General features: G+C 35.3%; 4 protein-coding genes across 6 annotated transcripts; 2 read left to right on the plus strand and 2 right to left on the minus strand.

Annotated features, from left to right (window-relative positions):
- Positions 1–4,793: 4,793 nt before the first annotated feature.
- Positions 4,794–6,204, minus strand: LOC136781528 (THAP domain-containing protein 1-like). The gene is made up of 6 exons (XM_066740416.1): positions 6,061–6,204; positions 5,794–5,962; positions 5,725–5,749; positions 5,270–5,556; positions 4,959–5,192; positions 4,794–4,899 (listed from the first exon to the last, which is right to left on the minus strand). Exons 1-6 carry the CDS (start codon positions 6,202–6,204, stop codon positions 4,895–4,897), a joined length of 864 nt encoding a protein of 287 aa, XP_066596513.1. The 3' UTR covers positions 4,794–4,894.
- A 151-nt stretch (positions 6,205–6,355) lies between these two features.
- LOC136781529 (uncharacterized) lies at positions 6,356–15,013 on the plus strand. Its single transcript, XM_066740417.1, has 6 exons — positions 6,356–6,436; positions 11,939–12,179; positions 12,259–12,460; positions 12,822–14,070; positions 14,143–14,369; positions 14,455–15,013. The coding sequence occupies exons 1-6, from the start codon at positions 6,356–6,358 to the stop codon at positions 15,011–15,013; spliced, it is 2,559 nt and encodes an 852-aa protein (XP_066596514.1).
- A 42,793-nt stretch (positions 15,014–57,806) lies between these two features.
- GatA (glutamyl-tRNA(Gln) amidotransferase subunit A, mitochondrial) lies at positions 57,807–60,082 on the minus strand. Of its 3 annotated transcripts, XM_066740434.1 has the most exons (4): positions 60,031–60,082; positions 59,132–59,968; positions 58,443–59,072; positions 57,807–58,334 (listed from the first exon to the last, which is right to left on the minus strand). In XM_066740434.1, exons 2-4 carry the CDS (start codon positions 59,655–59,657, stop codon positions 58,033–58,035), a joined length of 1,458 nt encoding a protein of 485 aa, XP_066596531.1. In that variant the 5' UTR covers positions 59,658–59,968; positions 60,031–60,082; the 3' UTR covers positions 57,807–58,032. The 3 variants fall into 3 exon arrangements, with proteins under 3 accessions (XP_066596531.1, XP_066596532.1, XP_066596530.1); XM_066740435.1 differs by having other exon boundaries at positions 57,809–59,072; positions 59,264–59,968; XM_066740433.1 differs by having other exon boundaries at positions 57,810–59,072.
- A 6,122-nt stretch (positions 60,083–66,204) lies between these two features.
- Positions 66,205–67,647, plus strand: LOC136781530 (putative nuclease HARBI1). Its single transcript, XM_066740418.1, has 3 exons — positions 66,205–66,491; positions 66,564–66,710; positions 66,855–67,647. The coding sequence occupies exons 1-3, from the start codon at positions 66,205–66,207 to the stop codon at positions 67,645–67,647; spliced, it is 1,227 nt and encodes a 408-aa protein (XP_066596515.1).
- Positions 67,648–72,089: the final 4,442 nt, after the last annotated feature.

A 72,089-nucleotide genomic window follows, 5' to 3' on the forward strand; every position in this document is an offset into this window, starting at 1 on the left:
TATTTTTTTTAAAGCGGTAAATCGTAAGGAGTGAAAATTTACAAAATTCGAACTCATAAGGAGTGTGCTTACAGCGGGGGGGGGGGGGGGTGAAAAAGGGGTAACCAAAAATATTTCGACTCCCATACGTCGTAGAATAAAATTTTTTTTTTATTTTACTCAGAAAAATATTCTCTACAACTATTATCCAACAATATTTTTTGTAGCGGAATCGGTTAAAAAGTTATTCAGCAGAGAAGGATACAAATGTTGTAATTTTAACTTATTTAATTTAATATTTTGAATCCCGCTATTTTAACCGAAAATAAGTTCAATTATTTTATATAGGGCATTTAATTAGCTATAATTCTAGCTAGTTAAAATGTGATTTTCGTCAAATAGAACCATAGATAGAGGGCATCAAAGTTTATTATTTTAACTATTTGTTTTGCTCAATGAATGAAATACACATCTTCACTATGTTTTATGTTGGAACCTTAAGCTCCTGATGTTTTCAATGTATTTGTGAAAAGTGCTTTAAAGAATAAACTCTTTTCCACACCACCATGGAAGTAGAGTTGTGGAGGCATATTTTTTTTAACGTGGTATCTCTAGAAGGTATATTGCATAGGATTGCTTACTGAGCTAGTTTCGAGACAATTGCAATGAGCTTGGCCATAGGGAATCTCTCATTAAAGATATTTAATTTTTCAGGTTATTAATAAATGAATAAATTAAATGTCAATCGTAAATAATATAAGTTGATGAAAATGACATAGAAATGTTCACAACAAAATTATATGATTCCCTCAAATTTCTCGTTTTAATTTAATTCATAATTATTCACTTCAAGTAATTATATATCTTAAACAAGACATCTTTCACTGTTTCAAGAACATATTCTTAAATTCCATAGTTGTTAGGCAAAGGTATATTTACCTTTGGTTTAAATAAGTAAAATAAATTTATTGAAATATTCATATATTTTACTATAAAAACGTAAATTCTAATAAATGAAAACATCTAAATATAGCATAAAATATTTTTATTTTAAAACCTTTTCCTTTACATTTATCAAATTAATTACTGTAATAAATATATCTTACTATAGATACATACTTTTTATTTTTAAAGGCTAAGGTTATTAAAAACAAATATATTGTATTTACTTCCATATTCATTTTCTTTCATTATAGTTAATTTTTATTAAAATAGATATAGGGGAAAGTAATGGAATATCGATCAAGCGGCTAATATTGATCACTTAATTTTACAAAATAGAATTGCGCTATACGATAATCCTGATAGACTGTGAATTAATACGGCAGAATCTTTATAGTAATAAAGGTTTTGGATGACTTTGTCGAAAAGTCGGGCGTTCCTAACGAAAACATATTTATGTGCGATTTTCTTATAAGAGTTATATTATACTTCATTATTGAGGTGTGCACTTGTGTGTGTGGCAAATGAGTCTATTATAAAATAATTGCCATAGATTAAGCTACGTCGTGATTTAAGGTATGTTTTACATTTTTCATTAAAATAGACAATTTTTATATTGGTGACTATAAATGAGCTTGATCATTTTCGCGCATACGCGGGTAATTTCGATCACGTTGATCTATATTAACCGCCTTTGATCAATGTTAGTCATTAGATTTACTACTTTCTTTATACTTTCAACAAAGCCGTCAGCAATAAAACAATAAATAATAAAAGAAGCTTATTTAAGAAGACAGAAAATGACATTTGCCTAAAATGTAAAAAAAATAGGTAGGGATGATCTATGGTAGCGTTTAGGTCATGTGGATCATTGGTCCATCCTATCAGGGGTGCCAGATTGCAGCTATTCGAAACCAAAATGAAGTTAGCCGTTAGTCAGTCGCACTATCGAGAATTTGAGAGAAAGGGATACACACACAGCGGTGCCTTGTCAGCATAGGTGTGATTTGGACTTCCGAAGACTTCGGCTTTAGAGGAAGAGCGACCACCGCTAAGTAAGACATTTTCACGTGTCATCCGTGTGAAGTGATGCTGCGTTTACCCAAAAACTCGGTGGAAATCAAAATCCTTTTCCTAAATTAGGTTTTAATTTTTATAAAATGCTTATATGTAGCCATTAATTAATTAGATTTGGTAATAAATACAAAAAATGCGTTCTTATTATAACAAATAATGTGAGTTGAGATATAATAAACTCAATGTTTTTATATTAACATGCAACAAATGCATTTTTTATTTATTATTGAGTCCAATAAGTTAATGACTATTAAATAAAAATCTCTTATAATGAAAAAAAAAATTTTAACTCCGTCAAGACTCGAACCTGAGCCGGTCGCGTGACAAAACGGCAACCTTACCGTTTGCGCTACAGCGCTCAATTGGTGTATCACAAGCAAAACAGCCTTTAAAAGACCGACTACAATTCTTTCATTAACTCGTCATCAAGGTCCGTGGATGAACGGAACGGACCAAGGGAGGTCTTCGCATCACATCATGTGTTTGGCCCCAAAATGGCGGCTCTCGCGGATATTCGAATATTTTTAAAAATGGTTAAGAAGCACCAACATATTCAAGAACTATAATGGCGAAATTTATATTGAAAAATACTTTTCAAATGATTTAATTAAAACTATTAAATATGAATTGAAGAAAATAAATATATTTTTAAAATATTAAGAAAAAGTATTTTTATTAAAACAAATTTTTAATGCGAAACAATATACATATTAACACAACGATTGTCTATATGAACTTTTCGAACCATGTGATTTATGTTTCAAAAGTTTAATATTTTGCTTATGGTTATTAACATGAATAATTTGTCGAATGTAGATATAACGATGAACAATATTTTTAAATGCGTTACAACACTTACAAAACTTTATAGTACAACTAACCCATTTATCAATCATAAATACTAAATGTTTAAATAATTGAGGATGTAATAAACAACGATTAAAATGCTCCTGAAGATGTGCTTCTACAGCAGTTATATACTTAAAGAGTGAGCTGGATGGATTTTCTAAGAATCCAAAAGATAAAGTTTTGGTATAAATCGAAAATCGGTTGCAATCATTAGTTGTTAGTATCATTGCACATGATTGACAAACATAATATTTTCGAAGAACATATGATATAGCACTTCCAATTATATTATTGATTGCAATGCACTGAATTATATTATCCACAGGCTGTACGTTACTATAGTCTTCTTCATTTTCATATATTGGAGAATACATGCATTTTTCAATTGGAATGCTCGTATTTTCTTTTTTAGCTTTAACATTTTTTTTTATTGCACTAAAAAAATCGATATAATGTTCATCATTATCCGAATCATAATTAGATTTAGTTTTATGTGTATCTACAAATTGACAAATGGTGATGAGGCGAAGGCATCTTTTAGCTTGTAATGCTGTTGGGTTAACATTTCCGTGTCTTCGTAAAGTGGAAAATAAGTTTTCTAATGCATCTTGATTTAAACGAGACGTAAAGAAAAATTTATACCCGTCTTTAAAAAGAATGTCCATAAGATGCATTGTGTTTATTGATGATATTTTTATACCAGTTTGAACTGGCTTCCATGCTCCACCTATTACAATATGTTCTATCAGAAATAAGAAATTATCAATATCTGCTATTTTTTTTTGCTTATTTCCTAGTGTGATTGCACTATTTTGGTGTCTGCCATTCATAATATCAAACCATGATCTGACCTTCCTTAAAAACCAAGCTGTAGTTAATGCCTCTTGCCCCATAAAGTTTAATTTGACCAAAGCCTCTAAAGCAGCTGCAGTTCTTATACTAAATATATGAGCGGCTGCTGCAACATTCATTTTGTTAAAACTTGAAGGTTGTAAGATATCTTTAGTGATATTTGGCGCAAGTTTTAATTCATGGCGTTCTTGAACATCATGTAATTGCTGTAGATATTTAAACCGTATTTCATCACAAGGTAAACCTTCAGACTTTACGATAGTCAGAGCTATTTTTATAACATGATTATTCATTAAACTTGTTCTTAAGTTTTTTAATAAATGTGGGACATCTGGGTAAATAAATAAAGATTCTTCTGGTCGTACCGGGTGAGCAATAAAGGGTACATTGTTATCTTTGCCTACTTTGATGCCTAATACTCGCCAAATTGCTTGGTTTTTTGGTCCCATATCTGAGACAAGTCCATGTACTTTGTAGCCTATTTCTTCAACATCGTTCAAAATTTCTAGAATCAAAGTACACATCTCGTTTTCATCTGACGTTTTCATGGTAAGGTGCCATGCAATTACTTGCTTCCAATTCTCATTTAACCCTCTTAACATGAAAACCACAATATTGGAACTTAAATTGGAATTATGGGAACCTAATGCTTTTCTTTTAAGTGTTGTATGACCGATGAAGGACCCTATATATCACAGTATAAGTAAAAATAAAAAGTAAGTATCTTTCATATTATATCTATTTTTATTCATGCAAGAAAATACTGAAATTGGTGATGAGATTGGGAAGAAGGAAAATCAGAAAATGGATAAAAGATAAATGATAATTAGAAAACAGAAATTTGCAATCAATATAATTTCAATAAATATTTATTTACTGCATTAATAGGAATATATTTTACTAATGTCGTGAAATTATTTTATTTTCTATAATATTGTTAGATTCTTTAATAATAAAAAAAACCATTATAGAAACATGATCAAAATTCATTTACATCAATTTCAGTTAACTAATATTCGTAAATTCATAAATATATTTTCATTTGAATGAAGATCAGTTTTTTTAAATTGCTCCTTTACCATGTAATACAAAAAAATACTGATTGTAATAATTACTAAAGAATATATTAATTTGACTGTACAATCTTAGTAAAATCAATAATTCAATAATATTATATTACAGTTGATTGGTTGAGCTATACTGTTGAAAAAAAAATTGTTATTATGTATTTTATAATTTCATATTATGTTTTGCAGTACCTGTACTGACATCATACTCCAATGTTTTCTGAATATCCATTTCATCCATTAAAAGCACACAGTCTGATTGATGTGACGAATGATAAGTCTTCCTTTTCTTTTCCATCAATAAAATCACATTTTTTAGAACTCCTGGATTAAAATCTAATCGACTTATATGCCTACATAATGTGGAATAAGATGGCAATGGAAGTTTCAAATCCCTTTTCAGATATAAATATGCTTTCCATCCTACTAAAATAAATAATTCAGTAAAAATTAAAGTGTAATCTTATTAATCATATTTTTCTCTTATTTTATAAATGATTTACCAGCATATCTTATTTGCGTAGCCAATTTTAAGCATTCAGGAGACCATTTTAATCTTGGATTAGTAAGTCCTAATGCTAATTCTTTTATAATTGGCATGTTTCCTAATTTGCTAGTTAAACAATCATATTTTTTTTTGTAAATCTTTAATGCCTTAATTTGTGTTTCTGCTTTTAATCTCAATACTTTTTCTCTTTTTAGTTTGGACGTAAGATTATTATTTTGGTTTCTAGTATGCATTAATCTTTTTTGCAGATATTTAATATCAGTTATTTCACTAATATTATCACTATATGTGCAGATTGAGTAATCGTATTTACTACATTCACTATAGGTAGACTATTTTCCTCTGTCAAAGAAAGTTATGTTTGTTGAATTTAAAGTGATATTCTTTAACTTATTCTACAAGAGATTGATTGGATAGTGATACAATATTTATGTGTAATACATACATTACTTGTCATCAAGATACTTGTAAGTCTCTTGGTTTGTATTTTCGAATTTAAAAATAATATTTCAGGCTTACCTGAAACTGTATTATCTTCAACCAACTGTGAAGTATTATCTAGATCTAATCCAATATGTTCTTCTATCATAATGTCGCGATTATCAAAAAAAGTAGGAATGGCATTTGATTTTAATTTTCGTAATCCGTCTTTTCGTTGACTCTCAAATTGGGTTTTATCAAAATGACACTGTATAACAAAAAATATTTAAATATTGATTAACTATACATTGTTTCATTTTATGAAGTACATTATTAATTATACTATGATTAAACTTTTGTTAATACCTCACATAACCTCGAATTTTCTTTCGGTACTATATTGCATTTTCCTATCCAAATCTCTTTTCGTTTATTATTTGTTGGAAATCTAAATAAGCGATATCCTTGTTCTGTACGATTATAGCAATTATTAGCGCAGCAGGCTGGCATTTTTCTTCAAAGAAACCTTCAAATTTTTAATGATTGGTGATGAATGACAAATGTGACAATATAGTTAAAAATCAACAAACTATACGCACGTATGTTCAGGTCGTACTCACACCAACTCAAACTTCATAGATACAAACTTTTTGGACCCAAAATGGCGTTCGTGCAAAGACCTCCCTTGGTCCGTTCCGTTCATCCACGGACCTTGCTCGTCATAAACGATCATGAATCAGCTGTAATAATAAATACATTTATTTCCACAGCATTATTACACTAATTTTATTATGGTTTTAATATGAAGCACACACATTTTGCATGAAGATACGATACTTTAAGGGTATCCATGCAGTACTCTAGATACAAAACTATATATTCATATGCTCAAGTATCATAAATTATTCGATTACACGAAACATACATTAAAATATTACTTAATAAATCTATGACAATGGAGCATATGAATAGTTTTGTATTTAGAGTACTTACTGCATGGATACCCTTAAGGGGATGCATTGAGCGACTCTAACACTCATTCAAGTTTATCTTCCAAACTATTAGAAATGTGAACTTTTTGGTAGAAATTAAATTTACTCTTTTGACTGTACTGATGCGCGCTACAAGCTCGGTTTCTAAAAATTATAAAAAAAAGTTTTCATAAAAATTATAAATACTTGTAATTTTGTTAGTCATAATAATATTGAAAATTAGGCCTTGTAGCGCGCTAAAGAAAAGTTATATGATTAATTTGAGACCAAGAAGAAACAAATATATCTAAAAATGTGGAAGATTTTTTTGAAAAACTAAATTAGTTATTGAAAGACAAGTTTTACATTGTTTTACCGACAGAGAAATTTCAAAGTGCGTTAGACAAGGACAGGCCTATTAGCTCTCTCGCTTTAGAAGGGGTACCCACTCTCTCCCCACCATTCCCCGCTAAACAAACCAACTCTCCTACACAGTACACACAGCAAGACGGCTGGCTAACGCTGCCTGTCGGTGTGATTCCGTAGCGCAATGCAAGAATAAATAATTATTTCAGGGTTTTAGGGTTAGGTTTTCGCAAATCCGACCTTGTACCGCCCTTCCATATCATTTCAGGAGGCTACAGTAAAATTTTCAAAGTATTTTGTCATCTACAAGTCTCAAAAAACTTGAATTAGTTGACGAAAGCGTGACTCGTAGCAGCCGACGCTGATGCGCTTCACAACTTAGCGATCAGCGTTGGCTGCTACGAGTCACGCTTTCGTCAACTAATTCAAGTTTTTTGAGACTTGTAGATGACAAAATACTTTGAAAATTTTACTGTAGCCTCCTGAAATGATATGGAAGGGCGGTACAAGGTCGGATTTGCGAAAACCTAACCCTAAAACCTAGAAATAATTATTTATTCTTGCATTGCGCTACGGAATCACACCGACAGGCAGCGTTAGCCAGCCGTCTTGCTGTGTGTACTGTGTAGGAGAGTTGGTTTGTTTACCGGGGAATGGTGGGGAGAGAGTGGGTACCCCTTCTAAAGCGAGAGAGCTAATAGGCCTGTCCTTGTCTAACGCACTTTGAAATTTCTCTGTCGGTAAAACAATGTAAAACTTGTCTTTCAATAACTAATTTAGTTTTTCAAAAAAATCTTCCACATTTTTAGATATATTTGTTTCTTCTTGGTCTCAAATTAATCATATAACTTTTCTTTAGCGCGCTACAAGGCCTAATTTTCAATATTATTATGACTAACAAAATTACAAGTATTTATAATTTTTATGAAAACTTTTTTTTATAATTTTTAGAAACCGAGCTTGTAGCGCGCATCAGTACAGTCAAAAGAGTAAATTTAATTTCTACCAAAAAGTTCACATTTCTAATAGTTTGGAAGATAAACTTGAATGAGTGTTAGAGTCGCTCAATGCATCCCCTTAATGAAAAATGTAAAATTTACCTTAAATCACGACGTACCTTAATCTATGGCAATAATTTTATAATAGACTCATTTGCCACACTCACAAGTGCACACCTCATACAATGAAGTATAACTCGTATAAGAAAATCGTACATAAATATGTTTTCGTTATGAACGCCCGACTTTTCAAGAGACACGGTAGTGTCTCGACGGCAAGTACATAAAAGTAGGTATAGACGTGTCTATACCGCCGTCCAGGCACTACTGTATCTTATACAGCAAGATTGGCCGTCTCAATTTTTAAATCGATTTTTTCCCGTCAATGAAACACTGTCATGATTTCAGTAAAGCTTTTCTTGAAATGGATTAGAACAAGCTTTTATTTGAGCCCATAAACATCAAAATTGGTTCACGCAATCCAGAGATCTCATAATCTGTTAGCTATATATATAACGAATTTAATTTCTTTCCGTCATCTTCTTCTTCTCCAGCCAGAGTGTATGTCTCGGGCTGAAGTTGGTCGCTAAGAAAAATGACGTCATTTTCACAACGCTTCCAACATAATATACTCAACGATCAAACTATGTATGGTTGTGAACTGTCAATTCGGCGACTATATTGAACTGTGTAAATTGTAATGTGAGGTTATTTTTATTTAATGCAGTGAGGTTATTCATCGTGTTGCGATATTGCATCTGTTAATCTCTACAATCACAAATAATTCAATTAACAGTGACTGAAGGATTCGCGAATTAGATAAGTATAATATTATATTTTACAATACAGGATGTAGTATATACTTTGTGGTACTTTGTGGTATTTCTTTTTGCAGATAAATTAAGACAGAATATTTTCATATTCATTGATGAGGATAGAGCTGACTGGATTAAATAAAATTAATATTTACAAATCTGTGCCAATGAGAAATATACTTTCAACAGTAATGTGCATCGGTCATTATCAGCAGGATATTAATTGAAAGAAATTGTTAAGGTACTTAATAATCATATGCTAAACTTTCAGGTATTGAAATCATTAATCAAATGCATGTTTTGCTTTTTGTTTTCTTTAAACTGATATTGATTGTAATTATCCGATAGGTTATATCATATATATATAAACAAATATTTCAGATTAAATTATGGCAATGCTAATTTGAAAGATATGAAACATTCCAAAAAATCTTTATTTACGTAAAATACAAGTTGACCAGTATTTGGATTTGAACAAATTATACGATAGTAGATGTTTACAAAAGATGCGAAGACAACCAAATATTACAGAAGTTAGGTCAACAAGCAATAAAGAAAATAGAGATGGGGCAAAATCAAATACTGGTAAGTATAACTGAGATGTTTCATGTTCCTTCAAATATTTATTTTCTTTAAAGATTAAGATTGTTAAATGATGAATTTGATTTCAGGCTTACGCATAGTGTTATCATTTAGTATTTTACAGTCACTGTGCAAGTTTATTATAGCAAATAGTAATACTTGTGCTTTGACTTAAATACATTTGGTACAATTGAATTAGAAAACCAAGGAAGAAGATTCGCTCACATACTGAATATTGGAGTTGAATCAATCATTGGGCTTTTCATTCCTGCATTCTGGTATTTGAAACAGGCAAGGATGAAAGCATTGAAAGATTGGCAAAGTAAGAATAAGCCAATATTCCGATAATCGTCATCCATTGCTCAGCCATAATTTAAGGATGAGATTCATTGGATGAAATTCTGTAAAATTGAGTTAATAACTGTTGATTGTTTTCCTCTGTTACCTATGCTAGTATTCTAGGCCAAAGGCAGTATACTAGTCATTGGTATGGATGAAAAAATGCACGTTTATTCTCAATTGAAACTCAGTCCAAAAATTAATGGTTTCCACTCCATTTTGCAGCACCAGAAATCCGACCAGTTTCAACAGTGTATAGAAATTAGCGAAACGAACATTTGAAGACTCTGGCACAGGAAATGTTATAAGGACGACTCGCTAATATATCTCCTATATCACCTTTGTCAAGAATTAGCAGCATAAATGTGATAGTAACTGGTGCTAAAAAGAAACGTAGTATGCAAAACGACATAGTCAGCTTTGAATATATGCTTGATTGTAGCTTATTTAAAACTTTGCGAATTGCTTGTCTAGTCTTGCCCCAGTATCAACTCAAGTAGTTGATGAAACTAGTGAAGTCTAGCAAGGTCAGATGGTGGTAAAAGTCAAATGTTGATAAACAGAAAATGTAAATTAATTAAAACATACATTTTACTTAATTATTTTTATGTTGAAAGTATGTTTATTGATTATGAAAAATTTAATCAAACTTTTATTATAGTGAAACTGAAAACATTAAACAAGTAGCCGGGGCATTAATTATGAAGTTCATTTATGCAGAATGCATTACAAATATCAATAAATTCAATGCGTTGATTGTGATATTTTTTCAATATTAATATATATTATTTTATTAGTTAAGCTCTGCTGTTTCAAAAAACGAGAAGTGTGGAAATTTTCTTTAAATTCTGTAGAAAAATTAAAAGAATTATTTAATTTTTTAAATATTATACTCTTACAAAACGTTATGAAATCCCACAAAAAACAGACTTCGCCTGTATAAAAAGGCGGCAAGTACATAAACCATTTAGCATAAATAATATAGTAAAATTATCCAATTAAAAAAAGTAGTGAAATCCAAATATTAGGCAAGTGTATTTTTTCACCTTAGCAAAAGTTAAATTTTTGAAAAAAAAGGAACAACAAAATTACTTGCCGGGCCCGTAATGTCCATGCACAGTGGGAAATTGAATCGTGTGTGAGATTCAGCTATAGCGTAGTACAGCAAATTTCATGTTGAAATACAGAGTGAAGTTAGCCGAACCACAGACGATTCTATTTCTCACTGTGCATGGACATTACGGGCCCGGCAATTAACTTTGTTGTTCCTTTTTTTTCAAAAATTTAACTTTTGCTAAGGTGAAAAAATACACTTGCCTAATATTTGGATTTCACTACTTTTTTTAATTGGATAATTTTACTATATTATTTATGCTAAATGGTTTATGTACTTGCCGCCTTTTTATACAGGCGAAGTCTGTTTTTTGTGGGATCGACAAAGTCATCCAAAACCTTTATTACTATAAAGCTTCTGCCTTATTAATTCACAGTCTATCAGGATTATCCTATAGCGCAATTCTATTTTGTAAAATTAAGGTGGGTCATGCGTATTCAATACAACGTTTAAAAAAATATTTTAAAAACGTTAATTCGTAATGAAAGAGACAAAATTAAAATTTTGTTATGAGTTTTCGGAGTTTTTAAAGTATTTACTTAAAAAGAAAAAATTATTTTAGTTATTTTTATACAATTTTAATATCGCATTGGTTTACGTAGTATTCAAGTAGAAGGAAAGTTGGCAACGTCGCATTGCGCAATATGTATGTCGTACTCGTGATTCAAATTCTGATTTCTGATGGCATGTGCGTTTGGGCCGTTGGTGATTTGTTTTTGTTTAAAATAAAGGAGATATTTTTTATATATAAAATGTCGCCAAAATCCAACCATATTACAAGAAGAATACGAGGAAAAAGAAAAGGCCAATACGCAAAGAAAACTGTAATCGCAAAGAGAGAAAAGATTTTGAAGCGTGTAACGGAAAGTAGATAATTAAAGGTAAGTAACCTAACCTGTAATTTGTTTTTGAATATAATAATTATTTCAATTTTACTCATAATCAGTCTACAATACACAATATAATAACATATATGAATAAATTTATGTAAGTTGATGTTAATAATAATCTATTTTTATCCACTGTTTTTTAATTTTTTAGCAACAAACTCCATCATAGAGCAAAGTAGAATCTGCAGAAAAATGTAGGATTGTGGATTTAACAACATTGGCCAAGAAGCTGTGGTGTGAAAAATGTGAATTACCTTTATCTCTGAGGAACATTGTTAACGAGAGGCAACATGGTTTGGCTAGTGTCTTAACAATAAAGTGTATGCAATGTCAAATACTATATAAGATTCCCACTAACAAAGAAGAAAATTCATCTGGAAAATTCGAGATTATTTATAAAGCTGTTCTAGGTATGATGGATATAAATGTTATTCAGTTTGTTTATTATTAATATATAAGTCAATTATACTTAATACTATATGTTTATAGGAATGATTGATGGTGGATTGGGCGAAACACACTTAAATAGTTTATTGTCTGCAATGAATATTCCAGCGGTATCAGATACTACAGTTAAAAAATATAAGCGGTTAGTTGGACCTGCAATTGAGAAAGTGGCTGTCGAATCATGCGTTGAATCTATTAGAATAGAAAAAGCATTGACACTTAATGCATTGAAAGACAAGGATCAGTAAGTTTTATTTCTGACAGTAAAGTTAACATTTATAATATGTACCTTTTGAGTTTTTAGAACTTAGTGAACTTACATTTGTTGAAATTGTATATTTAATTATATCTATAGTTAAACTTTTTTATTTTAATATGAAAAGTATTATTAAAAATCATGTATTTCACACATTTATAAGAAATTTATTTTGATTATCTAATTAATTAATAAGTAATATACATTATTATTATGTACTCCAAAATAGTAATAAAAATAAATCAATAAATTTCACAATTTTCAGTATTCCTAATATTTCTAATAATACTTTCATCACTTTATATTGTGTTTGAATCTAATATGCGTTTATATAAACTTGTATGTTTAGAATGGTAGAAAATGTAATTTTGAGTGGTTCTACACAAGAGAGGAGTGAAGAATCTGATGGAACTTGTAAATTAATAGCATCTTATGATGCTGGTTGGCAGAAAAGAGGAACTGGAAGATCCTACAATAGCTTGTCCGGCCATGGAACATTAATCGGATATTATTCTGGTAAAATAATATCTTATGCAATACGTTGTTCCTCATGTCGTAAATGTAGTCTTGGCTATTCTAAAGATTCGCATGATTGCCGACAGAACTATCAAGGTTCTGCAAAAGGAATGGAGCCTAATATGGCAATAGACCTTATAAATAATAATGTATTATTTAAACAAGAAGGAGTCACTGTAACCACGTTAATAGGCGATGACGATTCAAGCACCATATCAGCTGTTCGAAGATTATCACCGCATTTAATTACTAAATGGTCAGACTATAATCATACGCATAAAGCATTAACAAGTAGTTTATATGCATTAAAACTGCCATTTAAACTTCTACAATATTTCTCACACTGTTTTTCACATGCGGTAAAACAGAACAAAGGCAATGCAAGTAAAATTGAAGCGGCTTTACGAAGTATCGTTCCTCATGCTTACGGAGATCATGTATTATGTTGCGATTGGTGCGAAGGTAAAACTTCACCAAATCAATACGTACATCAAAACTTGCCGAGCGGGAAACCATTACAAGATACCAATTTACAATTTGCTTTGACTAAAATATTTACACGTTATGTTGAGAATGCAGAGAAAATTGCTTATTGTGCTTCAACGCAAGGAAATGAATCCACGAATAGTCTAATTGCCAGCAAAAGTCCTAAAGCAAGGCACTATAGTGGATCAGAGTCACTGAGCTTTCGTATTGCTGCAGCCGTATGTCAAAAGAATCTTGGCTGTCAATATATTTTAAACGTTTTGAAAAAAATGCAATTGCACGAAGGCTACGAAATTAATAAATACAGAAATCAAAAGGACATCAAAAGAAAAAATAAATCGATTTCTAATAGAAGAATTTTAACAAAAAAGCGAAGATTACAGTTAAAAAAATTGAGATTGTCTAAAACTGCTGCTTCTTTTAGAAAAGAGGGAATAACCTACGAAAGCGGCGTTTCTTTCCTAAATGTTTCAGCAGCTATGCCTGTTACGATTTCACAAAACAATAACAGGCCATTTAATGATTTAAATATTTTTAAAACCATAGTGTTTGATTTAGAAACAACAGGATTTAGTAAATCCGATGAAATATGTCAGGTTAGTGATTTATTTATAATTAGCATTAAAATTATTAACATTTTATACATAAAAATGTAAAATTTTTTGCAGATTGATGCATACACTGATGAGACATCATTTGAAATTTACATAATTCCTTCCAGAATTATATCAAAACAAGCATCTCTTGTAACAGGTTTGAAAATGATAAACGGTGATCTATATTACAAAGAAGAAAAAGTAGAAGCATTCCCAGCTAGAGTTGCTGTTATCCAGTTTTTGGATTATTTAAATAGTTTCAAATGTCCCATTATTTTATTAGCACATAATGGTTTTAGGTAGTATAAGAGTATAATTATCATGAGATTTGTATATATCAGCAATTATAATTTGATTTTTAATTATTTAATGATTTTTTAACAGCTTTGATATGCCTAGGATGTTAAACTTAGTTTTTAATTTAGGATTAATGGATAGATTCAAGTTTGTAGTATACGGTTTTACGGATTCATTGATTATATTCAAGAAAATGTTACCAGAGAGACGAAAAATGAAGGAAAAATTTTCCATGGAGGCTCTAATTAAGGAATTTCTTCCAAATGAGAATATTGAAAATTTACATAATGCTGTAATTGACGTTCAACTTCTGCTGAAACTTATACATAAAGTAGGAATTACAGACAATACTGTGAAGATGAATACAAAAACCATCGATCAAATAGTACAAGCAAAGGAAATTGAAAATGCAATATTATTAAACAAAGCTTCTTTGCAACAATATAAGAATAAAATTTCTCAGCCTATTATAAACAAAATGGCTAAGGCTGGAATCAATGATCATATTTTGCAGGAAACGTTCCATAAAAATGGTGAACAAGGAATTAGAATATTGCTTCAAGAAAATTTTAATGGCAAGCCGAGAGTAACCACTAATAACAATATTTTTAAAAAAATTTGTGAATTATTTTCAAACGATAAATAATACTTGTTGCATTATGTGAATTCATGCACTATTTTATTGATTAAAAAAGTTATATATACTATTTTGTGTATCAGTTCTGTTTTCAAATTATAAAATTATATGTTATGCAATAAATTGAATTTATTTATAAATCATACATTTATTATTCTTATTTATTTAATTATGTATTTATGGTTATGATATTTACACATCCACATATAATAAAGTATTGCGGTAAAGATTTAAATTGCGCGCTAAATCGAATATTGGTGCGACGTTGCCATGTTTCCATGAATAATATGGTGCAAATTGGTAACCACATTCACACATTTAACATTAAATATCTTTTTAATTAGTTCGGCTTGCAATAATTTTTTTCCCCTTACTCGAAAGTACTGAATATATGCTGTATTGTCTTTAATTTTTATATTTGTCTAAAGTAATTCTTAAACGTTTATTGATTATTATCGTCTTGGACATAACGCTGACCTGTATAGATCAATGTAAAAAGCTTCGTTTTTAAATAAATATTGCAAACGCATTTATTCGGTAACCTATATAAAAAAAAATATAGCCATATTTACTATATTTTGAAGAATAAGTTGTAATTTTATGAAAATATTCCTAAGTACTTTGAAATTCACAGGAACCACCTTAAGTGATCAATATTAGCAGCTTGATCGATATTCCATTACTTTCCCCTATATCTACTTTAATAAAAATTAGCTATAATGAAAGAAAATGAATATGGAAGTAAATACAATATATTTGTTTTTAATAACCTTGGCCTTTAAAAATAAAAAGTATGTATCTATAGTAAGATATATTTATTACAGTAATTAATTTGATAAATGTAAAGGAAAAGGTTTTAAAATAAAAATATTTTATGCTATATTTAGATGTTTTCATTTATTAGAATTTACGTTTTTATAGTAAAATATATGAATATTTCAATAAATTTATTTTACTTATTTAAACCAAAGGTAAATATACCTTTGCCTAACAACTATGGAATTTAAGAATATGTTCTTGAAACAGTGAAAGATGTCTTGTTTAAGATATATAATTACTTGAAGTGAATAATTATGAATTAAATTAAAACGAGAAATTTGAGGGAATCATATAATTTTGTTGTAAACATTTCTATGTCATTTTCATCAACTTATATTATTTAAGATTGACATTTAATTCATTCATTTATTAATAACCTGAAAAATTAAATATCTTTAATGAGAGATTCCCTATGGCCAAGCTTATTGCAATTGTCTCGAAACTAGCTCAGTAAGCAATCCTATGGAATATACCTTCTAGAGATACCAAGTTAAGGGGATATCCTGCTTTGGAAGGCCTAAAAAACCGTTTTTTAGGGAATTTTTTTAAGATAGAAAAAAATATCCAACTCCAGCGAACTTACAGGAATATTTTAAGGTGAGCTTGAACTTAAGTTCTGTTTATGAATCCCGGCCATAGTGTCGTCTGCTGCTAAGGACGACCGCGCAGGATCTTCGCGCAGGAGCTAGCCAGCTAGCTAGCACGCTAAGCATAGGAGTAATTAGCCGGAACGGCGAGAATTATGGATCGCGGATCCATACCTAATCAGTGATTGGTTCCTGGATCCCGATCATAACTATGCCTAATTGAAACCCCCGGAACGAGGGGAATGACACTACGAACGAAGGAATAAGTGTCAATTTGGGCCAGATCTTGTTCAGCTCCTGGAACAACCGTACGTGTTTTGTAAAGGAGATTGGGTCGTCGCTGCGGTGATCGAAATACGTCGGATTTCGATACGGCAGGCCCCAAGCATCGTTTTTGCAGAGTTTTATGCAGTATTCGTGGCGGACATCGAGGGATCGTCGGACATCATCGGCGGAGACGCGGAGGAAATTCCCTACCCTTTTCCCCCCTTTTTTCCTGCTTTCCCTTCGCCACTTTTCGCCCGTTGCCTGCCCCTCGTCCCCCCCCCCTCTGTTTCCCCGTTTTTCCCTTTTAGTAAATTAGTAAAATTAGTGCGTCGTATAGTAAGTGTGCCCGGATATCGCGGGAGGCCTCTTCCCCTCGGGATAAGTTAGTGTAGTTGATTTTTTAGTACTTTGTTAGAATAAAGAAGTGTCTTGGACTTGTAGTGTTCGTTTTTTAACCCGGAATCCTTTCCGAGCGTTACAAATTGGCGCCCAACGTGGGGCCCCGCCGCGTAGAGTGTCCATAGTGCCCGCGAGTGCTCTGATTTTACTAAAAGAGTGTAGTTTTTTGAGTTTTCCCTGTCTTCCCCTACCTTCCCCTCGACCCCCTCCCCTACCCGTTCGACCGTTGGCTCCGGCGGTGATCTCCCGCGTTTCCGCGCGCCGCGGGTGCGGGTCAAGTACTCGTAACCTTTAGTGTTTGTTTTGGTTTTCAAATTTAGAAAGTTTTCGCGAGTGACTCAAACTGTTAAAATTGAAATTTGCTGCTGCCTACTGTCATGCCGACCGCCGCCACCACCGCCATCTGCCGCCACCGCTGCTGCACCAACCGCCCGCCTGCCATATCGACGCTTTCTCCCCACCGCCGTTAGAGTGCTGGGACTGCTGCTGATCCTGGTCGGCGTAAAAGGTAGGTGATGAGCATTTCTCCTTCCTCCCCCCCCCCCCCCCGGCTTTTCCCTCGATACCTATCGCGACGTTGTTCGTACCCTCCCCCTACAGGTCGTTTTGTTAATTCTGCGTTCCTATGGGCTACAGGTCTCCGGGTCTCCCTCAATTCTTCGCGATCGACTTTTTAGGTTTCGTAGCCGTTGTTTATTCGGAGATATGTCCATTCCGTGGGAAATGGACCTTGACGTTCGGGCCGTCGGGAATCGAACGGAATCTTTTGAGAGTGACAATAGTGGGAATTCCTACTATTGGGACTCCATGCTCGCGCCTGACGTAATGCCTCCCCCACGACCGAATTTGACCTTCCCTTCGGATTGCGAATTACCCCCCCCCCCCCCCCGCCCAGATGATATGCATGCCACTCCTGCGCATAGACCACCCTTAGCTCCCCCTGTGGAACCCCGCAACCCACTTGGATCTCGGGACATCCAACTAATAGATTTATCGTGCGATGAAATCCCTCCCACCCCGCGTCGGGAGGTGACTCAACCCCGTCGCAATGTAGTTAGTTTCTCCTCCCCCGTAGCTACCACAATTGCCGAGGAATCGAATTCGTGTTTACAGGAATCAACTAGGACGGAAGCAACCTACCGGACCAACCGCTTTCACCCTTGCTTATTTTCAGAAAGACCCGAACCCCGTTATGAGAATGTACCCTTAGCTCCCCCCGCCGATCAACCCCCACCCCTACCGCCTAAGCTATCTACATTTCAGGTTTCTTGTGCCCCGGATCGTGTGCCGCTACCCCGAACGCTACCCGTTCCCCCTTTGACGCATCCACCCCTTACCCCGTACCAACCTACCTTCCCCCCTCCGTCCCGAACCACCCCTCTTCTCCGCAACCCTTCCCCCGTTTGGAATTCTGCCTCAATCCTCCATAGTACGTACACTGTGGACCCGTCCCGTCCCAATCCCCTTCCTCCCCCCGCAACCCCTAGATGGCACGGACCGAACCAGTATGAAGCGACGCAGCCTATGGGACGTCAGGCTTCATACCCAGTACGTTCTAACGCTGAATCTAGTGGCCCTTACTTCCCTACTCATACTCCCACCCCTACGCTCCCCCCTACCCCTATACCAGAAAATTCCAAGCAACCCCCCCAGAGCAGCACTCTTCGAGAGTTCGATCCTTACTACCTAAATTCCTCCCACTTGTCCGAGACCCTTACCCTAGAAATGCGTGCGTGGGATAGCCTCACCAAATATATTCCTGTTTTTACCGGATAATTCGACGAGGACCCTCGAGAGTTTCTAACAGGGGCTGGACACTCAAGCCTCGAAGGCTTGAATTATTTGTACCGAAGGCAATTCTTAGCCAACTAAAAAAAGTTAAAATTGAGGATAATACAGTATTTAAGTTGGTAGCAGTGCTTGATGCGTTGGGTGAAAAATGGTCACGTTAGGTTAGTAAGGACGATATCTTGTTACTTGACTATAGCATAATTCACTATAGGAATATTTCCAAATTTCGTTTAATTTAGTTGTATTAAACGTAATGAATAAAATTATTTGAGACAAAATGGTATCTATAATGAACAGTAAAAAATATAATTAAAGTAACAAAATAATTAAAAATCCAATGCTTTTAGTTTGATGCGATAATATGGTGAAAGCAGCCAGCTTTAATGAAAACTGAATACCAAAATATTATAAGAACCGAAAATCGTTTAAATGAATTGCAACTAACTATTCTACATGTCATAAATTTATTTAAATGATTACAATAAAAGAATATATAAAATATTTTAAAGGTTGTCCTTTAATGTTATTACTCCGATTAAACGTTCTAATTGAAACATGGGGCATTCCTCATCAAATCACGGAGCTCAGAAACAAACTACTTTTTATTTTCTTGAAAATTGTTTACTGTGTAGAACTTTTTGATATAAACTTCAGTGTAAATTTGTAGAATTTTTCATTAATTCTAAAAAAACCTGTGAATTGTTGAAAATTCAACGCTTTAACGATTCCGAGGTTTTAAATGTTTATATTTAAAAGAAGAAGTAAGATATTTCAATGTTAGGCATGCCAATTTCCTCATCTTGAATTGAATTTTATTGTAAAAAAATATGAAATAATAATTTCCCTATTATCTATTTATTTTACATCGAATCAAAGTAAAATTTTTAGTTTTTCAAAGTGAACATCATTTTTCATTTTTTTTTAAATTCTCAGATAAAAAACAATTTTTAAGGCCAATATAATCATGGAACAATCTTCGGTTCTTTTGTTTATGTCAAAATAAGAAGAAAATATTTTTTTGTAGGGTGATGATTTGTAATTAAAAGATATATGATACTTTCTTCTTCATTTTAAGCATAACAAAAGAACCGAAAATTGTTCAATAATCGCATTGGCATTAAGAATCGTGTTTTTATCATAGCAATTTTGATTGATATATCTAAGTATGTAAAACAGACATCGCTATGAACACAATATTTTTTTAAACGTTTAATCAAGTACTATTTGGAAAAATATAGAGTTGCGCAGCATAATTGATGCTGGTAACATTGTAGATTAATCAACATACCCAAACACATTTTTTTTACATCTGAAAATTTTAATATCTTGAAAAGTGCAGATGATGTAATAATTTTAGAACCAAATTTGGGTTCAGCAAGAAAATTTATATAAAATTATACTTCGAAGTCTCAAACAACTTTTAAAACCCCTAATTTTGTTTGTCCTGTGTAATTGTATGTATTTTATTACCCATCTATAATTTAAAAAAATAGAGACTGTTCAATAGCAAAGAAGGCTATGCTTGAGGGGCAACTCCGCATGAAGGAACTGCTTAGTTTTTAAATAAAGAAAATGTATACAAATTAAGAAAAAAATTCCGAAAGCACAAAAAACTCTTTTTATTGTTTTATACACCTTTTACACTAATCACGATTACAAATGATATACGATCGTGCAATGAATTAAGCCGTATGCCGGTTACAATGTTTGTTACGCACTTTCGCATTCAATTGGCGAATCATTCCACATTTCGTACATATTATCGTTTAGCACGAGTCACGTCATTTTTCCAAACAGCCGAGCTGTCGAACCATTTGTATTCGTGTACTTTTTTTACGCTTTTTGCGCTTTAAGCGATTATTATACTTGAATAACACGTTTTCTTTTCATAAAATTCAGAATGTTAGCACTAAAATATGCTTTCTACTTTTTTATAGAAAGTATTATAGCTTTTGTCTATCGTATCTATAAATATACATTCATTATTTTAAATTATTCGGCATTGGATCATTTTGCCCCACTCTCACCTACAAGTTAATTTTTGTCTATTTTTCACCCTTCGACGGCGATATTTTCAATAATTTTGCGTTTTGAACGTCAAACATATTAACAAAAATTATATATAGGTGCTAGCTAATAAATGATAAATATAAGAAATAAAATATTTGTTCGAGATTGGGAGGAGCAGAAAATGTTGCGAAGTAGATTCCGCATTTCTCTGTTATATCTCCCATCTCTATTGCGCTCACAATAGACGGCTAGACCGACAGCGTCTAGCCGCTCTATCTGTCCCTCTCTCCGCGGCGCGCTTGCGCGTCTTCTGGCCCTGGCGCGTCGCGGCCGCGAAGCGACACTACTTGCGCGCTTGGCCACTAGGTGGCCAGCGCCTGCAGCAGCTCTCTCGCTGGCAAGATTAGTGTCGCGTAATTATATAGATGGGTCCTTGATAAGGACCCATCGCACCTCAGCCTTGCTCGACCGCTGCCTTAACCGCAGCAACAGCAGCATCTTTTGACGCCTATACGGCAACTTTGACGCCTCCACGGCAGCGCCTCCACGGCCATTCAAGAGCGCCTCCACTGGCGAACTCATTGGGTACCATACTTTGGTAAGTATCACCCACCACCCACCGCCTACCAAGAGGGGACTACCCCTCTGCAGCAATATCCTCTCTCCTAAGGGAGATTTCTCCGGGGACTTCCCGGGAGAAGTTAACCCTCTCCTTCCCCTCCACACTGCCTTCGAGGACTACCTCGGACCCAGTGTTCCGACCCTAAACTCCAGGGCTCTCGACAGAGTCGGGTATTGGGAGGGGTAGAATCACCCTAGGGGTTGGGGTGGCTCGGAGCCACCATAGCTCTTGGAGAAGGAGGCTGAAGGGTAAGGGGACTTCCCCTTCCCTAAAACCACTTCTCCAACTCCTCTCCCTCCCGTGGCTGGGGATTTTACTAGGGAATACCCTAGGGAAAATTGTCCAGTCCGGGAGTTTATAAGTCCGCGCTCCTTTCTGGGGAATTCTAGTCTCTGGGGTTCTTGGGAATATTCGGTTACCGAAATTCCCTAGAATTTGACGACAACAAATTCCCTAGGAAGTCGATCATTTTGGTCTAGCGGTTCTTTTGTAAATATATTGTAAAATTTTTGTACATTTTATTTATTTAAATAAAAACTCCTTTTACCTCTTATCTTTGGCTTTGAATATTTTATTCTAGAATAAGACCTTCCCTTCTGACCACAGGTTCGGAGCCAACTTGGGACATTGTTTCGCACAATATTTTTTCTCATAAATTGTTATAAATTTAAAAAATGTATTCTATTTGATTTTTTTACATTCAATATAATTGTTTAAATTTTCTGTAACATTAATTCTTAATGTATATATATAAATACTTAGAAGACTGGGTCCGATAAGACTGATAGATTATTTTTAAACTTTACCTAAATTGACCGTAATTAATAAGAATTAATCAAATAGCTTAATCAAATTATTGAATGATTTGATACTATAGTAAAAAAATATATCAAAGAATGCCTGAAAAAACAAGAGTAAACAAAAATATTATTCAAATGGGCATCAAATTCTAAAGAAGCGCAATAACGCCATCTACGCAGTGCTGCCAATTTTATTGCTCAGGATTTTAGGTTGGCTAAAGATTGTCTTCGAGCCTAGGGTGACAAATAAGAAAGGGTGGGGGTAGCTGAGTGTCCTACCCCTGGTTTCTAACCTCCTTGCACGAGTTGATCCAGGGTCGAAACCTAACGGCCTCGGCCGTCTTGCGTGCCCTCCCCTCTGCCCTCGCCGGAACCGCGTTAACCTGGTTCCGATTGGAAAGTCCCGCGTGGACAGAATATTATGATTTCGTCAAGGCTTTCTGCAAAACCTTCGCCATCAAGTACCCCGCCCATGTAATCCGTCAAGAAGCCTCTGCCCGGACACAAGGACCATAGGAACGACCTCTAGACTTCGTCATGAAGATTAGGAGAATTTTTAAGCGAATGGACCCACCTATGGAACTGGAGCAGCAACTGGATTTGGCGTACCATAATCTACTTCCCATGTTTAGACAGAAGATAGCCCGAGAAGAGCTGTCCAGTTTCCAGGACCTAATCAACGAGTGCCATCGAGTGGACACCAGAAGGTTGGCTGATCGTTCCAAGCATCCTCCCCCTCCCCTGCCCTCTGCGTCCCTATTCCCTACCGAAGCCTATAACCCCCTTACCAGTCCTCGTAACCCTGCCGCCCCCATCGAAGCCGAATTAACCCTAGTCCAAGGAAAAGAAACCACCCTCACCTTCACTCCCAGCCCCCCGACCCCCAACAAATCCTCCTCACCGACCCCCACCAAGTCCAAACCCTCCAAAGGCCTCCGTAATAAACCCGCTAAAATCCCTACCAACAGTACCCCTTCTTCCCTGCCGAATGCCCCTCTCGACTCCTATCAACCCCTCCCTGGAAGCCCAGCTACTGGAGATCCGGATATGCAGAAGATTAGGCCACCCCCGGACACCTGCTGGAATTGTCATCGCCCAGGACATCATTTCTTAATGTGCTCCTACCTTCGAGGAAAGTTCTGCTACAGCTGTGGACATATGGGCAATATGACCAAGATATGCCCCAACTGCAAGGATAAACCGAGCTCGGGAAACGATCTAACGGGACATCGTTAGGACTCGACGATTCCACTCCCGCCCCCAAGAGTCCCAATACTGCCCTGGATTCCCTCCCCGAACTCTCCCCTGCCTCCCCCATCGAACATGATCCCCGATATTTCTTGAATTTACGCATTGGCCAGCACACTTTCCCAGCGTTGCTGGACAGTGGTGCGGCGCGTTCATATTTCGGGAAAAGAATAGGAGACCTCCTCAAGAACCACCTACGACACATCGTAGCGTATATTCAGGTTGCTAACGGAGCCGTAGAACCCGCCCAAGGAGAAGCCCGAGTCCGATTCCACTTGGACGGACAAGAAGAAGTCTTGGCGATTCGCGTGTGTCAAGCTCTGGGATACGACTGCATCCTGGGAGTGGATTTTTTGGAAGCACTGCAGATCATTCTGGACTTCGCAAACCTGACCTGGCGTACCCCTACCTCTTCCTCTCGACCCTTACGCCCTTCCTCTCCCATTGAAACTCCCGTCGAACTTACCCTTGCTGGTCTGGCCCTAGTTGCCCCCTCTCCCACCGAAAAAGAAACCCTCCAAGCCCTTTGCCGAACCTTGATGCCCACTTCCGACCTAGCTCTCCCCCCTATTTCCCTCACTTCCCATTATATCCATGTCCAAGGTCACCCTCCCATTAAACAACGCCCCCGCCGCCTATCCCCTGCCATGTTGAAGGTTGCGCACGCTGATATTAAGGACATGCTGGCCGCCGGAATTATCGAACCCTCCAGTAGTGCATGGAGTAGCTGTCCAGTAATTGTCAAGAAGAGCACTGGAAAGTTCCGGTTTTGCATCGACTATCGTGATGTCAACCGAGTAACGAAGAAGGATGCCTACCCCCTGCCAAACATCGACGCCATCCTCGACGGGTTACGAACAGTCCGTTACATTACCAGGTTTGACCTGAGTCAAGCGTATTTCCAAGTTCCTGTCGATCCCGATTCCCGCGAAATCACTGCCTTTACCGTCCCTGGAGCCGGCCTTTTCCAGTTCACCCGAATGTCCTTTGGCCTCACCAACGCCCCCGCCACCTTCCAACGCCTGATGGATAGACTTATCAAACCCGAATGGTCTACCCACGTCTTCGCATACCTGGACGACATCATCATCGTCAACGAAACCTTCGAAGATCATGCGAAGTACGTAAAGAGTCCTAAAGGCCCTAAAAACCGCCAACCTAACGGTAAACCCAGAGAAGAGCGAGCTATGCTGTCAGCAGGTCAGCTACTTGGGCTACATCATCGATAAGGAAGGATTAAAGACCGATCCAGAGAAAACCGTCCCCGTCGTGCAATACCCTGTCCCGCGAAACGTCAAGGAGCTACAGCGCTTTCTGGGAATGGTGGGCTGGTATGCCCGTTTTAGAGATAAATTTTCCAGCTACAAGGTTCCATTGACGCAACTCTTGAAGAAAGACGCACCCTGGCAGTGGGGAGAAGCTCAACAAACCGCCTTCGAATCCTTAAAGTCCGCCCTGTCCTCCAACCCTGTCCTCCTCCGCCCTGACTTCTCCCAACCCTTTATCGTACAGACCAGCGTTGCCAAGTCCGCCATGTTGGAAGATACTACGCTGTATAGTTTGTTGGCGAGAATTGAATATACCACGCAAAATGTATAGTAAGTGTGATTCACAGAGAAGAAACGAAGTATAGTGTTTTAGGGCCAAAACTTCCAGTCGGATTATGTTAATTTCGACATTAAGTAAGGGTACCAACTGTATAAATAAATTACTAGGAAGAATAAACTTTTTTATTTGAATGTTTTCATTCTGAATTTGTATTCAAATTTGAAATTAGATTTAAATTCAGATTGCTAAAGGTTAATGGGAGCAATAAATCGTTACAAATTAATTGTCTTTGCATTCCCTTTGTTCCAAACAAAATCGCTCTTTTCTCTCATAAGAAGTAAAAATTAGGGAAAGATAATAAATAATGAATTCACAATTAATACTTAATTGGATAGAGGAAGAAAGTGATAGCGAGGGCGAAGATCTGCAAATTTTCAGAAAAAAAAAGAATTGTAAGACCCCGAATTAATTGGTATAATATATACAATGATTTGGAATTCAAAAGAAGATTTCGTCTTTCTAAGGATAAAGTTTTACTGTTGCTACACAAAATTAGCAGTTCATTGATTTATAAAACTAAATGGTAATTCAAATAAATCATATTAATAAAGATTGTAATTTATTGTTCATGTATTGTCTTCTTTTTAGGAATGATGAAATTTCTCCATTGATCCAAATACTAATAGCACTCAGATTTTATGCCACAGGATCTTTTATAATTACTGTAGCTGAATTTGTAGGAGTATCGAACACTGCTGCAATCAAAATAGTCCATAAAGTCTCATCTGCAATTGCTAGCTTGAGCAGGGAGTATATTCATTTCCCAACAAACAATGATGACATTTTAAAAATGCAAATAGGTAATTTTGCAAAGGCTGGTTTTATAAGGATCTTAGGGGCAATTGATTGTGTTCACATAAGGATACTTTCTTATGGTAAATATTAATAAGTTAGATGTTTTGTTAGTACACATGTTTTTGTGTATATGAGTTCTTCTGAAAATATTCAGTTGGTAAAAGGATGTAGGTTCTGACTCCAATTTTAAGGAAAGTAGTTGAAATATTTTGGAGGTATTATTGCATACTTTTACAGGCTCTACTACATACTATTGCCCTCAATGATTCTATGTGAGTGAATATTTGAAATAGCCTTTTTTAATATAGGTGGAGAAAATGCAGAAGTATTTAGGAATAGAAAGGGCTTTTTTTCATTGAATGTACAAGTCATTGTAAATTCAAAATTACAAATACTAGATATTGTTGCTCGTTGGCCAGGATCATCCCACGATGCAACTATTTTTAATAATTCCTTCATTAAACAACGGTTTGAAGCTGGCGAATTTGGAAATAGTATGCTTTTAGGTGATTCAGGCTATCCAAATTTACCATATTTGATGACTCCGTTACTTAATCCAACAACACCAGCCGAAGTACTCTATAATGAGGCTCAAATCAGAACCAGATCAATGGTTGAAAGATGCTTTGGTATATGGGGAAGAATTTTCCCAGTTTTAACAATAGGCTCTCGGTTCAGAACTCCACAAAAAACCATGAATGTAATTATGGCTTATGCTGTTCTATATAATATTACACGATCTGATGTTGAGGATAATGTGAATTATGAACATTATAATAATGTACTTCACAATTATAATGAAGATTTACACGAAGAGGAGAGACAATATTTAATTGATAACTATTTTCAAGGGTAAGTATTCAGTATGACAATGAGTTTAATATAATGTACTTATAATGATAATATATATGGATTGCAGCTGTCTATAACTATATCACATTGCAAGATTTTTTAAGATGATAAATGACAGAAGATGTAAACATATGTATATTAATATGTAGAAAATATAAAGCACTCACTTCATCTACTTTCATGAATGGACCGTATATTTATTTTTATTTATCACAATCTTACGAACAAAATTAAATACATCTATATAAGAACTAAATATGAATACAGATACCTACATATTACATATACTTCATTCAAGTAATGTACACCTTATTTTATATCACTTAAACTATTTCAATAAGCTTTGTACCACATTTGTAATTGAAAAAAATGATTTAATTATTAAAACCTTGTAAACATAAGATACTCTCATTTTTGCAAACAAAAATGTAAACTTGTAACAAATTATAGTCAAACATAATCTTCAAACAAAAAGATAGTCTTCTATTCTCAATATAATAAGTGGATAAAAATTGTATTTATAAAATTTACAAAACAAGAAAATGGTCTTTCAATCTGATGTGTCAGAAATATCTATGCTGCATGCAATATTTTTTACTTTTTCACTGTATTCTGCTTTCAATAACTTCACTTTTAATTTTTCTTGTAATAATTGTTCTTGTAAAACTTGTCTTTCCAAATCACCCTTTTCTTTTAATTCTTTTATCATCAAATTAGTAAGTTCTATTTTGCTTTTCATTAATATATTTTGCATGGTATTCACATTTTTCATACTAGTAATATTTGAATATTTTGTATTTTTGGAATTTGACGCTTGCTGATTGTTAATTTTATGTGCCAGAGGTTTGCTTAATGAAGTTTTTAGCTTTTTGGAATTCCATTTTTCCCAAATATTTATTTCTGAATTTTTAATTAAATACTAAATATGAAAAAAAATCTGTTATTAGACAAAAAGGATCACTATTAATGCATCCTATTTTATACAAAGCTTATGTAATCGTTACTTCAAAAACAGGATCATTATTTGGATCATCATTTTCTTCTTCTTCTATAATTTCATCAACTAAGCTTAAATTACTTAGATTATTATTATTGTCATTTAGGGGAATAACATTGTCACCATCATTTGAATTATAAAGGCCATCCACAGTTAGTTGAATTAGAGCGTGAGCTTTATCGTACAATATATTTGGTTGTGTATTATTTTTACCACCGCCTAATGAAATATTCCATTTATTAATTAATTAGTAACCTGATTGTTTTTTACATTTTGAGACTATATATAAATACCTGTTTTATATATTTCCTGCTTCAAATTAGAGTAATATTTTGTAGTTTGCTGCTTAATATTACCCCAGGCATTTCTCAACTTTTCTTTATCTATATTTCTTTTTTTAATAAAATTAAATTTAGAAGCAACTTTTTCCCATGCTTCATTTTTTTGTGACCACCCTATTGCATCTGTAATTTTATTTTCTATGATTGCAGCAAATTCCGATATTATATCAACTAGTAATACTTTTTCTTCTTGTGAAAAATTTTCCATCCTCCTTTTATTAGTCATGATGTGAATGTTGTAACATATTAACCCTTAGCAATCTGAAATTTAAAACTAATTTCAAATTTGAATAAAAATTCAGAATGAAAACATTCAAGTACAAAAGTTTATTCTTCCTAGTAATTTATTTATACAGTTGCTACCCTTACTTAATGTCGAAATTAACATAATCCGACTGTGGAAGTTTTGGCCCTTAGGTATAATAAGCTCTCAGTGCTTTTGGACGAGTTTTGGCCAATAATCTTGCGTCGCGGCGTTGTGTAGTTAGAATCAGAGGGGCGAGGGGATTTCTAGGGAGTTTGTACGTAGCTGTTAAATGGCGCGATTAACCCTCACTTTTATATCATCAACAAAATTAATATTTTCGGAAAACGATTGTGGAAAAGAAGGAAGGATTTTAATAAATAACAAAGAAGACAAAATATATCAGATGAGTATAAATTAATAAAAAAAATGAAAATTATTGTGAATTTTTAAGAAAATATACTTTGTGGTTATTTTATTTTTGTTACAGTTGAAATCCGGTTATGATGACTTTCAATTAAGGAAAAAAGTAATTATAGACTAATAAATGAAAAAGTATTAAAACATGAAGCACTTCTCTGTATGGCCCAGTCATTTCAATAATTGTGACTTAATGTTATAATAGTGAATGTGTAAGCGATTAGTGCATATACAACAAACTCTTATTGTAAATTTAATAATCTTGTATGACAATGTTTTAATTGCTATTATTTTAAATTAAAGCTAGTTTAATTAACATATTTTTATTTCATCCCTTTCTCAAAATTCTAAACACATATGGTAATTACCTATTCTTGTGGTAGTCATATATTCGTTAAATTACATACAAAATTACAACTGTTTTATATTTGTAAAGCATAGCTGTTTGTTGCAATGATTTTTATTATTCAATGTGAGACAAATCGCATTTTGTTTAGGTAAATGTCTTATTTATCCGCCACATCCTTCCATATTTTATGTAACATTTATTTGCCTTGTTAGTTCTTTCTTTTAGTTTTCAAAATATACGATTAATTTTTTGCTATTTTTATATACACTCAGATATAGCTATTCTATTGACTAATTAATCTTATAAATGTCAAGATGATTGGTAAACCATTGTTCTATTAAAGTTGAAGAATGGACACTTGAATTATTTTACTTATAATGTTTGGCATCTCTTCCATAGGATATCTTCTCTTTAAATTTGAGAGGATGTTGTTCTCCAATACATTTAAGGATACTGCTGAATTTATCTTGCTTTTAGCTTCAAATAATTCACATTTGGATATCCTTCCTCAATATATAATACATATTTTGTTAGTCCTATTTGTTTGTGAAATTTATCTGTTCTAAAACCTTAATTAATCCAGTTACTAGATATATAATATATCATTTTCAAAGAATTGATATCTTTCTATCAATCTTAACAATATCATAATAGATGTAATGAAATATGTATTCTATATTCAAAATAGATATCCATGCGTGTAGTTGGAAAACTATTTAAAGCTGAAAACAAGATGAACTCAGCAGTATACATATACCTTTTAAAGAACTTTATCTTCACAAATATTATCAGAACATATCTCGCAGAAAAGTTGCCAAATTTTAATAGCATCATTCAAATGTCCATTTTACAAATTAAACAAGATAATGGTTTAACAATCATTTCAACAATTACAAAAATAATTGCAGATCAGCAGTATTATTAGATCTGTGTGTATGTATAAATGATTAGAAAATTAATGTTATATGATATAGACTGGAAGAAAATAGTGCAACGGAGCCAAATAAATGTCGCATAAGATATGGAAGGATATGGCGGATAAATAAGACATTTGCCTAAACAAAATGCGATTTGTCTCACATTGAATAATAAAAATCATTGCAACAAACAGCTATGCTTTACAAATATAAAACAGTTGTAATTTTGTATGTAATTTAACGAATATATGACTACTACAAGAATAGGTAATTATCATGTGCTTAGAATTTTGAGAAAGGGATGAAATAAAAATATGTTAATTAAAGTAGCTTTAATTTAAAATAATAGTAATTAAAACATTGTCATACAAGATTATTAAATTTACAATAAGAGTTTGTTGTATATGCACTAATCGCTTACACATTCACTATTATAACATTAAGTCACAATTATTGAAATGACTGGGCCATACAGAGAAGTGCTTCATGTTTTAATACTTTTTCATTTATTAGTCTATAATTACTTTTTTCCTTAATTGAAAGTCATCATAACCGGATTTCAACTGTAACAAAAATAAAATAACCACAAAGTATATTTTCTTAAAAATTCACAATAATTTTCATTTTTTTTATTAATTTATACTCATCTGATATATTTTGTCTTCTCTGTTATTTATTAAAATCCTTCCTTCTTTTCCACAATCGTTTTCCGAAAATATTATTTTTGTTGATGATATAAAATTGAGGGTTAATCGCGCCATTTGACAGCTACGGACAAACTCCCTAAAAATCCCTTCGCCCCTCTGATTCTAACTTCCCCTCGTCAAGACTCAAGATTAATGGCCAAAACGTAGTATCCCGCAAGGACAGAAACTGTAGCGTAGGATCCCGCAGTGAACAGAAACTATAGCGTAGGATCCCGCAGGGAACAGAAACTGTAGCGTAGTATCCTAAGGATACTACGCTATAGGAATATTATACTACGGTAGTATAATTATACTACACTTGGCAACGCTGGTACAGACCGATGCCAGTAATTCGGCGATCGGTGCTGTCCTTACCCAGTTAAGCCACGGAACCGAGCTTCCGGTGGTGTTCGCGAGCCGCGTGCTAACCCCCGCAGAACGAAACTACTCTACAATCGAGAAGGAATGTTTGGCGATACTGTGGGCCGTGAAGAAGTTCCGCCCTTACATAGAAGGTACGGCATTCCGAGTAATCACCGACCATAGTAGTTTGAGGTGGTTGCAGCGGCTACGCGATCCTACTGGAAGACTCGCCCGTTGGGCGCTGGCCTTACAATCGTTCGATATGACGATCGAACATAGAAAAGGCTCTGCTAATGTTGTACCCGATGACCTTTCCCGCATGTATCCCTCCCTTATCACCGCCCTTGCCACCGTAGGTTCTTCCCAAAATCACTGGTACCTTAACCGCTTGAAGAATGTACAAGAAGCTCCCTGGAAATACCCGGATTGGAAAATTCACGAAGACAAGCTGTACTACCATCGCCCTAATCCACTGATAGAACCTGCCATGGAAGATGTGAATGCCTAGAAATTAGTATTGCCCCCCGAAAGCCGCCCCCGAGCCCTTAGCGACGCACACGATCCTCTCCAGTCCGGCCATTTAGGAATCGAAAAGACGTATGCCTGCCTCGCCCAAGATTTCTATTGGCCAGGAATTTATCACTCCGTAGTTAAGTGTATCCGTACTTGCCGTGCCTGTCAGACCCACAAACAGTCCACCCAAGGCCCCCCAGGACTAATGCGAGAACGAGTCGTCGTGGAACCATGGACCTTAGTAGCTGCCGACATCACGGGACCGCTTCCGCAAAGCAAAAACCAAAACAAATATTTGTTAGTCTTTCAGGACACCTTTACTAAGTACGTCGAGACGAAGGCGTTGCGGAAGGCGGATGGGAAATCGATTGCGGCAGCCCTTTCTTCCTTAATAGTCCATCGATGGGGCTGTCCGACGTTCTTTCTGACCGACAACGGCACGGAGTTCGTCAATAAGGATATCAAAGCCCTGACTGAAGCCTACGGAATTACCCAAATAACCACCCCCCCCCCCCTTCCACGTCCAGGCCAACCCCGTGGAACGCGTTAATCGGACCCTGAAGACAATGCTCGCGATGTACGTGGAGGGAGACCACCGCGAATGGGATAGGAAACTCGAGGCGCTACAATTCGCGTTAAATACGTCCACCCAGAGTTCGACCCAATTTTCCCCAGCGTTTCTCAATTTCGGCCGCCACCCCTTACCGATCCGAACCCTCGTAAAAGAACCCTCCTCTACCGAATACGAACCCCACGATACCGTAACCTGGGCAGACAGAGTTACCAATTTAGGACATTTGCGTGACTTGGTCCGGAAGAAGTTAGGTGAAGCCACCCTCCGCCAAGCAGCCCGGTATAACCAAGGACGAAGGAATGTCGAGTTCAAAGTGGGCGACCAAGTCTTACGCAAATATTATGTACTCTCGTCTGGCACCCAGGGATTTGCATCGAAAATGGCCCCTAAGTTCATAGGCCCCTATCTTGTTAACACCGTCCTATCCCCAGCAGTATTCCGCCTTAAGGCCGAAGGCGGCACTCTAGTGAAACGAGTGCACGTGAAAGACCTGAAACCCTATTTCGCTACCCCTACCGATTACCCTCACCCCACCGTATCTCCACGCAACCACCCCAACCCTCGATCTCAGAAAAAGACCGTTTTGCAGGATCGAAGTTCGAGCGACGCCAAGCCGGAAGGAACACACTCCAGTAGGGAGTCCTCACCGGCACTTCAACAATCCCGGACCCCGGCTCCCGTCCCCAAATCCTCAAATAACGGACGCCCACTCCCTCGCTCCCCGGTTAGACTTCGGCCCCGAACCCAACGTCCACCCCCCCCCCGCTAATCGGTTAAGTTAAGGCCCGAAATGACCCCACTAATAATTTTTTACCCACTTACAGGATGCTGCCACACCAACGGGCCGGACCGAGGAGGATGTTGGGCCGGCAGGGTCGGGTTCCGTCGGGGAGCCCGCCCCGATCACCGACCGAGCCCGGGCCCTCCTCCGGGACCCGCGACCCCTTCTCCCCGGCCCTCGATATTTATTATCCGCCGATCACCTCCGGCGAAGAGGCCGGCGGGATCCAGCCCCTCCCGCCTATGACGGAGGAGCTTCGTAGGAAGCTCCACTTGTCCTGGCGGGAGGCAGCTAAGCCGCGGCCGCTGCAGCTCCCTACAAAAGAGGAGGCTGCTGCAGTACGGGCCGCGGCCCGGGAAATACGGGAGGCGCTGGAGAAGATTAATCCTCCGCGCCAATTCCGCTTTCCGGAATGGGATCCCGTCGACCTCGACGCATATTACTCCCCAATAGCGTCCCTTGAACCCTCCCCCCGACCTGCTTCCCAATCCTCCCCCCCCCCTCCAAGCCCTCCCATCGCCCCAATACCCCTGAACCTCCACGCCCGTCCCGCCACGTCCATTTCTCCCTCCCCCCCGAGTTCCTGGCCCTCCGACCTCTCGCCCGCCTGTTCCCCCCTTCCGCCCCACCTGTCCATCTCCCGTCCCCAGCTCTTCCGGCTCCCTCCTCCGCCCTCCCTCTGCCGTCATGTCCCCCCGTCCCCTATTTTACCCCCTTACTGCCCCGATCCGCCCTTCCATGCCTCCTCGGACCTCCCCCCGCTCCTTCGCCCCTGCCCCATCCGCCATTCCCCCCTAATGTCCCTTAAAATCTCCTCCCCTCGCCGACTATCCCGTCCCAGTCCTCCCCATGGTCCCATGACCACTCTCCTCTCCCTACAAACCCTGCCTCCCTCCCCTTCCACCTCCTATCCTCCTTCCTCCCTCGCCTTCCACTCCCCCCCCCCTTCCCCTCCTCTTTCCTCTTGCCACCCCGCTTTTCGACGTCAGCCGTCCCCGGGTACCGCTTCCGCGGGGGCGAGGGTCACCCCCACCCACCGGCCCAACCCAAAGGGGTGCTGGGCCTGCGGCGGGAGTGGGCATTCCTTCCGGGGATGCCCACAACCCAACCGCCTCTTATTTTTTTTTCGGCTGTGGGTGGGAGAGGGTGTCCAACGCCACCTGCCCCAATTGTCGTCCCGAGTAGGAAGCCCGGCCGACTGACGCCGATCCCTTGTCCGTCCTAACCCCCCCCCCCCCTCTCCTCTTCCCCCTAGTATGTGTTTGTGTTGGTCAGCCCCTATCTGTGTAACTCCCTGCCGCCCTAGCCCGATGCCCCGCCGCCCTTCAAAGTATGCCACGGAGCCCGTTACGCCTAAATAATTAGGAATTCATAGTATTATGCTGTTTTGCTTAAGTTTGCAGTGGATGAGAGTTGTCAGTCGCTATTTCGAAGACCGCCGCCACCTCGAGCGCACGAACTACCTTCCACTATATGAAAAAGTGGATTCGCGTAAACGCTTTATGTTCCCTAATCATTTGTAGTTTCATTTTAGAGTCGCGTACCGAGCTCCCCGCGTTAGCGCTCGCCTCATCCATATAGAATCTCGGTTTGTGATTGCCTAATGCCCCTTCGAACTGTTGCGGCTTTGGGCAAGCCAATTAGTTTCGGGAAGCATACCCTGATGGGGCAAGGCCCCCTGGTCCCAACAAGCCTCCTCTTTCCTCATCCAGGAGCTCATCGCCGACCACGCTGCCCAGGTAAGCTTTTATTTCAATTTTATTTGGCACGTGTGGTGTGTGGTTGTGTGGATCTGCGCACTGGTTGCAGCGGTCACCTCGCGCGTGATTTGCACTCGACCCGTGTCCGCGTCGCGCCGGAATTCCCCCTCGTCCCCTGCCACGACCTGCCCCCGCTCCCGGGGAAAATGGTCAATTGAAAATCGCGAAAGAATGGGCCTTAGAAGCCATAAGGGCCCAACGACCCGCTTTTCTCCCTCTGTTTTCCCATAAAGGGAATTATTAATCAGGTTGTTGGTATGTAAGAACCTCATAAGTCGGTGCAGCGGCACCTGAGCTGATTAGTAGGACAGGCCAGACCTGTCAGACTCCTTAGGTCCTAGTGGGCAGGCGGACCCCGTGCTGTCCGCCTGCTAGTTGATTTGTATATAGAATCAGGAGTGCAGCATGCACCAATTAAGAGATCATGTACAGTTAGTAGTAAGTTGCGTAGTCCTTCCGTATAGGGACCCTTTAGTAGACTAAGAAAACCCCTTTTTATAGAAAACTGGAAAATTTCCGAGGCACTATCTCCCGCGATGGTTTAGGATATAATTTCTTTGTAAATAATAGATTAAGTTAGTATAGCCCCCGTGCCCCATACTCGCCACTGATCCGTAAATTGCCCCCCCGCCCCCCGAGGTTCGAACTAAGTGGGGAGGAGTTGTAACGTGGTTGAAACCCGTTGCAGAAATATGCTTATTTTTAATTCTTCTCTAGCCTCCCCCCTAGTGCCTCCTCTATCCCGGAGTATGCATGTGAGTGTGCGAGTGAGTATGGATGAACCACCCGCGTGATGGTAATGTAGTTGCCCGCTGAAGGGATATTGTAATTGACATCCGCAGGAGGAGAGTAAATCGTTTTAGGAAATGGTATGATTGAGGATCCAGCGAATGTTTTTAGGTTGTAGTTTAATTAGAATTAAATATTATATTTCCCATGATAAATTTTATTAGTAGTTTATAAGACCGATTCCTCTGCTCCAACAAGAGCTTGAAAACTGTTGTCCCTCTATCCTTTTCTAACCCGTGCTAAACCCACATTAGTCTATCTCCCTCGCACCCATTGTACCGTCCGCGTATGTTTATGCGTCGCTCTATCCTTTCCCTTACCGCGCTGACGCCTCACGCGCCTAGCTGCGTTCCCCCTTGCCCGCGCTACCCCCGAACCACGACTCGCCGATCCCGCACCGCATCGCCCCGCCGCCGAGCCAAGAAGTCATAGTGTCGTCTGCTGCTAAGGACGACCGCGCAGGATCTTCGCGCAGGAGCTAGCCAGGTAGCTAGCATGCTAAGCATAGGAGTAATTAGCCGGAACGGCGAGAATTATGGATCGCGGATCCATACCTAATCACTGATTGGTCCCTGGATCCCGATCGTAGCTATGCCGAATTGGAACCCCGGAATGAGGGGAATGACACTACGAACGAAGGAATAAGTGTCAATTTGGGCCAGATCTTGTTCAGCTCCTGGAACAACCGTACGTTTTTTGTAAAGGAGATTGGGTCGTCGCTGCGGTGATCGAAATACGTCGGATTTCGATACGGCAGGCCCCAAGCATCGTTTTTGCAGAGTTTTGTGCAGTATTCGTGGCGGACATCGAGGGATCGTCGGACATCATCGGCGGAGCCACGGAGGAAATTCCCTACCCTTTTCCCCCCTTTTTTCCTGCTTTCCCTTCACCGCTTTTCGCCCGTTGCCTGCCCCTCGTCTCCCCCCCCCTCTGTTTCCCCGTTATTCCCTTTTAGTAAATTAGTAAAATCAGTGCGTCGTATAGTAAGTGTGCCCGGACATCGCGGGAGGCCTCTCCCCCTCGGGATAAGTTAGTGTAGTTAATTTTTTAGTACTTTGTTTGAATAAAGAAGTGTCTTGGACGTGTAGTGTTCGTTTTTTAACCAGGAATCATTTCCGAGCGTTACAATATATATATATATATATATATATACAGGGCGTTTTTCTAACGGCGGCTAGGAGATTCGTGTTAGTAGACTATAGCGCTCAGGATGATGGTATTTGAGAGCGCTGATTGGTCAATATCATGTAGTGCCAACATGAAATGGTCCGTTACCAATAGATGAATCAGATAAATGAGACCCATTCGCCATTTTGGAGTGGAGAAGTGTTTACATGCTAGTTGTAGCAGAAAGAGGTGTGAAATGGAAAAATGTCAAATAGTGAGGTTACTAAAGTAAAAATGGAAAATAATGAATGGAAAGTTCAAATATTCTTACTTTCCATTCATTATTTTCCATTTTTACTTTAGTAACCTGACTATTTTTGACATTTTTCCATTTCACACCTCTTTCTGCTACAACTAGCATGTAAACACTTCTCCACTCCAAAATGGCGGATAGGTCTCATTTTTGTGATTCATCTATTGGTAACGGACCATTTCATGTTGGCACTACATGATATTGACCAATCAGCGCTCTAAGATACCATCATCCTGAGCGCTATAGTGAACTAACACGAATCTCCTATATGCCGCCGTTAGAAAAACGCCCTGTATAGATTTGGTAAGGTTATTCCCGTCAGTGTGAGGGGCCACTCACACTACGGGTTTTCCCACTACCTTCGCCCGTCCTTTTCTATCGGTATCAGGGCGCCAGTTGGTCAGTTGGGTGGCCAACAACCCTACGTTATCAATTGGGTCCTTCGGCCCCATTCCCTATGCATCTTATACAGCCCTGCGGCCATGCACATGGACGGTAGCGGCAGCCATGGTCGCTCAGTATGCTAGGTCGTGGAGACAGGGGAGGGTTCCTTACGGAAGTCCGAGCCTCGCAGACCTACCTGCTGAGGGGCATACATTCATCCCTCACCACCCACACCCAGGTGGTGGTGAGGAGTGCGGGAACATGCGGTATCATTTGCCAAGCATAGAGCTTGCCAGGAGCGGACCACCACGGAGGCAATGTTCGCGGCCCGTCCAGCCATAGCGCAAGCCTATGGTATTCCGGAGGGCACCGGGACACATTCCAACGGGCTAACTACGCCCCTTCACAACCTACTATGCATTGGCCGGTATTCAGTCGTGACGTACGTGCAGGCTGGCCTATAGCATACGCCTCACGTACGCGAACCGACCCATGGCTGTCGGTGTGCCGCATCACGCGCTCACCAGCACGCACGGGCACATCAGCACAGTCCCATGGTCGCGTTCCGACTGCCTGCTATGGCAGTCTGCGCACGACATTCGCGCAGCCTGCTTGACGCGCGTAACCAGCGTTCAAGCCAGACTCGATGTTCTATTTCCCCTCCTCGTGGGGACTTATAGACACTGTCATTCTTTTAGGACTCCCCGAGGCCGCTTCTCCTTATCTCAGGTTGCCTGGGTTGGTTGGCATGGCCCTGCCTTACTCCCCAGGACAACCTGGACATCGTTTCCTGGAGCGCCGGTCTTTTCATCCGGGCCTCTGCCTGTCAACGGGGTCTATCCTTGACGTTAGCTATAATCCACTCGTGAGCCTATCTCACGAGTCGGTAACGTAGGGATTACTAATATCCACTGTTCGGTAGCTTTTATACTTTTTATTCGGTATCTCGCATACGTAAAGGGGAACTTCGTTACAATATACAGGGTCTTTTCCTAACAGCGGAGCATAGGAGATTCGTGTTAGTTGACTATAGCACTCGGAATGATGGAATCTGAGAGCGCTGATTGGTCAATATTGCGTAGTACCAACATATAATAGGCCGTTACCAATAGTTGGATACGAAAAATGAGATTCATCCGCCATTTTGGTGTGGAGAAATGTTTACATGCTGATCGTAGCAGAAAGAGGTGTAAAATGGAAAAATGTCAAATGATGTCGTTACTAAAGTAAAAATTGAATACTTTGAATGAAAATGAAGAATATTCGTACTTTCCATTCATTATTTTCAATTTTTACTTTAGTAACCTTACCATTTGACATTTCTCCATTTTACACCTCTTTCTACTAGGATTAGCATGTAAACATTCTCAACACTAATATGGCGGATGAATCTCATTTTTTGTATCCAACTATTGGTAACGGCCTATTATATGTTAGTACTACGCAATATTGACCAATCAGCGCTCTCAGATTCCATCATTCCGAGTGCTATAGTCAACTAACACGAATCTCCTATGCTCCGCTGTTAGGAAAAGACCCTGTATATATATATATATATATATGCAGAGGTTTTCTCTAAAATATAGAATTAATTGTATTATTTAACTATAGCACACAGGCACTAACTGTACATTGCCTGACTCAAAAAAATGTTAAAACATTAATTTTTAATACTTATTTTAATTAAAATATACTTACGTTTTAATACTTCTTTTAAATAAAATATGATAATTTTGCTATAGTAAGAATTGCTATAGTCAAAATTGATATAGTCAAGTAACACAAAAATTCCTATTTCGGTTGGTATTAAATACACCAATATTACCAACTTCCCTAGAACCTTAACGAATTTTATCGTTATCGTACAAATATGAGTTGCACCGGCTATTGTCGTAAAGATAAAGTTACAGAATCGCTCATTCGTTAGCGCAAGCGATAACTGTCGGTAGTTAGCGATACCGACAGCTGTCGTTAAGGGGTTTGACCCACTTGAGGCCAAAAACACTCACAATATAATAGTTGATGTGGTATATATTATTTATTACGAGCATTGTGAGTTTTTGGTGGAATTCGTCCAAGGAAAAGCAAAGGTTTATTAAAGTTATTCGTCGGATAAATTTTATATTAGTACCGTTCAGCGTTGCCAAGTTCGCCATCTTGAATAGTACTACGTTCTATACTAAGTGAATTTTGATATAAGGAATGCAGACTGCAAAAAGTATACTGCCTACAGAAATACGTCAGTCGCCATCTTAAATGCAGAACGTAATATATCAAAAATTATATATATTATATTCACAGCCTGTCACCGTAAACGGCGTGAACGAAGACAAATGTTAGTATACGGAAAAATAAAGTGTAATAAAGAAATAAAGAGTAGTGACAGCTTTGATCTATCTGACAGCTGAGGTACTTATGGTATAAGTGAATAAATAAAATAAAAATGCTTTTCCTAAATTGATTTTGAATTTTAATAAAATGGTCAAATGTAGCCATTAATTAATTAGATTTGGTAATAAATGCAAAAAATGCCTTTTATTATAACAAATGAGTTGAGGTAAAATAAACTCAATGTTTTTATATTAATCTGTTAACAAATGCATTCTTTTATTTATTATTGAGTCCAATAAGTTAATGGCTATTTAAAAAAAAATCCTTGTAATGAAAAAAAAAATGAAAAAATTTTAAACTTCACCAAGACTCGAACACGAGCCCACCGCATGAGAAACGGCAACCTTACCGCCTGCGCTACAGCGCTCACTTGATGTACCAAGAGCAAAACAGCCTTTTAAAGACTGACTACAATTCTTTCACTAACTTGTCATAAACGATCAAGAATTAGCTGCAATAATAAATACATTTATCTCCACAGCATTATTGCACTAAATTTATTATTTTTTTAATTTGAAGCATACATTTTACATGAAGATACGATACTTTAAGAGTGTTCATGCAATACTCTAAATACAAAACTATTCATATGCTCGTTTATCATAGTTATTCGACTACATATAACAAATATTATAATATTCCTTAATTAATTTATGGTAGTTGAGCATATGAATAGTTTTGTATATAGAGTACTGAATGGTTACCCTTAAATTATCATATCTTCATGCAAAATGTATGCTTCAAATTAAAAACAATAAATTTAGTACAATAATGCTATGTAGATAAATGTATTTATTATTACAGCTAATTCTTGATCATTTATGACGAATTAATAAAAGAATTGTAGTCAGTCTTTAAAAAGCCTGTTTTGCTCTTGGTACATCAAGTGAGCGCTGTAGCGCAGGCGGTAAGGTTGCCGTTTATCATGCGGTTGGCTCGTGTTCGAGTCTTGGTGAAAATTAAAATTTTTTCATTTTTTGTTTCATTACAAGGAATTTTTTTTTTAATAACCATTAATTTATTGGACTCAATAATAAATAAACAAATGCATTTGTTAACAGATTAATATAAAAACATTGAGTTTATTTTACCTCAACTCATTTGTTATAATAAAACGCATTTTCTGTATTTATTACCAAATCTAATTAATTAATGGCTACATTTGACCTTTTTATCAAAATTAAAAATCAATTTAGGAAAAGCATTTTTATTTGCTTTGAGTTATTAGGTAAACGCAGCACCACTTCACACGGATGACACGTAAAAATGTCACGGTTAGCGGTAGTCGCTCTTCTTCTAAAGCCAATGTTGCCTGAAGTCCAAATCACACCTATGCTCTCCAGGCATAGTTGTGTTTGTACCCAGCGTTGCCAAGTGTAGTATAATTTTCCTATAGCGTAGTATCCTTAGGATACTACGCTACAGTTTCTGTTCCCTGCGGGATCCTACGCTATAGTTTCTGTCCTTGCGGGGTACTACGTTTTGGCCATTAATCTTGAGTCTTGGCGAGGGGAAGTTAGAATCAGAGGGGCGAGGGGATTTCTAGGGAGTTTGTCCGTAGCTGTCAAATGGCGCGATTAACCCTCAATTTTATATCATCAACAAAAATAATATTTTCGGAAAACGATTGTGGAAAAGAAGGAAGGATTTTAATAATTAACAGAGAAGACAAAATATATCAGATGAGTATAAACTAATAAAAAAAAATGAAAATTATTGTGAATTTTTAAGAAAATATACTTTGTGGTTATTTTATTTTTGTTACAGTTGAAATCCGGTTATGATGACTTTCAATTAAGGAAAAAAGTAATTATAGACTAATAAATGAAAAAGTATTAAAACATGAAGCACTTCTCTGTATGGCCCAGTCATTTCAATAATTGTGACTTAATGTTATAATAGTGAATGTGTAAGCGATTAGTGCATATACAACAAACTCTTATTGTAAATTTAATAATCTTGTATGACAATGTTTTAATTGCTATTATTTTAAATTAAAGCTAGTTTAATTAACATATTTTTATTTCATCCCTTTCTCAAAATTCTAAACACACATGGTAAGTACCTACTCTTGTAGTAGTCATATATTCGTTAAATTACATACAAAATTACAACTGTTTTATATTTGTAAAGCATAGCTATTTGTTGCAATGATTTTTATTATTCAATGTGAGACAAATCGTATTTTGTTTAGGCAAATGTCTTATTTATCCGCCATATCCTTCCATATCTTATGCGACATTTATTTGGCTCCGTTGCACTATTTTCTTCCAGTCTATATCATATAACATTAATTTTCTAATCATTTATACATACACACAGATCTAATAATACTGCTGATCTGCAATTATTTTTGTAATTGTTGAAATGATTGTTAAACCATTATCTTGTTTAATTTGTAAAATGGACATTTGAATGATGCTATTAAAATTTGGCAACTTTTCTGCGAGATATGTTCTCATAATATTTGTGAAGATAAAGTTCTTTAAAATGTATATGTATACTGCTGAGTTCATCTTGTTTTCAGCTTTAAATAGTTTTCCAACTACACGCATGGATATCTATTTTGAATATAGAATACATATTTCATTACATCTATTATGATATTGTTAAGATTGATAGAAAGATATCAATTCTTTGAAAATGATATATTATATATCTAGTAACTGGATTAATTAAGGTTTTAGAACAGATAAATTTCACAAACAAATAGGACTAACAAAATATGTATTATATATTGAGGAAGGATATCCAAATGTGAATTATTTTAAGCTAAAAGCAAGATGAATTCAGCAGTATCCTTAAATGTATTGGAGTACAACATCCTCTCAAATTTAAAGAGAAGATATCCTATGGAAGAGATGCCAAACATTATAAGTAAAATAATTCAAGTGTCCATTCTTCAACTTTAATAGAACAATGGTTTACCAATCATCTTGACATTTATAAGATTAATTAATCAATAAAATAGCTATATCTGAATGTATATAAAAATAGCAAAAAATTAATCGTATATTTTGAAAACTAAAAGAAAGAACTAACAAGGCAAATAAATGTTACATAAGATATGGAAGGATGTGGCGGATAAATATGACATTTGCCTAAAAAAAATGCGATTTGTCTCACATTGAATAATAAAAATCATTGCAACAAATAGCTATGCTTTACAAATATAAAACAGTTGTAATTTTGTATGTAATTTAACGAATATATGACTACTACAAGAGTAGGTACTTACCATGTGTGTTTAGAATTTTGAGAAAGGGATGAAATAAAAATATGTTAATTAAACTAGCTTTAATTTAAAATAATAGCAATTAAAACATTGTCATACAAGATTATTAAATTTACAATAAGAGTTTGTTGTATATGCACTAATCGCTTACACATTCACTATTATAACATTAAGTCACAATTATTGAAATGACTGGGCCGTACAGAAATGCTTAATGTATTAATACTTTTTCATTTATTGGTCTGTAATTACTTTTTTCCTTAATTGAAAGTCATCATAACCAGATTTCAACTGTAACAAAAAAAAAATAACCACGAAGTATATTTTCTTAAAAATTCACAATAATTATCATTTTTTTTATTAATTTATACTCATCTGATATATTTTGTCTTCTCTGTTATTTATTAAAATCCTTCCTTCTTCTCCACAATCGTTTTCCGAAAATATTATTTTTGTTGATGATATAAAATTGAGGGTTAATCGCGCCATTTGACAGCTACGTACAAACTCCCTAGAAATTCCCTCGCCCCTCTGATTCTAACTACACAACGCCGCGACGCAAGATTAATGGCCAAAACACGTCCGAAAGCACTGAGAGCTCATTATACCTAAAACACTATACTTCGTTTCTTCTCTGTGAATCACACTTACTATACATTTTGCGTGGTATATTCAATTCTCGCCAACAAACTATACAGCGTAGTATCTTCCAACATGGCGGACTTGGCAACGCTGTTTGTACCGCTTCCCTTTAAATTTTCTATACTGCTGCTGGCTAGCGCTTATCTTCATTTTTGTTGCTAAAAGCTTGATTCTGGCATCACTGCCGTGTGGAACTATTAGTTTGCTAATAAAAGCAGAGGCTTAATTTTAAGAGTTTGCAACATATAGTAATTAATATAGATACAATTGTAAAAAGAAAACCAAAATTTTATTTTAATATTCATCTCAATTATCACAGTTTGATCCTCAGCGATGACACAGTAACCACATTATGGTGAATCTATTCTTTTTTTTTAATGTTCGATCCAAATAGCTTCATCCTCAGCAGTGATACAGTAAACACACGTACATTACTATAATTTAATCTGAAACAAAATCCCACAAAGTACTATAAAACATCTTACAGTTTATATTATATATCTATTCTGTCATTTTCTTTATTTATTATTGTATTTACCCAAATTGCTGACTCATTTATTTTAATGTCTGTCTCAATTAACACAGTTTGATCCTCATCAGCGATGACACAGAAATAACATTATGGTGAATCTATTCTTTTTGATTTTATGTTCAATCCACATAGCTCCATTCTCAGCACTGACATATAGTAAACACTTTACAATAATTTAATCTAAAACAAAATCCCAAAAAGTACTATAAAAAATCTTACATTTCAAATTACAAATGTAATCTGTCAGCTTCTGTATTTATATCGTATTTACCCAATGTGTTGACTTGTTTATTTTAATATTCATCTCAATTAACACAGTTTGATCCTCAGCGATGACACAGTAACCATAATATGGTGAATCTATTCCTTTCATTTTAATGTTTAATCCACATAGCTCCATCCTCAGTAGTGACATAGTAAACACATTACTATAATTTAATCTGAAATAAAATCCCAGAAAGTACTATAAAATATCTTACATTTTATATTATATATCTAATTTGTCAGCTTCTTTATTTATTATTTTATTTACTCAGTTTTTTCACTCGTTTATTTTATTATCCGTCTCAATTAACATAGTTTGAATCTCAACGATGACACAATAACCACATTATGTTTAGTCTATTCCTTTATTTTAATTTTGAAAATCCGCATAGCTCCATCCTCAGCACAGTGACATAGTAAACACATTACTATAATTTAATCTGAAATAAAATCCCACAAAGTACCACAAAATATTTATATCTTACATTTTATATTATAAAATTTATTGTTATACTTATCTAAAATGTTCAGTCCTTTATATACTTTTAAAATTATTTTTATGTACATTTTACAAATTTCGTCACTTTATTTATTCATCTATACCATCAGTATATCAGCTGTCAGTAAGATTAAAACTGTCACTTTATTTCTTTATATTACTTTATAACCTGTGGTATGTATGTATGATACAATAAATACTAACATTTATCTTGGCTCACGGACCATGCATTATGTATTTTGAAATTAGTAATTAGAAATATCTATATTGCGGTCCCTCTACAGTCTCTACCAGCGTTGCCAAGTCCGCCATTTTGAATTACACTACGCTGCATAGTAAGTGACGAGAACAAAATATACTACTCTACGTGGTATAGCAAGTGTCTAGACTACAAACTGTAGTTTCAACTGGAAGTATACCTAAGATGCGTTCGAGAATGAATGACTAAATATGATTGGTCAATTTGGAAGGACGTTGACCAATCATGAAAAGTCACTTGCAAATTAAAAGATTTCGATTACCGTACCTGCAAAACTGATGATTTGTGCCGAAAATCGTATGCCAATTAACTGAGTACACATAAAATCATATTATTAATTACTTAGGATGAAGAGTAATGTCTTTTATGGAAGTTTCAATCGAGAAAAATTTATCTTTGTTAAGACTTTGATAAGCTGAAATTCCATTTTAATAGGATCGGTCTTTGGCGTCTTGGCTAGCTTCGTTGGCTGTATTAGCTGCTATTTTCGTCATTAATATGATGATGCATATAACAGAAACTCAATAAAATAATAATATGATGTATAGTTTTTCAAAGTTTAGGAAGTAACATAAGCTCTCATTTAAAAATTATTCAACCGATCTTGATTAAATTTTCAACAGTGCTTCATAATATTAATAATTTTTGTATAAAATCTAGCTATTTGTTTTTATATATTTATAAATAAAATATTATTTTTATGCAATGAAAATGAGATGAAGAAAAACATTGTAAGAATAAACATTATTTATTTAAAAGCATATAACTTTTTTACAAATTTAAAGAATTTTCAAATATCGAAGATTCAAATAAAAACTATAGATTAAGTTACAAATTTATATATTCTTTTTAAATTTAAGATAATAATTGAAATATCAGTAAATTACGCAATTTTGAGAAACGGGCGTTACATCAGCATAAAGTATTCTGAATCTTCATCGGAAACACCTTCATTTTCATTATCTGTATTTGATGTATTAAAATGTACATGCTTTGATTGCAATGATCTATCATATCTGCGGATGGTTCAAATAATTTACAAGTACCACTATTCTTAACACATTCCCACGCAGTCAAATTATTTTTTAATGTAGTTGTCTTCATTTTGTTCCTGTTTTTCGTTTTCGTTAAATTAACTTTACTAAAAAGTCGTTCGCACTCAGCGTTTGAATGAGGTAAGCAAAGCAAGTTTAAAACAAATTGAGATAAATTCGTGTACTTTTGTAGGTCCATAATATCATCATAATTTAATAATTTAACCCAAAAAACATCTATTAACTTTTCATTTGTAATGTCGAGTGGTAGCTGTGCGAAAGGTAGTAGACGCCATTCATCATCTACTGATTGCCTGGTGAAACAGGAAGAATCTAAATTACGAGGAAACATTTCAAAAATAGAAGTTAATGTTGGTACCGTTACATGAAATTGGGGATCAATAGATTTGTGAGGAATAAAACATTCCAAATCTCTCAAACGTAAATCATTAAAATCAAAACGTTTTTATAACTCTTTGCTTGCTTCTTTTAAAAAATTAAACGTATTCAGACGAAAATTCTGTACATGTTCCGCTTGTTGTATTATCTCGGGTTTCTGCAATTCGGTATTTACCTTTAAACCTAAATAAATTTCATTTATTGGTAGAAAATGAAGCTCGTTATCAGGATCTATGTCCTTCACATTCGTGCTGAGAACATAGCTATTGTCCATATAACAAATTAGAATATCTTTAAATAATGCTGCTGCTTGATTGTAAAGTAATGGAATAATAACTTTTTCAGACTGAAATAGTCAATTAAATTTTGTAAATTTTGGTAATACCCATTTTAAGAACAAATAATAACATTTCACGAATGGATGAGTTATGGATGAGTAAATTATCTCTGCTGCTGGTAAATGCTGTTCTTCCCACAACTGTGTGAAATACATTTGAAGAGGCTCCCATTGCTCTAAAATTCGATCTACAACTGCTTTTAATGAAAGCCATCGCGTTTGAGCACTATGTAACATTTTATGCACTTCAGCATCCAACAAAATGTGAAATTCCTTAAATTGGTGTTGCCGCTTACTACTAAGTTTAAAAAAATTATAAATATTGCGCCCTAAATCTTCACATTCACGTGGTAATGTTTTACAAGCATAATTCGCACATCAATGTGCAGTATGACATATGCACTTCAAAATAGTAATATTAGGACAATCATTTCTAAATCTAGACGCTACTGAATTATGTGAACCCATCATACTATTGCATCCATCTCAACCAAATCCGGTTATATTTTCTAAAGGAATGTTGCAAACAGTGAATGAATTAATAATATTGTTATATAAATTTTCTGCTGTTTCATTGCTATCTTCATCTCTATAAATTTCAATTAAATCCCATAAGGCGCAACGAATACGTTGTATTTCTGCATCGAAAAATCTAACAATAATGCAAATTACTTTAACATTGGAGACGTCTGTACTTTCGTCTGTCATTATACTGAATTTGCGTTTTTGTAAAGTAATACATAATTTATTATTATACGAAGATGCTATTACACCTGTCATCGCGGTTAATTTTGTTCTTCCCAAACGTAACATTTTGCTAACATCTACATCCTGAAAACAATGTTTTAATAGAGGTATTAGATGATCTACTATACGATACGCTATGTTATGTTCTGCAAAGAATCCTGTCAAAATTAATTCAATTCTTGTTACTTTTTTTTGAATTTCTAAAGCAGTTTCCACGGTGTCCAAACTATTTGTGCTACTTGTACGCCTCATCAAATCCAAATGTTTCTTACTTCGAGTGTGTTTTCGTAATGTATGATAGTGCGCCGAAATGGAAGATTCGCACATAGAGCATAATGCTTTCTTGTTGGAAGCGTGAGGCTGAAGCCAATCTTTCAAAGAAGGATCCGTTTCCCAAATCTTTCAATACGTTTGACCCCTGCTTTCAGACAGGGCATTTACTGAAAATTCTTGCTCAGCTTCCATTATCAAAATACTTTAAAGAAATATCAACGAAATTGTTACAAATTTAAAAATTAAAGAATGTTAGTAGAAGCGACGAAGAGAGATTTTATGTAACAAACTTACCCCTATTTTACTGATATATGCTTCAAATGTATTTCACAGATGTTATTGATAATCCACTAATCGAACACTTATTTAATTCGAACAAAGGACGGTTTTACGATACTTTGCTTTACCGCTACAGCTCGTTTTAATCTGGGGATTAAACCATAAACCGTATTTCTTTGGATTACAAAGAGATTTTTATTATTGATGATTTGTATATTCGAGATACCGTCTGTGTCACTAAACGTAATTGGAATGAAGATGGTAGTTGAATGATGTAGTTTAATTTAAAGCTTATATTTTGCTTTATTTATCACTTTTACTATTTTTAGAAATGTTTTCACACAATTACACTAAACTTCACCAAAGAAATCAGTAAATGAAGAAATTAATTTAAAATAATTATCGATTTTCGCTGATATGCTTAGAGCAAAAACTTAAAAAACAAGATCAAAGACGAAACAGACAAAAAGACATTGCCTAATGGCTAACGAGGGCTTTTAATGAATTATCCCTCCTTGAGAAGAAAATGAAGGGGTCCATCGTCCACCCTGTGGACCAATCAGTTCTTCAGTTTAGCGAATGTTGTTCCTTTGCTGAGGAAATTTTTGGTACACCGAGTAGGGAAGGCTAAGGATATTTTTTCTGGACGGGAAGTACTTCTTTTACGTCACAGGAAGATTTTTCCCAAAAACAAAGTTGGCGATAGCAGGATGTTTGCATCGCAGGATGGGTTTTCGTAGATAGTCATAAAAAAAGAGAAACTCCCGGGTGGCTTATTTGCACCGCAGATGGATTTCCTCGTATGTAAAAAAAGATGTCTGAAAAGGGTAAATTGTATAGATAGTTCTTGGTTTATTGCTCTATAAGCGATAATTCAGGTAGAGAAGGTATAGGGATGCTCTCTTTGCACCCAGGATAGGAATGTTTACTCCAATGTATATTCTATTTAAAATCTATGTTTTAATATAGTTATATCAATAAGTTAAATTCAATGTCTACCTGATATTCAAATATCATTGCTTTATTTTTTATTTCGTCTAGCTCATATATGGTGATACTGGAGAGTGAGGCAGCATGTAACATTCCACACTTTTCGTTATTCCTGTATATATAGATACTTTATTTAAAGAAGTATGACTATTATTAAGGTGGAAGAGTAATTTACAAATTGTTTGTTAACAATTTTTTATTGTAAAATGATTCTTTAACATGTGAAGAATATATTCCCAAAGTTTCAAGTGAAAAAAAATAATTTAAGAATCTTTACAAATCTATCGAAGCTATACTCTCAAAACGCATATATGAGATGAAATAAGAAAACGAGTTCGCAGTTTTGTCTTATGCCTTGTTTGGCCTAATAAGCTTTATACATAATTTGCTATTTGAATATTATTCAATACATATATGTACATGTACGGCAAACAGATTAAACTTTGATAAGGATGAAATTCATAAAAGTGTTAGTAAACAGAACTTTTAAGTCCAAAAACTTTAAACGCGTTTTTCTCAAAACGTTTAATTTTTCGCGTCGTGAAATGCAAATAAAAAATTATTTGTCTAATTTACTGGAAATTTTGCAAATACATTTTTTAACTTATTGGCCTCAGCAATAAGCAAAGTATACCTCAAACTTCATTAAAAAAACCATTATAAATAAATTTTTTCTCCTTTTGTTTATAAAAAAAACGACATTTCTGTTCAAAACAACCTCAAATTTTAATTTTTAGGCTTTTTTTTGTTAAATTTCACTATATTGTTATGGGTTTACACTGCGATAAGCAAATTCAATCACATTGGTACAACTAAATTTATTCTGTCCTCGTAGAGTTATTTTACAATGTTGAATAGTATAAAATAAATTGATAGGAAACAGGTAGTGACCTCTCCCTTGACCTTTTTATCTAGGTCCTTCTCGAGGTCCTTGAGCTGGGCGCTGAGGGTATTATCTGTTCGTTGAGTTTACTTAGTATAGTGTGGAATCGAGGTATCTTGTTGGTGTCCGCTGCATTTATGCTGTTTTTGGGATCAATTGTATTAAGAGAAAATTTATGGCTTGGAATATAATTCCTTCACTTGCTTATTTTATAGGTTTGTACTGTTTCCAACATAAAATCAGTAGCTGTTAACAAACAATTATTATGTAAATAAATCGTTCCGGAGCCCACTAATTCTATGCTGAACTTAGGTTTGTTTTTACAAATTACTTATAGAATTTCTTTATGCGGAGTTGTAAATATCCATAACGATGGATTATTCATTGGCATCAGCATTGGGTGAATCAGCAACGTTTAACTTTAATATTAATTAACATGCACTTTACGGCGAATCAATAAATATTTTACTCTTCTTGTAATAAAAATTCTTTAAAAAACAACGTTTTACAGGAGTATCACCCCTTAATAATAATTTACAGGAAAAAGAACTCAGTTGACATTTACATAAATTTATAATCTCCACAACGATCATTTTCACATAAATAAAGACATTTAATTTCAATAAAATTCATATAAACAAGAAAAACAACTATTTATTATACAAGAGTAATAAATTTTCATACTTTTTAAAATTCTTAAAAATTATAAAAAGGATAAACTTTTTACAACATTATTATAAGGGATCATTCATCCTCGGGATAAAATAAAAGAATAAAATTATTTATTTAATAATGACCAACACGATATTTAAAAATTTATTTAATTTTCAATTTACTAGGTAATTATATATGCATATAAATGCATTATCAGAACAATTTTCACTTCAATATTCTTTACAAAGTTCAATAATAACAAACAATTCTAGATAAACTGTCAAAATACACGAGGAAGATAGAAGTATTACGAAGTATTGTTCGTAAGACTATTACTACACTATAGAAAACTAATATACTAACAGAAATTATAGTGTCGTACTACACATCTTATAGCGTAGTATCCGAAATACTGCACATCCTATAGCGTAGTATCTCAAATGCTACATATCTTATAGCGTAGTATCCCAAAGTCTACACATCTTATAGCGTAGTGTCCGAAAGGACACTACGCTATAGGATATGGACACTACGTAGTGTAATTACACTACACTTGGCAACGCTGTAAGGTAGTACCGAAAGTACTACACTTGGCAACCTTGGTTAGAAGTCGAAAATTCCATAAAACCACTAGCGCCATCTGTCGGACGCGAATGGGAAGCACTTTGTTAGGCACACACACCATTACTGTGGTGCGAATGCGTGTGCAACCTCCTTCGGTTACCATCGCTCAGCTTCGGACATCTTCGCTATACATCGAGTTCGAGAAAGAACGGCATAGTTTATCGGATCTCTCTCTCCCTCTCGAACTAACTTTCGTTTAGCCGAAGAGCCGAGTAAAATTCCTTTTCGTCTTGCTTCAATCCTCCTCCATCTTTTAAACCTCAGATTCGAGTTCGATTCCATCCAATAAATTTTTTTTTTTATTGTAGAATGTTTTTTTATTGCCATGAACATATAAGATTAAAAAATATGTAAAAATGGGGTTTTAATATTCCATAGTTACGCTCAAAATATTCTTATAAAAATTTAATTTTTATTTGTTATCAATTCAAATAAGTTATTAATGATTACTATAAATATTCTAAAATTATAAAAAATGAAAAAAAAAGAATCGAAGAGGTCTCGAACCTGGGCTCATCGGTTCCAAAAGCCGAGACCTTACTACATGCGATATAAGAGACTTAAGAATATAGATGATAAACTTGCATAAACTTTATAGCTTCAAATTCGCGTACTCTCCATGTTACACAGATACAAGTATACCTTCTTTCCATATATTTATACTTTATACTGTGGAATTAAACAAAATATATAAAAATATTATTAGGTTAATTATATGGCCCTATACATCTACTATATTATTTAGACATCTTTTAAATTTGTAATAAATCAATTCCGGCTTTATGACTGAATTAGTAATTTTGAAGTGTCAAATAATATTTAAAACGCAAAGTGAAACACAGAACACTTCACTTTTATATTTGAATCGCATGCCATTTTATTACCTACGTATTTTTTCATTTCCCTTTAGAACTTGGGTTTTCTTTCGAAAAGAATGTATTTTTCGTTCCATTACATGCATAGTTTAACGCGCGAGTGATCTTAATCGTTAATATTTATTACTCTACAAATCACCGCTTCGACTATTTAAATTAATATTTCTGTATAATTACAAGCTTTGTTTTTTCTAAACATACAGTTATTAATTAAACAGAACAAATTAATGTTTTACTTGTCTCTGTAAATTAATTTAAGAGTCAAAACGGCGAATTTATAGAAAATGTATTAACGATTCTAGGGCCATAAAATTAACCTAATAATATTTTCATACATTTGGTTTAATTTCACAGTATAAAGTATAAATGTATCGAAAGAAAGTATACTTGTATCTGTGTAACATGGAAAGTACGCAAATTTGAAACTATAAAGTTTATGCAAGATTATCATTTGTATACTTAAGTCTCTTATAGCGCATGTAGTAAGGTCTCGGCTTTTGGAAACGATGAGCCCAGGTTCGAGACCTCTTCGATTCTTTTTTTTTCATTTTTTATAATTTTAGAATATTTATAGTAATCATTAATAACTTATTTGAATTGATAACAAATAAAAATTAAATTTTTATAAAAATATTTTAAGCGTAACTATGGAATATTAAAACCCCATTTTTACATATTTTTTAATCTTATATGTTCATGGCAATAAAAAAACATTCTACAATAAAAAAAAAAAAATTTATTGGATGGAATCGAACTCGAATCTGAGGTTTGAAAGATGGAGGAGGATTGAAGCAGGACGAAAAGGAATTTTACTCGGCTCTTCGGCTAAACAAAAGTTAGATCGAGAGGGAGAGAGAGATCCAATAAACTATGCTGTTCTCTCTCGAACTCGATGTATAGCGAAGATGTCCGAAGCTGAACGATGGTAACCGAAGGAGGTTGCACACGCATTCGCACCACAGTAATGGTGTGTGCGCCTAACAAAGTGCGTCCCATTCGCGTCCGACAGATGGCGTTAGTGGTTTTATGGAATTTTCGACTTCTAACAAACATCAGCACCGCCTACCGGCAAGGATTATTTTAGAACCCTGCCATGAGCAATCTCCCGTTTCATCTCTGGTAGTACTACCGAAAGTACTACACTTGGCAACCTTGCTTGTGACTAACATCTTAATGAACTTCAGTTATAATAATATAGATGGAACACGTTACTCACAGAATAGATACCGTCGCCGGCATTTTATCCCCACTGAAAAGTAGGACACTCCTATAAGATGTGTTATGTAACTATAGATTTTACCCGTCTTAAGCTTGAACTTGAGCTTAAGTTTTGTTTATGAATCCCGGGGTATGACCAGCGATGCCAACTCCGCCATTTTGATTATACTACGTTGTACAGTGATGACAGTGATGCCAGAATCAAGCTTTTAACAACGAAAATGAAGTTAGCCGCTAGCCAGCAGCAGTATAGAAAATTTGAAGAGAAGGGGTACATATCCCTTCTCTTCAAATTTTCTATACTGCTGCTGGCTAGCGGCTAACTTCATTTTCGTTGTTAAAAGCTTGATTCTGGCATCACTGTCATCACTGTACAACGTAGTATAATCAAAATGGCGGAGTTGGCAACGCTGGGTATGACTTCGAGGCTCGGCGGCAGGGCGATGCTGTGCGGGATCGGCGAGTCGTGGTTCGGGGGTAGCGCGGGCAAGGGGGAACGCAGCTAGGCGCGTGAGGCGTCAGCGCGGTAAGGAGAGGGGACGGGACTCGCTGCTAGGCTCTCGCGGCGCGAAGCGCGGTAGGGGAAAGGATAGAGTGACGCGTAAACATACGCGGACGGTACAATGGGTGCGAGGGAGATAGACTTATGTGGGTTTAGCACGGGTTAGAAAAGGATAGAGGGACAACAGTTTTCAAGCTCTTGTTGGAGCAGAGGAATCGGTCTTATAAACTACTAATAAAATTTATCATGGGAAATATAATTTTTAATTCTAATTAAACTACAACCTAAAAACATTCGCTCGATCCTCAATCATACCATTTCCTAAAAACATTTACTCTCCTCCTGCGGATGTCAATTACAATATCCCTTCAGCGGGCAACTACATTACCATCACGCGGGAGGTTCATCCATAATCACTCGCACACTCACATGCATACTCCGAGGAAGGGGAGGCACTAGGGGGGAGGCTAGAGAAGAACTAAAAATAAACATATTTCTGTAACGGGTTTCTACCACGTTACACTATATATATAGTTATTTTTAAATATAAAAATTGGAAAAATATTAAATTTTATTTCCTACGATTTTTACTGTAAGCCTTAATTTATAAAGAAAATTTATTGTAAGTACTTTTTTGTGATTTCTAAATATTAATTTAAGAAATATTTGTGACATTTATTATATTTACTTTCTCGGTAAACATCTACCGACGCAGATCACGGTCGTCGTTAAGTTAACGATAGAATTCGGTAGCGACCGAACCGAGACATTTTTAACGACAATTATCGAAAACTCTGTGTTACAGAATCGCTCTTAGCGATATCTCTCGGTAACTCGATTCAGGACGTTTATTTTCAGGGATTAGATCCAGATCTCAGTAGTGGGATTCTGTAACTCTTAGCGACAACTTTCGGTATCGTTAAGTCCAGTTACCGACAGAAATCGCTAAGTGCGATTCTGTAACTCAGAGTCAGCGATGATTGTCGCTTGTAATGTCGGTACTGTCGGTAACCTACCGAATCCTACCGAATAAACGTACCTTTCCTTTTTAAGAAAACTCTCAGTTCAATCTTAGTTAAGCGACGGAGTTACGAACAATTGAAGTTAATATAAATTGTACTAAACCGTATCATTTAGCTGAGAATTGATATTTCACTGAGTTTTTTATTGAAAGGAAAACTAATAATATCGTTATAACTTAACAACGACCGAGATAGATGTCGCTAGAGGTTCAACGGTACTAATATAAAATTTATCCGACGAATAACTTTAATAAACCTTTGCTTTTCCTTGCACGTATTCCACCAAAAACTCACAATGCTCGTAATAAATAATATATACCACATCAACTATTATATTGTGAGTGTTTTTGGCCTCAAGTGGGTCAAACCCCTTAACGACAGCTGTCGGTATCGCTAACTACCGACAGTTATCGCTTGCGCTAACGAATGAGCGATTCTGTAACTTTAGCTTTACGACAATAGTCGGTGCAACTCATATTTGTACGATAACGATAAAATTCGTTAAGGTTCTAGGGAAGTTGGTAATATTGGTGTATTTAATACCAACCGAAATATGAATTTTTGTGTTACTTGACTATATCAATTTTGACTATAGCAATTCTTACTATAGCAAAATTATCATATTTTATTTAAAAGAAGTATTAAAACGTAAGTATATCTTAATTAAAATAAGTATTAAAAATTAATGTTTTAACATTTTTTTGAGTTAGACAATGTACAGTTAGTGCCTGTGTGCTATAGTTAAATAATACAATTAATTCTATATTTTAGAGAAAACCTCTGTATATATATATATATATATAGTTATTTTTAAATATAAAAATTGGAAAAATATTAAATTTTATTTCCTACGATTTTTACTGTAAGCCTTAATTTATAAAGAAAATTTATTGTAAGTACTTTTTTGTGATTTCTGAATATTAATTTAAGAAATATTTGTGACATTTATTATATTTACTTTCTCGGTAAACTTCTACCGACGCCTATCACGGTCGTCGTTAAGTTAACGATAGAATTCGGTAGCGACCGCCCTTTTTAACGACAATTATCGAAAACTTTGTGTTACAGAATCGCTCTTAGCGATATCTCTCGGTAACTCGATTCAATTACCGAAAGTTGTCGATAACTAGTTACTGAATCCATATAGACGGAAGTTACAGAATCGCTCTTTTCGTTACTGCAAGCGACAACTATCGGTAGTTAGCGATACCGACAATCATCGCTGGGAAGTTACAGAATCCCAGCACAGATCAAACTTACCGCAGTGTCGCAACTTACGAAAAAAAAATTACTAGATCACCCTAGACTAATCCGGATCTAGTGAGGAGGCTTTCGCGAGAGTGAATCCGGATCCAGATTTAAGTAGAGTAATTAGGGCCTATTCAGGTGTGGAAATTTTAGTTGTCATTAGTGGCATTATTCTAATCAACAAAAGGTAAATATTAAATGTCCAATTTTTTTTGCTAAAGATAAAGAAAGAGGTATAATAATCATTAATAATTTTCACTTTTTTATATAATATATTAATTTTCTTACATAATTTCTCTTAATAACATATTATTTACAGATTAAACAATGGATTATATGAATTTATGGAATATTTTATTTGAAAATGATGAGGAGGAAGATAATAATACATCATCTTCCTCCTCATCATTTTCAAATAAAATATTCCATAAATTCATATAATCCATTGTTTAATCTGTAAATAATATGTTATTAAGAGAAATTATGTATGAAAATTAATATATTATATAAAAAGTGAAAATTATTAATGATTATTATACTTCTTTCTTTATCTTTAGCAAAACAAATTGGACATTTAATATTTACCTTTTGTTGATTAGAATAATGCCACTAATGACAGCTAAACTTTCCACACCTGAATAGGCCTTAATTACTCTACTTAAATCTGGATCCGGATTCACTCTCGCGAAAGCCTCCTCACTAGATCCGGATTAGTCTAGGGTGATCTAGTATTTTTTTTTCGTAAGCTGCGACACTGCGGTAAGTCTGATCCGAGATCTGGATCTAATCCCTGAAAATAAACGTCCTCTTACCAAAAATTGTCGGTAACTAGTTACTGAATCCATATAGACGGAAGTTACAGAATCGCTCTTTTCCGTTACTGCAAGCGACAACTATCGGTACTTAGCGATACCGACAATCATCGCTGGGAAGTTACAGAATCCCAGCACTGATCCCAGCGGGCCAGTTCCCACTACAAATCCCAATGGAGAGAGGAACACACTTAAGGGGATCCGTTGCGCGTCGAGAAAGTACTACCAAATTATCTTCTACAATTTTAAAAATTGGAATATATTCATAGGGACCAAATTAGCTCGTATTGATCTGCTTAATTAACGTAAAGGCTTACTTTCTGGATTAAAAAAAAAAAAATTTTTAAATTGGATATTAATAATAATATTTTATTTTCCATCAATAATTTCGAAAAAGGGAGCCTTTACGACGCTGCGCCAAACTTCAACGAGTAATTTAAGACCAACAAGAAGCAAATTTTCCCATAAATGTAGATTTTTTGGAAATACTATTGTAGCGCAACAATGGCAAATTAGCAAATTTTTCCTTCTTGCGCTACAATAGTATTTCCAAAAAATCTTCTACATTTATGGGAATATTTGCTTCTTGTTGGTCTTAAATTACTCGTTGAAGTTTGGCGCAGCATCGTAAAGGCTCCCTTTTTCGAAATTATTGATGGGAAATAAAATATTATTAATATCCGATTTAAAAAATTTTTTTTTTTGATCCAAAAAATAAGCCTTTACGTTAATTAAGCAGATCAATACGAGCCAATTTGGTCCGTATGAATATACTCCAATTTTTAAAATTGTAGAAGATAATTTGGAAGTACTTTCTCGATGCGCAATGGATCCCCTTAACAACGAAATTACTAATTAAGTTTCTATCTACAGCTAGTAATTTTAGTCGCGTCTAGCAGGCTCAATATACTACACAGCTTATGGTTTTATATAAGAAATTTATATTTATTTAACTTATCCTAGTTATTTTATTTCAATTTAAATTATGACAAAATGCATTAGATTGTAGTTCTAATTTTGGAAAATTAACAATTTTTTCTATATATTTTGCTACTTCACAAAGCCGTCTTTCATGAAGCATAGGAGCTATTAACTGCAAAGATAAAGGTAATCCATTATTAGAAAGACATATAGGTATACTTATAGCAGGTAGACCTGCCATATTTACAGGCTGAGTACAATAATCTTGAACTAAAGATTGACTTTGATTGTCCAACTTCACAAAATCTTTATACCTTGGTGCCTCTGTCAAAGTGGTTGGTGTTAATAAAATATCTACATTAGAATTCCATACATTATCAAAATCTTCAGATATCATTCTTCGCATTTTCATAGACTTAACATAATAATTTTCATAATTTTCTGCAAGCAAAAAATAATTACCCGTGAAAATACGCTCTTTAACAATATTAGTAAAGGCTTCAGATCTAGTATTTTTATATAATTCAGAAAAAGTATCCCCTTGAAAAGATCTGTATCCAAACTGAATTCCATCGTAACGAGCCATATTGCTTGCCACTTCACAACAATTTAAGATTGCATAACAAACAACAGAAAATTTAGTATTTGGTAAAGAAACTGGCATAATTTTTGCACCGCCTTCTATCAAATAATTAGTAACATCCATCCAGCACTTCAGTGTTTCTTCACTTAAATTTACTGTATTGTATTCCTTTGGTATACCAACTACTAAATTTTGTAAATTTATGTCATCATTAACAAAAAATGGAATATATTCTGCTCTTAAGGTTGTAGAATCTGCAGGATCAGCTCCAGCAATATGATTTAGAATTACAATAGCATCATCAACTGTCCTTGTTAATATGCCAGGAGTGTCCATTGAATTTACCAAGGGAATTAGGCCATAACGCGATATTAGCCCATAACTTGGTTTCAAGCCAACAAGGCCACAATAAGATGCAGGGTTTCTAGTAGATCCACCAGTATCTGACCCTATTGCACCATAACAAGCACCAGAAGCTACAGCTACTGCCGAACCACCACTACTGCCACCTAAAAATAGATCCTGCTTGTTTTTGTTAAATGTTTTAACAAATTTAATAAAAGTTTACCTGCTATATACCAATCATCTTTTAAATTTTGCTTATTGTAAAATACATTGCTGTTATTTATAGAGTAAAACTTATAAAAAACCTCAGAATTCCATATATTTTTGGTAGGTCCATAATATGAATTCACTGTACCTGATCCCATTGCAAATTCATCAAGATTTGTTTTGCCAATTAAAATAGCACCGCTCATTTCAAGACGATCATAAACAGTAGAATTATATGGGGAAATAAAATTTGATAACATCAGTGATCCACAAGAAGTAAGCTCGTCTTTGACACAATAATTATCTTTTATTGCAATTGGAATACCATCTAGCAGTCCTTTATTATCATTATCAACTTGACGGTTATCAGCTTTAACTGACTGATGTTTAGCTAATTGATCAGTTATGGTAATAAAAGCATTTAAGGATTTTGTAGTGAATGTTAAATCCAAAGCAGCTTTACAAATTTCTGATGGAATTAATTTACCAGTAGAAATGTCTCTGCTAATATTTATAATTGAATCAAAAAGGAATTTATTCATGATCAAAAATATATAGTTAAAGTATTTAAAAAACAATAATGTTATTAACTATTTGCACATTTAAAGTAATAAAAATAATTTATATGATTATATGTACTGTTCTCTATAACCTAGTGTTGGATGTTTATTTATTTTATTTTCAGAGATCAGATCAGGATCACGGATCAACTTGTCGCAGAACTGCAACTTACGAAACAAAAATGCACACAACCCTAGGGCCGTTGTAATTTGGAAAATTTCAGGGATGAAAACCTCAGAATTTGAAAACAAGACAGCATTTTTTATGTTCGGGAGCTTGAAATGAAGACACTCTGAAGTAAAACAAGATAAATTAATTAACAATTTATCATTTTCGCATGGAATTACCGTCTACCTTATGGAAATCTAGGTTAGGGGACCTAACCGGTTAGACTAAAGCCTACGGCACACTATGCTGGATTTCGTGCTAGAATGCTTGCTAGATTTGTGAAGACCAATGAGATTATTATATTTAATTCACAACTGAATCATCATTGGTCTTCACAATCCTAGCAAGCATTCTAGCACGAAATCCAGCATAGTGTGCCGTAGGCTTAAGGCAAGTGTTTTAAGCCGCCGAAGGCGGCTAGAATGATTACTGCTTTTTTGTTTTCAAATTCTAAGGTTTCAAGCCCTGAATTTTTCCAATTTGGGGCCCGTTGTAAAGGACGTTTATTTTCAGGGATTAGATCCAGAACTCGGATCAGACTTACCGCAGTGTCGCAGCTTACGAAAAAAAATACTAGATCACCCTAGACTAATCCGGATCTAGTGAGGAGGCTTTCGCGAGAGTGAATCCGGATCCAGATTTAAGTAGAGTAATTAGGGCCTATTCAGTTGTGGAAATTTTAGCTGTCATTAGTGGCATTATTCTAATCAACAAAAGGTAAATATTAAATTTCCAATTTGTTTTGCTAAAGATAAAGAAAGAAGTATAATAATCATTAATAATTTTCACTTTTTATATAATATATTAATTTTCTTACATAATTTCTCTTAATAACATATTATTTACAGATTAAACAATGGATTATATGAATTTATGGAATATTTTATTTGAAAATGATGAGGAGGAAGATAATAATACATCATCTTCCTCCTCATCATTTTCAAATAAAATATTCCATAAATTCATATAATCCATTGTTTAATCTGTAAATAATATGTTATTAAGAGAAATTATGTAAGAAAATTAATATATTATATAAAAAGTGAAAATTATTAATGATTATTATACTTCTTTCTTTATCTTTAGCAAAACAAATTGGATATTTAATATTTACCTTTTGTTGATTAGAATAATGCCACTAATGACAGCTAAAATTTCCACACCTGAATAGGCCTTAATTACTCTACTTAAATCTGGATCCGGATTCACTCTCGCGAAAGCCTCCTCACTAGATTCGGATTAGTCTAGGGTGATCTAGTATTTTTTTTCGTAAGCTGCGACGCTGCGGTAAGTTTGATCCGAGATCTGGATCTAATCCCTGAAAATAAACGTCCAAAGTGGAAAGCAGCATTCCCAACAAAAAAAAAATAAACCTGAAAAAGGTCAATTTGAGTTGGCAGCTCTGCGAAGTAGCTACGCTGCAAGTTCTGTTTGCTGATTACGGCTGACTTGTACGATTTAAGTAGTAAAAGCAATTGTTATGTAAACACAAATTTTGGCAGGTCAGCTGGATGGTTATGTTCAAATCTGTTTCAGATAAGTAAAAATTAATCTTCATGTATAAAATGCATTGGAACGCGATGCTTTGTGAATAATATCATTTGTTACAGATACTTTGGTTAAATTTGGATGGTGCGCAAAGTCAATTTCAACAGTACATGCAAAGAAAAATTTATTGGCAAGCAGATTAGGTACTTCTTAGCAAACACATAATGGCTGGAATGACAAATCATCAGATTTAAGGATTGCGATGGATATACCAGAGATGTATTTATCCTCATGTATTAAGTTACCACCAGTTGAGTGTATTCTCAGCTCTGCTGATCTGTAAAGATGCAGAAACATCAATGTATATATAACATTATTTAGACTCAGGTAATCTTCAAAAATTTGATGAAAAGAGACTCAGTAAGTGTTTTTATAAAATGTTTTCTGCAGCCTTGAAATTTTTTATGATTCAAGTAATATTGGATTATGCTATTTTGCAGATAATTCATAACTGCAAAAAGGAATGGTAAACACGTCATTGAATACAAGTGAACTCAATGATGATATAGGTACATTACATTCTCTTCAGGTGACTTCAAACTAGCAGCAGTCTTAAGAGATACGGCTGTTATGGTTTGTGATGTAGATCCAGCAAACCACCTTTATCAAATTGCTGCAATTCAAAATGTCCTTTTGTTTTTGGGTTAATGTCATATTTGTTTCTTTAACATGGAAAACACAGAAACCGTTTAGCCCTTGCAGCTTGAAATTACAAAATGAAGTCATTTGATAGTTTGTGCACCAAAAAGTGTCCATGACTCATTATACGCAAAATATGGATGGCAGTTTCTCCTATTACTAGGAAGAAGCATGCGTAAAGTGTCTTGGATGTTAAAACGATTGAAAATCCCTTTAAGCTGCTTATTCTCATCAAAAAACTGAGTATACCTTTGAATTTAAACATCGTCTGTGAATATAACCACTCTATTCCTAAAAATTATTTTTGTTGACAAATCACTCAATTTTCATTGATTTATCAGATTGTAAGAATATCAATGATTAATGTCATTCATAATTCACAAAGCTGTTGAGCTGGTTTTATTGAATGTAGCAATTCAAGGCAGTGACCTATGGGACTTGCAAAAGTAATACGTAATAAGATTTTGAGATGTGACTTAAGGACCCTTCACAATTTACTGCTGCTTTGTGGGCATCAATCAATATTTCGTAACTACTGGTAGCAAAGGTATAGCTCGCGTTTTGGGAATGTTTTAAATATTAATATAGATCCATGAATTTTTTTACATTCTTTATGCTTTCTTTATTAAATATTTCATGTTTTTTAGGTAATAATGTTTATGTGTTGCTCGTTAAAAAGTGAACTACCAGCACAGCATTTTTAAGAGGACACAGGAGAAATATAAATTGTTTTACATGGAATCTTGTGTATCGTCAAACGACGGCAGCAGTATTGGATGATGAAACAGTTAATATATGCTAAATGACTATGATAATTTAATTTAAAAAGAGTTCATTTAGGATATTTGCTATGATAATACCTGGTACTGACAAATATGGAATATAACTACCAAAATATAGCTGTTATACTAGCATTACGAATCCCATAAGGTTTTGAATGCGGTAACATAATAATAATGTGAAATTAAGTTAGATACATACAAAGAGACTTTTGTACAGGATATCCGAAACCTCTTGTACTTGTGACTATAATCATAAATTGAGATTTCTGAACAACAAATATTTTATTCTAAAATCAATATCGGAGTAGCTCTTAGCTTTTCTACATCCTTTGAGTCTAATATTTATACTTGGAGAAAAGGATTAATCTAGTTATATAAAGAAATGGATTTAACAATTTCTTAACATGTTTTATTAATGTTTACATATATATTGTAGGACTTATACATGGAAACAAGTTAATAAATTTATAAATGGATACCCCTTCACTTTCTTTTACGTATAGCACGTACAGCCTTACAGAGATTTTTCTTATATTAATCTGGAAAAAAAAGTATTTTAATCTATCATAAAATTAGTTTGTAATGACGACATATTGATTGATGCCCCCAAAGCAGCAGTAAATTGCGAAGCGTCCTTAAGTCACATCTCAAAATCTTATTACGTATTACTTTTGCAAGTCCCATAGGTCACTGCCTTGAATTGCTACATTTAATAAAACCAGCTCAACAGCTTTGTGAATTATGAATGACATTAATCATTGATATTCTTATAATCTGAAAAATCAATGAAAATTGAGTGATTTGTCAACAAAAATAATTTTTAGGAATAGAGTGGTTATATTCACAGACATTGTTTAAATTCAAAGGTATACTCAGTTTTTTTATGAGAATAAGCAGCTTAAAGGGATTTTCAATCGTTTTAACATCCAAGACACTTTACGCATACTTCTTCCTAGTAATAGGAGAAACTGCCATCCATATTATGCATATAATGGGTCATGGACACTTTTTGGTGCACAAACTATCAAATGACTTCATTTTGTAATTTCAAGCTGCAAGGGCTAAACGGTTTCTGTGTTTTCCATGTTAAAGAAACAAATATGACATTAAGCCAAAAACAAAAGGACATTTTGAATTGCAGCAATTTGATAAAGGTGGTTTGCTGGATCATCATCACAAACCATAACAGCCGTATCTCTTAAGACTGCTGCTAGTTTGAAGTCACTTGAAGAGAATTTAATGTACCAATATCATCATTGAGTTCACTTGTATTCAATGACGTGTCCACCATTCCTTTTTGCAGTTATGAATTATCTGCATAATTGCATAATCCAATATTACCTGAATCATAAAAAATTTCAAGGCTGCAGAAATCATTTTACAAAAACACTTACTGAGTCTCTTTTCATCAAATTTTTGAAGATTACCTGAGTCTAAATAATGTTATATGTACATTGATGTTTCTGCATCTTTACAGATCAGCAGAGCGGAGGATACACTCAACTGGTGGTAACTTAATACATGAAGGTAAATACATCTCTGGTATATCCATCGTAATCCTTAAATCTGATAATTTGTCATCCCAGCCATTATGTTTTTGCTAAGAAGTACCTAATCTGCTTGCCAATAAATTTTTCTTTGCATGTACTCTTGAAATTGACTTTGCGCACCATCCAAATTTAACCAAAGTATCTGTAAAAAATGATATTATTCACAAAGCATCGCGTTCCAATGCATTTTATACCTGAAGATTAATTTTTACTTATCTGAAACAGATTTGAACATAACCATTCAGCTGACCTGCCAAAATTTGTGTTTACATAAACATTGCTTTTACTACTTAGGCTGTGTTCGTTTTTGTACTGCCAGTATCGGCAGTATAACAGGTAACTGTAACGTCCAGGCCTTACCCACTGAGACGATACCCCACGGCATATCACCGAACTTCCTTTCCCCTGGTTGCTTGTCCATATAATAAGTTAATTATAAGCCTTGCAGCGCCACCTCTGTACAGAACCCGCTAACCGCTTACCGACGCTTCGCATCCCTAATAGGACTCTGCTCTACCTACACTTTACCTTCCAGAGGCACAATGTATCCATTTGTGGAAACTCGCTCCATCCAAGGGACGCAACCCCTTTTTTTCGTTCGGGGGATGCGCATCGCCCACCGAACTAACACGACGCACCCCGGAATGCTATGCACGGACTGTTATCTCCTGATGCCGGGGGCACACAAGCGGCACTACTCCATGACAGAGGTCTTGGAAGTAACCCAGGAGACCTGGCGTTTAGACGCCCGATGTTTCTCGTGTGAGGAACTGATATACAAAGTCCTCGAGAGATGCACCCGGTGCCTCACCACCTTCACCAGCGGTGGGCCATGCGTCGAGTGCGTTGTGAACAACCCCAACTATAGGATCCTTCGGGAGTGCCTGCGATGCCGCACGCGGATCTCGGGCCTAGATACAGTATGCACCGTATGCATCTTAGGGGGGCCTTCGAGCCCCGCACGCTGGGATACCCCTGAAGAAGATTTGTATTCCCCGCGCCGGGAATCTAGCTCGCCCTGAACCACGCGAAGCCGTAGCGCAGGACATCGGGCCCCGCCGTTCGTACCATAAGGCTATTGTGTAGGTGGGGTGCAAGCGTCTTGAGGCAGCCATGGTGGGGGAAGACTAACAATGAATATTCCTGACTTTATCTTCCCCATGCTCTCCCACCATGCTCCTTGGACGCTTGTGCCCTGCCCCCCCGGGGTGTATAAAAACCCCGGGGGCATCTAGACTTGTCGACTCTGTTTTTGCTCTGCTACCTTTTGCTACATTTTGTATTCCTTTTATCTTTGTACTCGTTTTTATAAATACGCATAAATTCTTACTCGACTCAGTGATTCTTTCCATCTCACCTTCTCCCGGTCTCGCACCCTGCTTAAAGACTCATCGAGGAAGCTGCCTACGACATCGCTATTTCGCCGGCTCTCCATACAGTAAGTAGAAACCTTTGTTTTCCGCAATTTTGTCCGAATCGCCACCGGCCCAGGGTTAACTAGGCCAACGCATAGTGCCCAAAACGGTTTATTTCAGTACTCACCGGGCTAATAGTAAATTCTCCTCCCGGGACGTTACATAACGTTCGTTTATATGTACATTGCAGTGCACTTTTACGGTACTGTCAAGTTTTTATGACGTAATGATTTTGATGTCATTTCCTACTGCGGGTACTGCAGCCAATGGGTGCGTTCCAAGTCACGCATGGGGCGCTTTCAGCGCATTTATGTCGCACAGCGCTTTGAAATCGTTTCTTTTCATTACTGCACGCTCAGACCGCTCGAACTGCATAGCCGCATATAAGCTATTCGGAACGGTTTTGGTACGCAAAATAAATGAAAAATGACGTCCATTGAAGAGAGATGCTCCAGAAATAAAGATTTGAAAAAATTTATGTTCGCGACAATTACTTCCTTATCATTTTTTAAAAATTATGATAGTGATAGTTTGGAATCTAGTGATAGCGAGAATGAAGAGGATGAAGTACCTCTTATTGATTTACAAATTTTGTATCAAAGACTTATGATTAATTACTCGCGTGGAGAACCTGAGAAATTACCTATAATCAGTGATTACATCGAACGTGTAATTCCTAACTATAAAGACGTTGTGTTTAAACAACACTTTAGGTAAATTTCTAGTATATATACATTAATTTATAAACCAAATTTAATTTTGCTACGTTATAACTTGCAATTTAGGATGTATCCTGCTACCTTCGAGAAGGTACTTTCTTTAATTGGAGCAGCCTTAAATGCTACATCATCCATTTGTGGAAAAAAACCTATTTCTGCTGAAAAGCAATTATATATTGCTTTATGGTTTATGGCTACTCCTGACTCATATAGGTATGTATGCGAACTGCACATAATAATTTCTGTACCAAAGATATGTGTTTTATTATTATAATAATAGAATAAACACACATGCGTAATGAATAATTCTTAAGTTAGTTTACAAGAAGCTATTATTTCTTTACTGAATAATTACAGGTCAGTTTGCATAAAATTTGGTGTTGGAAAGGCTACTGCTTTTAGAGCTGTTAGGAGGGTAACTTATGCATTACATTGCATCGCACCAAGATTTATACAGTGGCCTAACGGAGACAATTGTACTTATATTATGGAAAGTTTCAAGAAAACTAATGGTTTTCCAAATGTGATTGGTGCAATCGATGGCACGCACATAAAAATAAGAGCTCCGCCAACTGATGCAGCTTCCTATATGAACCGAAAAGGCTTCCATTCACTTAATGTCCAATTGGTATGTATTTCGCATGGCCTATTTACCCATTGCTATGCAGGTGAAGTAGGCTCACTACATGATGCTAGAGTGTTTAGAAACTCTCCCGTTGCATCATTTCTTGAGAAGCCACATGTATATTTTTTGAATGACTCCCATATTATTGGAGACGCAGCTTATGCCAACCACAATCACTTATTAGTTCCATTCAGAGACAATGGCCATTTAACAGTTCGACAAAAAAATTATAATTTTTGTTTATCATCAACAAGGATGGCAGTCGAACGAGCAATAGGGCTGTTAAAAATACGATTCAGGATATTGTTAGATTGCCTACCACTAACAGATATTAGAAAAATTCCTGAGTTCATTATAGCATGCTGTGTGCTACACAACATCTGTATATTACAAAACGATGAGATGACGGTTGGTGTTACGTGTGAGGAGTCAATTGAAGCAGCACCTCAATATAATTATAATGTAGGCAATGAGAAGAGAAACATGATAATGAGGGAATTACAAATAAAACTTGCAAATATATAGTTTTTCCAATATAGAAAATTTAACTCATCACTTTATTACAACAAATATAATTTGTGTCTATACCTTCGTTTTATATTTTTTAAAGAAATGGTTTAAATTTTGTATTAATTAAATATTCATATAATAAACAAGTTTCAGCCTTGATTCATCTTAGTTATTACATTATATATACTTATATATATAATAAGTTTAATATTAGGTACATGTGCTTATTAGGTAAATTATACTTTGTCTAAAAATTTTGTCATCATATCAATAAATGACTTTTGTATACTTATACCTTCATTATGTCTTTTTTCAGCTGCTTGCAGTCTTTCTTGATGCCTTCTTTCTCTATTTGCCTCTCTCTCTTGAATTTCATAATTTCTTTTTTTCTTGTCTTCCTCAGAATTTTGAAAATGTTCTTCTAGGATGTTCTCTATCCGCTTTCTTTTCTTTGGGATTACTTTGGGATCAGTGTTTAAATTGGATGCTTCTATTTTTCCCGGATTTGATGGACCATCACTTGTAGCAATCGAAAGTGGTTTAGTGGATGCTTTATCTCCAAATAAGGAATCCATAGTCTGCAAAAAACAGTAAGTATATAAACAACAGACTAATAAATAGTACATAAACTGTGTAATAATACATTTTATTAAAAACATACTGAAAACAATGACCACGAAGTCCTGTGGTTACCACTTTTCTTATTCATGTCAATTATTCTTTTGTATGTCCGTTTTAATCCTGACATTTTAGATGTACATTGCTGTGCTGTAACAGCATATGCTGGGTTCATATCTCTTATTTGATCAGCAATTTCTGACCAAATTTTATGGCTTCGTTTGCAACTGTTTGTAAATTCATGTTCTTTTTCCCTGTATAACTCAAGTAAAAGTAACACAGCATTGTCTGGCCATATAAATGCTGGTTTATTATCACTGTTATCATCTTGGATACTTGTTCCTGGTGTTGGATCAGGTTCATCACAATTTTCTTCATCGTATTCACAATCAATTACAGATGTGGTGTTAGTACTGTCTCTTAAGGAATTCTTATGTTTCTTAACGAGGCTTAACAAAAATGCTGGGTCTGCAAATAATTATATACCTAGATAAATCTAACATTTAATATGATTAAAATAATAAATTAAATTAGTAATATTTAAATAGAATTTATAGTTCATATAAAGGTATAATATAATTCTTTTCACCTCGAACAGCTCTTTCTATATTTTCTTCACTTTCTAATAATATGATTGATTCATTAGTCTCTTCCAAAAGAACAGGAAATTCATATAATTCCACCATTTAGAAAAATAAAATAATCCTCAGAATCAGGTTGCAACATTCGATATTTACAGAACATTCAAAAATGGCGCGTTAAATTTATTTACGCAATGAAAGCTTCAACTGCTTCAAGTCTGATTTAGGGGCAGCTTATGCGATATCTGTACATTCGAAATAGTCAAAGAATTTATTCGGATAGTATAATCTAGGGAAATATAATCGCTAGCAAAGCGCTCTTTATGGACATATTGCTCAAATCGGAACGAATATGTATGCGCTCTGAGCGCTTTATGCGTGACTTGGAACGCACCCAATGAGAACTGCTTAGTCGCAGATATTCAACATTTGAAAACTTCAATGTTTTTATAACTTTTTATGTCACTTCCTACTGCGAATACTATGCCTGAAAAGGTAGTGTAGCTGCAGTACAGCAGACGACACCAGCCAAAACATGAGTAAAGGGCATTACATAGACGGCAATACACGCAAATAAATGCCATCAACGCAGACCTTCTTATTAATGTGTATGTTGCCGCTCATTTTGATTTCTAGTTGTAGGCTACTCCAGTCAAATTAAGGTTAAAATGCTCAAATACATATGTATAAAAATACTTAAGTTTACGTTTCTTTATTTTTTATTTAACGACGGTCTACTTAAGAAAATAAATTTCGCAAAATTTGAAGTCTTAGGGTATGAGCTTAGGGGGGATATATAAGTAAAATTTGCTTTTGACTACTTTTTTTCATTAATATGAACGACGGTGGGATGAAAGAATGGTAAATAATTACATCTCACCTTCTGTTGAATGAAAAATATGTTTTTTATTTTTTATATTACTCAAAAAAATATCTAAAAATTTTATTTAAAAAGTTATAAATCAAAATGCGAAAAATTGGTATAAGTTAACTTATTTAATTTACAATCTCTTAAGCTAAAATGGTTTTGATTGAACAAATATTCATATGATATTTATACATCTCATAATTTACTAGAACAGTTTGATTAATTAAATTCTATAATTTTACGCAAATAGAGCATGGACATAGGGCGCTTAAGTTGATTTTGTTCGATCACGTATACACATACAGTGCTTTTAACTATAGTGTAGTATATCATTTTCCATGTTAAATTAAAGAGTGAAACTAGCCGAACCACACACGATTCAATTTCCCACTGTGTACATACTACTGACACCTCTTCAAATAACCAATTAATATACGAAGTTATAAATAAAATACGTAAGATAATTGTCCAAAAGCTAAATGATATGGGTTACCATGGATTACTTATATACCATCTAGGCAAGAATACCATGCATTTTAAAAAAACTGTGCTTACAAATTTATTCGCAAGATGGTGTGGAATACAGTTTATTTCAAACTATTTTCATTAAACAAATGTAAAGTCTTTTCCAATCGATCAGAATATCAGTATTCAAGATATTCAGTTAACAGGATCCCTCACGCGTGCTTTACCGACAGTACAAGTCAATAAACAATTCGTTTAATAAAAGTCAAATGCGATGCAAATTGCAAAAACGGGCTTCTTTATGACAAGGTGCCAATTATAACGAGTCAATCGAGCTTAAAAAAACTCAAATCGGATGAAGAATAACGCTGTACCACTGTCCCGCGTTCTTGAAGTAGAAATAACCAAAAGTAACCTCTCTTCAAGAACGTGGCACAATGGTACAGGGTTATTTTTCCACTAATTTGAGTGTTTTTAAGTTCGTTTGACTCGTTAGGACTGGCACATTGTCCTACAAACCCACGATTGTTCAATATGCTTTGCATTTGAATTTTATTAAACTAATTGTTTATTGACTTGAACTGTCGATAAAGTAGGCGTGAGGGATCCCGTTAACTTCCCAGATAGCCTTATCCGATTGTGCAAAAGTAAACGAAATTCTGCTACAAAATCCAGTCAGCAAAATGACACCATATTGGAAACAGAACCTGACTTGTCAGATTCTGCTAACAGATTAACAACAATATGATATCGCTTTATGCGGCAGAACCTACAGTACATTTGTAGTAGAAAAGCAAGTGAACCTGCAGCAGATTTACAGCAGGAATGCAGTAGACTCTGCGGCAGAGCCTGCAGCAGATTTGTAGCAGAAACACAGCAGACTCTGCGTACTTGATTTAAATATCTTACGCCGTGTGACGCATGCACAGAACGATAAACTTAACGGCATGTGTTAGTACAATGTAGTCACTAGGTGGTGCTGGTGCATCGTTTAAAATTTTATGAATTTTATTACAAATAAAATAGGTTCATTAAACAATTATAAAAATAAAATGAATTTATGTATTCTTCAAATAATAGATTTTTATTTAATACTAATAATCCTTCACACATATTATTTAAATGATACCATATAATATTATATATTCATATGAGAGTACTTTATATCTAGCGATTATTCGAGTTTATAACATGCAGATTAGGAATGTTTGTTCATAATTTTTACTTTCTTTTCTTTCTTTAGTTACTCGTCATACCTTGAATGGTTTTGATACTTTCTTATCTGATAGCTAGGTTCTCAGGTATACATTGTAAATTATACATATTATTATTTAACTTTATGGAAAATCAAAACGTTATTTTTAAGGACCGATAATAGTTCCTTTGATTTCAAATTTATCAAAAAGAATTTGTGTTATATGTATTATTAATATGAATGTGTATTCCTGTAAATATTTTATAATGTAAGAAAAAATAATTCTGGTAATAAAGATTGAAATGAAACGCTTTAAATTAAAATAAAATGTTTTTATTGAATTTTCAAGAAAATTAGCCATAACTAGATTTAAATAACAATTTGAAACCATTTAAAGGGCGCACATACACCGCGTAACAATTACTGCTTTATTTTTGTTTTGAATCTGCTGTCAGAGCCTGTACTGCAGACCCTGTCGCAAATCTGTTATAAATCTGCGCCTAGCTTATGCTTACAGATTCCGTTTTGGTTTTGGCGCCATTCTGCTAGAAGGCTAGTATGTGTCAGTTCTGACAGCAAACACCAAGTCAAATGTTTCTATAGTTGATAGCAATCTGACAACAAAATTTGAGCATTTCTGTTGGCAATTTGCTAGCAATCTGCGCACAAAATGTTATCTGGGCTAATGATCAATCCGAATTACTATAGACCTCTCCCCTTCTTCTTTTCT

Source organism: Prorops nasuta, unplaced genomic scaffold (assembly GCF_024137725.1).
Source record: "Prorops nasuta isolate Cenicafe-Biocafe unplaced genomic scaffold, Cenicafe_Pnas_1.2 PNAS00023, whole genome shotgun sequence".
Classification (NCBI taxonomy): domain Eukaryota; kingdom Metazoa; phylum Arthropoda; class Insecta; order Hymenoptera; family Bethylidae; genus Prorops; species Prorops nasuta.

Excerpts from the sequence above, each read along its gene's own strand:
- LOC136781529 (XM_066740417.1), top strand. The coding sequence starts at position 6,356 with ATGGCGTTCGTGCAAAGACCTCCCTTGGTCCGTTCCGTTCATCCACGG. Across the intron at positions 6,437-11,938 it reads TAAACGATCATGAATCAGCT|AGCAAAGTAGAATCTGCAGA; the intron begins GTAATAATAAAT and ends ACTCCATCATAG. Across the intron at positions 14,370-14,454 it reads TTAGCACATAATGGTTTTAG|CTTTGATATGCCTAGGATGT; the intron begins GTAGTATAAGAG and ends ATTTTTTAACAG.
- GatA (XM_066740433.1), bottom strand. The coding sequence starts at position 59,657 with ATGAATAAATTCCTTTTTGATTCAATTATAAATATTAGCAGAGACATT. Across the intron at positions 59,073-59,131 it reads AGATGATTGGTATATAGCAG|GTGGCAGTAGTGGTGGTTCG; the intron begins GTAAACTTTTAT and ends ATCTATTTTTAG.
- LOC136781530 (XM_066740418.1), top strand. The coding sequence starts at position 66,205 with ATGACGTCCATTGAAGAGAGATGCTCCAGAAATAAAGATTTGAAAAAA. Across the intron at positions 66,492-66,563 it reads GTGTTTAAACAACACTTTAG|GATGTATCCTGCTACCTTCG; the intron begins GTAAATTTCTAG and ends CTTGCAATTTAG. Across the intron at positions 66,711-66,854 it reads GCTACTCCTGACTCATATAG|GTCAGTTTGCATAAAATTTG; the intron begins GTATGTATGCGA and ends GAATAATTACAG.
- LOC136781528 (XM_066740416.1), bottom strand. The coding sequence starts at position 6,204 with ATGCCAGCCTGCTGCGCTAATAATTGCTATAATCGTACAGAACAAGGA. Across the intron at positions 5,750-5,793 it reads TGAAGATAATACAGTTTCAG|AGACTTACAAGTATCTTGAT; the intron begins GTAAGCCTGAAA and ends ATACAAACCAAG. Across the intron at positions 5,193-5,269 it reads TACGCAAATAAGATATGCTG|TAGGATGGAAAGCATATTTA; the intron begins GTAAATCATTTA and ends TATTTATTTTAG.